Source organism: Sesamum indicum, linkage group LG1 (assembly GCF_026168435.1).
Source record: "Sesamum indicum cultivar Baizhima isolate 11 linkage group LG1, ASM2616843v1, whole genome shotgun sequence".
NCBI lineage: Eukaryota > Viridiplantae > Streptophyta > Magnoliopsida > Lamiales > Pedaliaceae > Sesamum > Sesamum indicum.
In genome coordinates this window covers 18,420,911-18,491,532 of record NC_142657.1, presented here as the reverse complement: position 1 = coordinate 18,491,532, position 70,622 = coordinate 18,420,911, and the positions used below count along the sequence as shown (strand labels likewise).

The 70,622-nt window shown below is 34.8% G+C and overlaps 9 protein-coding genes across 13 annotated transcripts in view; all 9 read right to left on the bottom strand.

Moving 5' to 3' along the window:
- Nucleotides 1–984, bottom strand: part of CDKD1;3 (cyclin-dependent kinase D1;3) — a 5,857-nt gene extending 4,873 nt beyond the window's left edge. Inside the window, exons 1-2 of one of the 3 annotated variants that reach the window (XR_016066954.1) lie at nt 592–984; nt 1–275 (exon numbers count right to left, since the gene is read on the bottom strand). The exon at nt 1–275 is cut by the window's left edge and continues 24 nt beyond it. Coding sequence is in view for 1 of the 3 variants with exons in the window: in XM_020695628.2 (XP_020551287.1) it covers nt 1–275; nt 592–702 (386 nt within the window). In the remaining 2 variants the exon portion in view is untranslated. The remainder of the gene's footprint in view (nt 276–591) is intronic. The other 2 variants (XR_002287530.2, XM_020695628.2) reach the window with 2 other exon arrangements.
- Nucleotides 985–2,660: 1,676 nt separating this feature from the next.
- LOC105166728 (microbial collagenase) lies at nt 2,661–6,345 on the bottom strand. Its single transcript, XM_088880978.1, has 4 exons — nt 5,977–6,345; nt 4,583–4,765; nt 4,403–4,462; nt 2,661–3,127 (listed from the first exon to the last, which is right to left on the bottom strand). Exons 1-4 carry the CDS (start codon nt 6,211–6,213, stop codon nt 2,843–2,845), a joined length of 765 nt encoding a protein of 254 aa, XP_088737104.1. The 5' UTR covers nt 6,214–6,345; the 3' UTR covers nt 2,661–2,842.
- A 12,123-nt stretch (nt 6,346–18,468) lies between these two features.
- PEX3-1 (peroxin 3-1) lies at nt 18,469–28,833 on the bottom strand. The gene is made up of 7 exons (XM_011086177.3): nt 28,581–28,833; nt 28,073–28,234; nt 27,779–27,978; nt 27,544–27,674; nt 23,956–24,083; nt 19,429–19,656; nt 18,469–18,957 (listed from the first exon to the last, which is right to left on the bottom strand). The coding sequence occupies exons 1-7, from the start codon at nt 28,583–28,585 to the stop codon at nt 18,702–18,704; spliced, it is 1,110 nt and encodes a 369-aa protein (XP_011084479.1). The 5' UTR covers nt 28,586–28,833; the 3' UTR covers nt 18,469–18,701.
- Nucleotides 28,834–31,774: 2,941 nt separating this feature from the next.
- LOC105166709 (small ribosomal subunit protein RACK1) lies at nt 31,775–33,985 on the bottom strand. Its single transcript, XM_088884101.1, has 2 exons — nt 33,002–33,985; nt 31,775–32,087 (listed from the first exon to the last, which is right to left on the bottom strand). The coding sequence occupies exons 1-2, from the start codon at nt 33,884–33,886 to the stop codon at nt 31,986–31,988; spliced, it is 987 nt and encodes a 328-aa protein (XP_088740227.1). The 5' UTR covers nt 33,887–33,985; the 3' UTR covers nt 31,775–31,985.
- Nucleotides 33,986–34,632: 647 nt separating this feature from the next.
- On the bottom strand, nt 34,633–45,401 carry MYB4R1 (myb domain protein 4r1). 3 transcript variants are annotated; one of them, XM_020696822.2, is made up of 14 exons: nt 44,900–45,401; nt 43,918–44,429; nt 43,352–43,551; nt 41,393–41,560; nt 39,840–40,154; nt 38,878–39,036; nt 38,624–38,773; nt 38,321–38,524; nt 38,206–38,250; nt 37,936–38,100; nt 36,793–37,861; nt 36,096–36,285; nt 35,715–35,847; nt 34,633–35,261 (listed from the first exon to the last, which is right to left on the bottom strand). In XM_020696822.2, exons 1-11 carry the CDS (start codon nt 45,264–45,266, stop codon nt 36,796–36,798), a joined length of 3,351 nt encoding a protein of 1,116 aa, XP_020552481.1. In that variant the 5' UTR covers nt 45,267–45,401; the 3' UTR covers nt 34,633–35,261; nt 35,715–35,847; nt 36,096–36,285; nt 36,793–36,795. The 3 variants fall into 3 exon arrangements, with proteins under 3 accessions (XP_020552481.1, XP_020552485.1, XP_011084456.1); XM_020696826.2 differs by lacking the exon at nt 36,096–36,285 and having other exon boundaries at nt 34,633–35,364; XM_011086154.3 differs by lacking the exon at nt 36,096–36,285.
- LOC148789504 (protein MALE DISCOVERER 2-like) lies at nt 35,054–36,714 on the bottom strand. Its single transcript, XM_088883247.1, has 5 exons — nt 36,662–36,714; nt 36,147–36,285; nt 35,715–35,847; nt 35,570–35,627; nt 35,054–35,261 (listed from the first exon to the last, which is right to left on the bottom strand). Exons 1-5 carry the CDS (start codon nt 36,712–36,714, stop codon nt 35,054–35,056), a joined length of 591 nt encoding a protein of 196 aa, XP_088739373.1.
- Nucleotides 45,402–47,099: 1,698 nt separating the features above from the next.
- On the bottom strand, nt 47,100–50,722 carry LOC105166691 (beta-glucosidase 44). Its single transcript, XM_011086142.3, has 11 exons — nt 50,460–50,722; nt 49,969–50,027; nt 49,255–49,330; nt 49,101–49,172; nt 48,936–49,023; nt 48,593–48,845; nt 48,388–48,503; nt 48,048–48,265; nt 47,924–47,955; nt 47,703–47,805; nt 47,100–47,611 (listed from the first exon to the last, which is right to left on the bottom strand). The coding sequence occupies exons 1-11, from the start codon at nt 50,671–50,673 to the stop codon at nt 47,334–47,336; spliced, it is 1,509 nt and encodes a 502-aa protein (XP_011084444.1). The 5' UTR covers nt 50,674–50,722; the 3' UTR covers nt 47,100–47,333.
- Nucleotides 50,723–55,001: 4,279 nt separating this feature from the next.
- Nucleotides 55,002–64,689, bottom strand: LOC105166683 (transducin family protein / WD-40 repeat family protein). The gene is made up of 6 exons (XM_011086130.3): nt 64,162–64,689; nt 62,365–62,526; nt 60,293–60,479; nt 58,632–59,054; nt 57,605–58,012; nt 55,002–55,788 (listed from the first exon to the last, which is right to left on the bottom strand). The coding sequence occupies exons 1-6, from the start codon at nt 64,551–64,553 to the stop codon at nt 55,531–55,533; spliced, it is 1,830 nt and encodes a 609-aa protein (XP_011084432.1). The 5' UTR covers nt 64,554–64,689; the 3' UTR covers nt 55,002–55,530.
- A 574-nt stretch (nt 64,690–65,263) lies between these two features.
- On the bottom strand, nt 65,264–67,953 carry LOC105166674 (GPI-anchored protein). Its single transcript, XM_011086118.3, has 2 exons — nt 67,129–67,953; nt 65,264–65,813 (listed from the first exon to the last, which is right to left on the bottom strand). The coding sequence occupies exons 1-2, from the start codon at nt 67,813–67,815 to the stop codon at nt 65,472–65,474; spliced, it is 1,029 nt and encodes a 342-aa protein (XP_011084420.1). The 5' UTR covers nt 67,816–67,953; the 3' UTR covers nt 65,264–65,471.
- Nucleotides 67,954–70,622: the final 2,669 nt, after the last annotated feature.

Genomic DNA, 70,622 nt, shown 5'->3' with positions numbered 1-70,622 from the left:
CAAAATGCAAGTCCTTTCAGCGTCATTTGAATGTACGACTTTATATCAGCTGGGGAAAGAACAATATTTCTATCACGAATAACAGCTTCTAGATCTGTCTCCATGAACTCAAACACAAGGTGCAAGTTCCCCTTATGAGGGAATGCGTCAATCAACTCAATTATATTTGGGTCCTTAAGCTCCTTAAGCAACTTAATTTCTCTTAAAGCAGTGAAATTCACCCCTTCCTTCTGCTTCCCAAGTCGAATTTTCTTGATGGCAACCGTTTGCCCTGTCTGCACAAACCAGCCATGAAATATTATTAAAAGTAGCAAAACACTGTTTGAGGTGAAGGCATTCAATTACCCACTTAAAATTTATGCTTTTCAACGCGAACACATTATCGAGAGCTTAGAAACCAATTTACTTATCCTGACCACATACAAACCAAAACCAAGCTCTTATAATCTTGCACCCTAACTCAAGAATTTTCAGCTTGACAAACCAAACTGTCAACATAATCCAAGCGAGCAGCTGAAATTAAATAAAATAGCCCAAAACCCTAGAAAACCCACGAACCAACAACAATAAACAGACAAATAGAGGATGTACCTTAGTATCGATGGCTTTGTATACGACTCCATATGTACCTTCACCGAGAACTTCGCGTTTCAGGTAACGATCGGCTACTTTTTTACTAAGTAGCTGATCCACTTCTGTCATTCTTCTTTGATTTCTTGCTATTCCTCCCTCTCTCTCTCTGGATTTAGATTTTCGCTCTAAAAAAAACTCAATTACATAAAAGATTCATTCGTGTACCAAAAATAACAAATGAACCCTGATTTTAGTGGGTTTTCCCCTTTTTGTCTGTGAATTAAAATCAAAGAAAACCAACTCAAGATATGTATGAACACTTGGGCTTGGGGAGGGGAAGGCGCGGGGCGTGGGGTGGATGGGTGCTGGAGCGCAGTATCCGAGCAGCGTAGGCGTATACCTGCATTTCATATTATATGATTCCACTTATACTGCTTGCCACTAATTCCTCCCAAAAATTTAAATTAATTTGTTATATCATCATCATCATCATCCCATAAACAAATTAAAGAAAAAACGTAATTTTTATGTACTTCAAATTATTCATCTTCACCGATAATATTTTAGTTTAATAATTGAGGTTAAAGTTAAAATTTTATAAATAAATTCGAGATTGTTTATATTTATATTGATGTGTTCGTTGAATCAAGAGTTATTGTAATTTGTTATCTATTATTTTTAGTATATAAATATATTGATTTAATACTTAAAATAATATATTTGTCTTTAAAATCATAGTTGGTAATAATTTTTAGAAGGAAATGCCCTTCTTATTTACTCATGTAGTACATTTATTACAATCTGATTGCTAGTATATAAATGTATAAAAATTTGTAAAGTTTTCATATAATGGATCGAAATAGTATATAATTGTTTCTAATAATAATATAAATTCGTGTTCGAGTTTGATAAACATGTAAATCAATATTATAAATAATAATATATAACACCATTGATATTAATTAATATTTGTTGTCGATATTATGTAATATATTTTACTGCTCGGCTATTTTTATAATTTTCTATAATAATTAGGAATTAAAATTATTAATATCATCCTATTGTTATAATATGTTTCAGAAGTTCTTCTCCCCCTGGTAATTTGTGTGTGTTAGTGTATATAGATGGAGGTTTCCTGAGCTAGATTCATAGCATGAATTGTATAATTTGTTTGGAACTTTTAAAAGTGATTTTAGATTTGTATGTTTTAATTATATATTTCGTGTATCTTGAACAGTTGAAGTTTGTGAATCACTTAAAAGGGAGTTTGGCTAAACTTATTTATAAAGTCTTATAAATTCATACATTTTCAAAATATTTTAAAAATTTATAAGATGTTAGATTCTTTTTAAAACAATGCATGATCAAATATTCGGATAAAATTAAATCATATAGCTACTAGGTAAATTTGTAACTTATTTGGAAAACAGGCGCCCCAACTTGTCCTAATCTAGATAATGTTTATTGAACAGAGTTTGGACTAAACTTTTTTGAAATCGTAAATGATGAATTGAACAAAAGGTCCTAAATTAGACCACGTATATTCCGACCGCTTGCCAAATAAAAAAATGTAATGTCTCGCGTTATGTCATATTAACATTTTCTCTACATATTCTCCCTATATATTTCTTATCATACAAAGGAGTGACTTGAAAAGTTTACCAGGAATAGTATCCTTTAGATCATCAGTTGTGACACTCATTTAACTGGAAACAGTGTCAATTCATCTCAAGTCCAAACATGAGTCACGACATACCTGGTTTTCATTGATTATACTGAAGAAGTAAACTGGAAATACCACAAGGATGAAGGCACAACAAGAAGTGAAGAATTGGTCCTTTGGTTCTTACCAAATAACTATCTAATTTCAATTGATTTATATATAGGATAAATTATATTGCCATCCTTTGAGGTTAGGTTCAAATACACGGTACGCCCTGTCATTTGCAAAATTACAGGTGTTATAGTGTAATGTACCTCAATTGGTATATTTGTAATTTTGTAAGCTTTTGTTATTGAATAGGATGTATATTTGTAAATATGTAAAGAACGGAAGTTTGTGTATTTGGACCTAATCTCAGCGGATGTCAATGTAATTTACCCTTATATAAAGAAACAAAGCAAGGCAACCCCATATAGCAATCACCTTCTTGCATATCTACACTTTGCATCTTGCTCATAGCAAAATTTTAATAAAAGTAGTAAATACCTCAGCAGGTTCTCTCTGTACAGGAAGATATATAGACGTAGAAACGCAAATGATGAAACATTAGTCAATGCGTTGACAACGGACCCAAAATGCAGTTCCCCCACTTCTCCCACGGGCAACAGCAATTTCCTCATCAATATAAAACCAAATGAAAAATGGGTCCTTATTGCTTGGCTCCGTTTCATCTTTTCCTTTGAAACTAATCTCAAACGGGTTAAGGGGACCAACTTTTATCCGAATACGTTCAAATATGAAGGCAAGTATTCTTTTCTTCCATGAAAACCTGCCTTCAAAGGTCAAGTTCCCAAAAGGCCCAAGATAAACTCCATTCTCAATCCTCTTTCCCTGACATATCAAATGAAAATATATCATCCACCCAACGGAAATATATATGTTGACTGAACAGGAGCAACACATTTCTGTTTGAAATTAAACAGTGACTACAACGTGACAAAAAGGGAAATGCAAGACATCATATCCGGAAAATCAATTTTCCTTGTGTTTTTCTCCTACCACAAGGAAATAGCTAATCAAATAGCGTGCATTGCATGAGAACATATAGATAAGTCACATAATCCAAGCGTGGAAAACCTTGCCTAAAGTTTTTAGCTTATAGCATTCACACTCCTCATCCATCAATAGCTTTTGGGTTAACACAGTTTCACATCCCTGAAGTATATAATCCATATTAAAAATCCCCCTGAACTATGAAAACCTTCAAATGGCTCCACAACATTAACTATTGCCAAAGGAGCGATGTATTGCTGCTGAAGTGGCAAATTCTTACACATCCACCAAAAACTGAATTATCTTGGACAAAGATACCCTTTACTTAATCGCACTAAGCCTCCACCGACCTTTTTATTACTTGATAGCGTTTTGATCATTTATATCTTCTTTTTTTCCCAATCGCTTTTCTATGCTTTTTTTTTTTATTATTACTATTGCATATATAGAAATGTGACTAGAAAATTTTATTATTATATTTCTGAAATTACTTTTAACATCTAATAAAATATCAAGTAACTTTGCAAATTCACGTCTAGTTGGTTTTCATGTCGTTGCTCAAGTTATTATTTCCCTATTCTTCTTTCTAAGTTGCAATAGTAGAAAATCTTGCCCTAGTGGGCGATATGAACTGAAGACACCGGGCACATAATTGTGGGTTTAAGGAATTAGAATGTAATTGCTTCTTATTTGTTCTGTAATGTGATTATATGTCTGCCAAATTCTGTATTTTATTTCTAAAATATACATATCTATTGCCAAAAAATAAAAAATAAAACAAATGGTTGTAACCATTCAAAGTGGATTCAGCATCAAATATGTGAGGAATAAATGATCTTAAATCTATCCAAATTGGACTACGTCAAATAATGAAATGCAAAATGCAGATGAAGAGCTTATTATTCACTATTATTTCATCAAAGAGTAAAAATTCAAAAAATCACATAATATATCATAGATCCATGTATCAATCTTCTTTGTTTTGGCGCTAGCTACAATGATTTTCATAAATTACAATCATCTATATAATCCCAATAAGTACCATACAACTAATTCAGAAAAGAAACAATAATAATGGATCCCGATAGTTAACTAAAGAGTCAGGAAGCTTACAGCTGCATCAAACCTCTGAACGGCTGTAATTGGGAAATATTTACCACGATTCAGCTTTTTCTGCAAATTTGCATGTTCATCACCACCAAAAAGCATAGGGAAATGGACTCACAAGATAAAGCAAGCACAGATATACTAAAGCATAAGAGTAGCAGAACTTCAGGGCAACCAAATACTTACCTCTGCAGTAAAAATAAGCATCCAAGTTCGTCCAGGTGAGTTGGTTCCACCCAGAGTTTCAAGAAAAGAAGAGGGATCGACCTTTGCCTTCTCAATCACAGAAAAAGCATACAGAATGTCCTCAGATGGGATTTTTCTCGTCTTTGCTGCATTCTTAAGCACTCTCACGCAATCTTCAACTTCCTAAACAAAAATTGGTCGATACATAAACCAGTATTACCCTCAATCTCTTACCTTAGATTACGATGACAAAACATCAAATACGACTGCCTGTCCTTTTGTGTGTTCACAGGGTATTGCTTGTGCACATATCATATAGCAAGAATAGAGAATAAATTTCAGAAAGACATGAACAACCTTGGATATGATCAAACAATGGTTAAGAACAGAGAGGTACTTTGCCCCAACTGATGGGACCTTTTCTCCTCGATCCATTGGAAAGCGAGTCTGTAAGTTATCTTACTAAAAAACATTTTCAACATATTTCATCTTAAAATTATTTCTCAAACAGTCACCAGGAATATTTGAGAAAACAACTCCTTTTGGATAATTCTTCAGTGAATCACCAAAGACCACCCTATCTTCTGTCTGTGTGAGCATCACATTCAGTGAACTGGTTCATCCTTTGAACCTAATAGGTTGCTTCAATTTTTTAAATGTTGGACTTGGGACAGGAAATGGTTCTAACATACATAATTCAGTGATTGGACAATCAAGAATCTAAAAAATAAATAAGAAAATAAGAGCCAAAGCTCAACTCTGATATAAGTTATAACTATACCGTCACACCAATTTCAGTAACTAATTCATTTTGATATCTTTTATTTCATATGTTTTGATTTGGAGAGATCCCTTGTCGTAGTTCTTGCATAAGTGCACTTCCACAATACTATAAACAATTGCAAACTGAATATAAAGTTCCATCAGATCAGAAATTTTGCATTGGTATTCAAATTCTCTATCTTCTTTTCTTGCACATATTAATTCCACCACACTGAAAACAATTTTGCTGCAGTACCAAAAGTTTCTTTCCAAGTCCAATTCAACAACTCCAGACTTCCTATCCTGAATTTCAACACCAGTTCACAAAAGGACATTAGGATAAGAAACATAATCCGCAGAATTTTGCCCACAGTTCATGAACCAAAGTAGAACGATTCAATTTTTTTTTTTTTTTGGTGGGGGGGGGGGGGTAATTTATTGTGCAGTGTTCGAACCACAATACCAGTTCTGAGAGCTGAGTTACAAAATTAGACTTGAAAAAGGGAGCCAAAAAAGAGAAGGTAATCACCAACAATTGAAACAGAACGAAGGCACCGTGAAGTCTAAATTCCAAAATATAGCAAAAAACAAAGACAATCAATACGTAATGGAGAAAATTAAATCATCAATACCTTGCTGGGTTGTTTTTCTTCGGGAACAAGAACAGATGGGCTGGTGGAGATTCGGCCCTTGTCATCAAGAGTGGCTCTAGTCTGCAAAGAGGAGGATTTGGGAGTTGTTTTAGGGAGAGCAACTAACCGAGTTCCAAAGGCTTTAGCATCAAAGGTTTCGTGAAATGGGCAGATTGAAGGTGTGAGGAAGGTCGGAGGAGGAGCACCGACGAGGCAATGGGAGACAGACGACGCCATTCTGATTCTGCTGCCCGCCGACCGTCGAGGGATATGGTTGGTTGGACTGCATTTTGTCAGCACATAGCACACACACTGGCACAAAAATCTTTCATGGATCAGTCATTTTGTCACCACACAGCACACACCCATACAAATAGAATTAATGATAATTTTAGGGCTAAATTGATAAAAATTGACGTGAATTTTAGCACCAAAAAAAAAAAAATCCTTATAATAGGAAAATAAACCTATATCCTCCTTGTGTTAAATAAAAACTTGCATAAAACTTTCTTTAGGAATGTTAAAGAATCGGTTTCGGATGGATTTGCTAAAACCTGAGATCACATATTAAGATTCTTTTTTATCGATGACCTGATTTGATTACTCAATGGGTTGGACCTGCTAGGCCCAATTAAAATATTGAAAAATATACTTTTTAAATAAATATTACTACCTTAACTTTATAAATATAAGACAAAAATATTATTGAAAAACTGTTTTCTTTAATAAATTATATGTCCATATTTTATACTCTAATATATTAAAACTCTAAAAATATCTAATTTAAATTATTATTTTAAGTAACTAATTACTAATATACATACCGTCATACATGTATAAAAACACTTCATATAAATATATATAAAAAATAAAAGAAATATTAGAAGAACCTAGTCGACGTTGGTTCTAAATCCAAAATAATAAAACTTAAAACCCGCCTAAAAATCCGAATATAACTTCAAAGCCTACCTCAAACAAAACGGGTTCAGATCTAGATCTAACTCAAACCCATTGCCATCCGAAAAGAAGTTGATTTCCATGTCTATGCACACTCATTACAGGATATTGTGTAATTAGTTTCTACTGGGAACTCTGGAACTTGTGCAGGAGATTTGCCTTCATCATTGTACTCCTCCTGCAAGAGTTTGGCAGATTACCTACACTCATAACCGAGAAACACAACTCATCTTGAGTTCACAATGAGCTAGTTGGATTGTGGCTTTTTACTTGTGGCCATGCCAATTTACCACTTTGTTGAGCTTGAATACAGCTATGAAATCCTAGTTTCAATAGGAAGTTTAGGAAATTGAAATCCAGATTCATGAAGATTTTGGCCAAAAATATGATATGGCAGCTGAGTTGATCAATTTTTGCGGAATTTTAATCTTATGTGGATTTGAATATGAGTTAGAATACATGTTGGACATATTTTAAAAGGGATAAAAATTAATAAATTTTAAATTATATTATATATAATTATAATATATAAAACTTATATTAATATTTCTCACCCCGCCCTCACCCTCACCCTCACCCTCACCCCCGTCCCCGCCGATCTTCCTCCCCAATCCCTCGGCATTGACGCACAGGGGGCGACGATGCAAGTTGCCCTCCGTTGTAGTGGCAACGACAGTCGCCCAGACAAATAGATTTGGGCGATGGTGAGGAGGGCGCGGTTGCTCTCCTCTACAGATTGCCATCTTCGCAAATTAAAAAAAATAATTTAAATATTAATTAATTCAATTACAAGTAATTTTAAAAAATTAAGAAAAAAGATAAATTTTTAAAAGAAAATTAGATTTTTTTCTTTAAAAGTTAAAGAAAATTTATTTATTTGTTAATTTAAAAATATAGTTAATATTATTTATAATAAATAATATAATTATTAAAATATGTTTAATACTAATATTATAATTTTAATTTAAATTATAAAAATTATATTTTTTTGAAATTTTGATATTTAAATAATGGCCAGTCAGTATTGATGGCCATGTGTCATTACAAGTATCTGTATTGCCGAAAATTCAATAAATTGCCTGCCACGTGACAATTTCTTGATGCTTTTCAAAATCTTGCCGGAAAATCATGTAGAAAACCCTTATTCGGACTATTTGTCATTATTTTTGTAACTTACAAGACAAAAAGACATACTTATAGGACTAAACTAATAGGGGGTAAATTTAAAGGACGAAAAAGATAATTCTTCCTATACCTAGGCTTGTGATATTTATTGGCGGTGCATATTGAATGTGCATTGAAGGTGTGAATTTATATAACAACTATTATATGTCGTAATTCCATCATTTATACTATCGTAAAAAATGAAATCACTTTTCACATTGACAGTTCGTGACACCGCTGTGTGCACCAAACTTCAAACTACCAACTATGCCCTTAAGTATTAATATAATTATTTATTTATTTCAAATGGTTCACCATCATTATCATTTTTATTCTCAACTTTCACCCATATGGATCATTTGCCACACTTTTAATTATATATTAATTTTTATTTTAAAAATATATATCATATCCATATGATAATATATATATGCTACAACAGCTAGTTTGTATAATGGGAGTCTTGCCTCCAAGGTGATCTGTAGTGCTCAGCTTCCATAGGGGCATGAAGGAATGCTAAGTTTTTTGGCAACATACGATTAATATCCTCCAACATGGTCCTCAAAAGACTCTAGCTAGGTATACTACACTTTCATTCATGTTCATCATTTACTAGGATGTTAAGAATATAATTGATGAGGGTTGAATTACTAAAAGATGGAGATACCCTTGAAGGAGGGTATTAATGATATTTCGCACTTCAACGGTTCTTTTTATTCTTAAAGAGTAAGTAGGAATCATATGGCGTGATTAAAGGGACCAGATAGCGGATATATAGCTAATGAGGCGATCTGGGCGCATGATCCTATATTGGCCACCTGATTAGGAGGTTGTGAAGGCTTAAGATTAAGACACGTGGCAGTCGTGCAAGGAAAGTCGAGATTATATAAATAGGAGCAGTTTTACACTAATAAGGGCAATCAATAAATCTACAATAATTCTATCACTAAAGATTATCTATTCGACCTCTGTTTTCTGACTTGGGCGTCGGAGTCTTATAGTCGGGCCTCGACCCGACTAGTTTGATGCGTTTTCTGTTCTACAGATACTTCATTGGATTGGGAGAAGAAAGTGGACACATCGCTTAGATTACCATCTCCATTTCTTGCCCAATCAATGATTTTTCGCTTTATTTTTGTTCATGACAGTTTCACATGAGTATTGATTGGTTATGCGGGATAGCTTTATTTGGAGAACTGTAGCTAAGGGTGTTGAGTGGAGGTGTTGGCCCTTGAGCGCTACTATAGTGTGCTTCGTGCTTAATGAATCTTGGAGATGCAGGAGGAGGGGGGTGTCTATTGGTAGGGGAAGACGACGGGGCACCTGTAAGAGAATGGATATTTAAATTAAAGGTGTTACAAATTATTTTAGGTAAATAATAAATGGTCGAAATTCACTTTTTGTATAATATTAATTAAATATCTCATACTTAGATCTATGTGTTAACAGTCGTAGTGATCAGTATTAACTGTGTACGGACACCTGACATTTATGGCACTAGATATAATATTCGATGAATTAATATACAGAATAACGATGTAACGAACTAAGATCTTATCGCAAATATTAATTAATTTTGGCGTCATTATTTAAGACACTACTTCTTGTTCGATCAAAGAGATACATAATGATGACTAACTCAAATAGATGATCATGATGGTATGAATAAAAAATAAATCGATCGTACTATAGATCCACATCCAAATGGACAATGAATTTCAGTACGGTATGCCGGTAATAATACAAACATCGTTGGACGAACAAGTTCACGCAAACACAATATTCATAACAAAAATGAAAATAAAAATAAAAGTAGTTAAATGCAACGAGTGTTGAAATTAAATTAGGTAGAATACATATATATATGATGATGATGATGATGATGATTGAATATATATTTAGGTGAAAGTAACTAAATTTCAGTCACCAAAATGAATAAATGAAATCATAATTGAGTGGGGTAGGTTGGTAGCAAGCAAGCATGGGATAATCCGCGGGGGCTTTAAACACAAGAGCGTTCAGACAACGAAATACAGTTGGAAAGGGCATTGGCAGCGACTGCAGTTTCCCCATTTCATAATGTTTGAACAGTGAACACAGTATTTAATGCCATTTTTCGTGTATTCCCCGAAAACCCCTCACACTGTTTCCAGTCAAAGCTAACGTTAAAAATGAGGCAACGTTAAAATCTTGGAAGAGTGTTAGGGTTATAGGTAGTAAGTAGTACGCATCGGTTTTTAAGACAAACGCATGTGATTTTTGAAAGGGAATCTAATCAATTAACCCCACGACGCTTCCCAAGAGACTTTTCAGCGTTGTAACAGTAGATAGATGCAAGAAAGAAAGAATACTACTATTGCCCCTTACCCCCCCCCCCCCCATCCCACTTACCATTTCTTATCAGCAATCACTCCCTTTATATATAGCCCTCACACCCTTACTCTCATTTCATCTCCAGGTCTCTCTTTTTTACTAGGGTTTCCACTTCTTGTTTTGATAGTGTTTTTCTAGGGTAGCCGCAGCAGCAGCAGATATGTATGCAAAAACACACATATACTGCCTTGCTTCTTCTTCTTCGTCTCCGGTTGTATGGTTCTTGGTTGTCGGGTCAGCGGCAGCTCTTGGATCCTTCACATATCCATATGGGCTTCTTGCTTATACATCCATATGTTTCTTTAAAACTCTTAGATCTGGAGTACCCACGAAAAGTTATGACCAAATCAATGACATACACTCTTCCCTCTTCTACATTCCACTTGTTCTTGACGCATCAACAACACACACTTGTTGTTCTCTTGGGTAGGGTTTGAGAGTGGAGCTCCTTGAAGTCCAATAGAGGATCTTGCAGGGAAGAACAAGCTGCTGAGATATGGATCCCTCAGGCCTATCCATGTAGAGATGATAATTGGATAGGGTTGTGGCTTGCATATGTCAGGAGCATGAATTACCCATGTTGGAGCCTTCTTTGGATTGAAGGGAGCTCTACGCTTTTGCCCTTTTAAATTTCTTCCTTGTTGATATTTATTTTTTTTCAAAAAGAGAAAGAAAAGAAATATTTTTATATATATAACAAGAATTCGTTGTTGTCTGTTTGCTCTTAGATTCTGTTGTTTGTCCTTTTGGATTTTATGTGATTATACCCGATCGATCCATGACTTTTAATCTGATGCCTTTACTCTCTGCAGGGAAACAGGTTATTGCAACCAAATCCTGTTTGAATCTTTTTCTCTAGATTTACTTTGCTATTTTTGGTTTGTAAACGTAGTCAAATGCTTCTTCTCACCCCTTTCACTTAACCATTTTCGATTTCCAGTGTTTTTTTCTTTTTTTGATTATTTTCAGGAATTTGTGGATGGATATTACAAGTTGCAGAAAACCCTGAAACAAGGATGGAATGGCTGCTGTTTCCTCCATGGATTATTTGTTCATAGATTTTGATTTTTTCGAGTTTTGTAATTAGAGATTAGTGTTTGAAGATTTTTGTACTTATTTTGTTCATTCAAATGAAGTTGTTTAATTTGATTATTAATTGCTGTTTTTCCCAGTCATATGTTGTTAATTGTTGTGGGGTTAACATTATAATAATACCTGGGATTTAAGCGTAAGTTCACACGCCATACATTATTGTTAATTAATGCTATCACAATATTAATATATTTAATTGGTTTCGGAAGAAATTACATTGCAAGAAGACAGTTAATACTTACCTACAAATTTTTGTAATATATTATGTGATAGTTTTAAAATTGGTATTAAAAAATGTATGTTAGGGTTGATTATATTTAGACTTCTCTAAAAATTTTAAATTATATTTTTTCTCAATTTTTTTAAAATTATATTTACACTTCATTTGAAAAGTTTCAATTATACTTCAATTCCTTCACTTAGGATTTGGATGGAAAAAAAAAAAAAAAATTCATGTAAGCAAAAACAAGTTACACAAAATTTTAATTTGATCCCTCATTTAAAATTTATATATATATTTTTTGTATTTATAAAAAATAAATTTAATTTCTATATAAAGTGAGTTTAATAATATTACATTTTTCTTTTCACCCGTACAAATTTATTATATAACAATGTTAAATAAGAAATAAAATTAAAAATTTATATATATTTTTTGCTTGCATCAATATTTTTCATTCAATTTTTAATAAAAAGAATCAGGTATAAATAGCAAATTTTCAAAAAAGACGCAAGTATAATTTCAATTTTTTTTTAAAACACAATATAATTTTATATTCTAGATGGGATTTAAGTGTAATTAGTTTTGTATATTGATGATAATAATTCATTTTATTATTATAATTATTAAGAATAACAAAAATTGCGCAAAAAATTGAGAATGTAAATAATTATTCCTCAATATGGTGACAACACTGTATATTATTTTTTATTATTAATTTTTATTAATAATATTTTTTACTGCTAAATATGTATAAATTCTATAGTCAGAGGCAGTAAGTATTTAAACAATTATGATGAATATAATTGGGATATAATACTTTTGTTAATCATTAGACCCACCTCCCAAGTTATTTGAATTGCTTATAGGTGGGATGTAATGATATATATTGGTGTAAACATAAATGTTTTCATCAAAATATTGCACGAAATTAAATATGGTAATCCCGTCAAACATGGGATGCACTTTTCATGAAAATGGGAAAATTCACATTACGTCAATTTTGCGTTCAAATTAATTGTCCCCCATTTATAAACATTTACAGAAAAATACATATTTACCGTACGAAACCACATAAAATGATTAGTTTCTATTCTTTAAAGCAAGAGATAACTATTCTGCTCTTCCCTAAAATTTGGCGTAATAATACATAAATCTTTTATGAATTTAAAATTATATTTAGCAGAACCTCTGACGTTTATTTCTGTCTCACAAATAAATTCCTATGTTCGTCGAATTTGTGGATATTGACAAAAAATTGAATGAAAATCTGTATTCACTCCCAATTAACTTATTACTGATTTATTACAGGTCAAGTAATTTTTTTTCGGATCAAACTATATACCCTTGTACATCTTCACATACTAATGCATGTGAGGAGATTTATTATCACCCTTAGAAGGATAGTTTGATCCTAAAAGATTTGTTAGTTTGACCTATAAGTAAATAAGCAGTAAATAAATTAGGGGCACATATGCATTTTTATTCGATTTTTTCTAATATCAGCAAATTTGGTACATTTTGTTTAATAGATAAATCTATTTGTTAGATGAAAACAAACATTAAGAGTACTGACACTAGACGAAATATGAATTTTCGCTACGGTGTCAAAAGAAAAAACATTGTAGTAAATACAAATTAACCATGGCCTTACAACAACCATTAGTCGTTGTTTTTACAAATAAGATCAAAATATTAGCCATGGCTAAAAACATGACGAACGTTTTGGCTAAGGTTAAAAATTATGAAAAATTTTGATTAACCTTGGGAGGACAACATTATGTTGTAAAACAAAATACTTAAGTAGATCTTAGACACTTTCTACTTAATCTTTTTAAAACAAATTATCTAAGAAACAGATATATTACTTTCATCTAAATTTATCTAAAAAAAAGTCTGTGTATTTACTTAAATCAAATGGTTAATAACTTCATCTTAAAATAAAAGGACTAAATGACTTTTCTGGTATTATAACTAAATAATGAAGAAATATTTGAATTGCTTAATTTATGGTGCAAAATATATTTGAAGCTTAACTAAGATATTTTATAATTTTAGGGGATGTCGACGTAATTAAAAATCATATTTTTTATATATAAATAACATAATACTTTCTCCTTGTATAATTATACTACTAAGGAAATAAATATGTTATTGGAATTAATGCTATTTTGTTAGGTCAAAGGTCATAAAGCTACTTGTTCAACAAATATCTTCTCTCTACTATATATATATAGGACTATTTGCATACATTTTCAAGGTTTAACCTATGTTTAGTTTTCTTTTTAATTCTAACATTTTTGTTTGAATTTTGAATTGATTTTGGTGCAGAAATCAAAATATTTTTAGATTAATTAATGAAATTTTATTTTATATTGTTAGTAGTCAAATCAATATATGTTTTTATTTAAATAAAAGTAATAATTTTATTCTTTTTATTATTAATAGTGTCCAATGTATATAATTTTTATTAATACAGAATTATTATTTATTGAAAATATGTATATAGATTGAAAATAAAACTGTAGGGTTTGGGTTTTTTATAAATAGTTTTGATGTTGGATGATTAAATTAAAATCTGACTCCTAACAATGAAACGGAGGAGAACTGGTGGAAGCGAATTGTTGGGGCCAAAATCTCGTTGTGGATGTCATTGATTTTGCTGCCGGATAGAGGCCGTGAATTGCAGCGCATGGGCGGCCGACGATCATGGTGGGTGGCGCTTGTAATGAGTATGGATTCGCGAAGCTGCGGGCGGGGAAAGAGGCGCACGGCAGGCGGAGGCGTTCAGGATGACACTCTGAACTTGGTTTTTCGTTTTTGTTTCTCAATTTTCTTGTTTGTGGCGGGGAAATTGGAGAATTGAAGAAATTGGGTTGGAGATGAATGGAAAAATTCTGGAGAATAGAAACAAAGAATTCTTGTTAGGCTAAATATGAATGAAAAAGCAGGAAAGAAGAAAAAGTATAGAGATGTAGTTGCGTCGGATGGAAATGGAATGGAACTCCGTCTTCATGCTTCAATCTTGAAGACTGGAGATGTGAGTGTTTACGCATATTTTATGGGTTTTCTTCCTCTCGAATTCATAGTCTAGCTAGCTCGGCAGACTCTGTTTTTATGGGAGAAAGCATGTCAGGCCGATTGAGATGGAGCGGGAGAATTGGTAGGTGGATAAGCTGCAGCGACTGATGATGGTTGAGACTACTGCAGAGACGGCAACCAACCAAGCCGCAAGCCCTGTCAACCATCCAAAGGCGTATGACCTGTTTCTTGACGATGATCAAGCGGCCGCCAGCCAATATTAGGATTAGTTTTCTATGTAAATAAATAATTTTATAATAATACATTATCTTTGAGATAGTTCAACGGCCCCGCCGCAGAATGTCATATGCCAATACATGCTGCATTCAGTCCAAAAGACAAGAGTGTCCCAAAATATTTGTAGCAAAATTATGACAACCTACCATCCACATTTACGACGGATACACGTAGAAGAATACATCATCAGACAGCATGACTCCCAGTTGCAAAATCTGGCCCTATATCTAACGTCATTAATAAGAACAAGTTTGACGCAGAGAGACCGTAGCAATGTCCACACCCCTGTTGCAATATTTTGCAGCGGGACTTTACAGTCCATCACAAATATCTCTTGTTACTTTCAAATTGATTATCTTATGATCCATGGAAAATTTTTAATTTTTTGTGATGGATTTTTTAAGAAATTCATTGCAAACATCCAACGCCCAAAGGGTCAATTTTTTTCGTAGTGAAATGCCAAATGTTAAACTTAGAAAACGCAAATAAACCCTTTACAATAATTATGAGACGATGGATAATATGATTTTCGATAGCTTTTATAACGGGAAGCTCTGTTTTTTTTTTTAATTATTATTATTATTATTATTATAATTAGATATCATCCTTTAAAACTAACCAAATTGCTTTTCTACATATCAACTATGTACATGGAAGCAACCCAATACTAGCAGCTGCCCTTTTTTTTTTTTTTTTTAATGTCTAATGCAAATTTGTAGATATTTATTCTTAAATTTATTGTTTCTTTTCCATAGTTTAAATCATTCATAGAATTTTATTAAATTTCATAAAATTATACAATTGACACTAACGGTGTCAACATTTGTATGAACTTTTTTATTTTACCATTTCACATGTAAAATATTAGTACACAAAAATACCCTCTGTTTATTTGGAAAAAAAACTATTAATAATTTTTATATAAATACATCGTCTTCTCCTGAAGTTTTGTGTAATTACACGTAAATTCCTTATGTTTTGAAAAATTACATTTAATACCGCTGAAATTTATTTTCATATAACAAATCGATCGATCCATTAGTCAAAATGTACAAATCTGTTGATATTAATAAAAGAAATTAAATAAAAATTATATTTACCTCGATCGGCTTATTACTAATTTATTGTAGTTAAAATAAATTTTTTCCAACGAAATTACCTTTATAACACATTTTAAATTATACTTTATTAAATATCACCAAACTTCAAATTCTTTGAATAGAATCATTTAAAAACCATTTATATGAAACCAGTCCGAATTTATGAATACAAATGCAGTGTGAACCTCTACTTCATATGCAATAAAGGAGTTTGAGGGGAGTCCCAAAAGACTTGCTCTGAAATGGTATTATTATTTGAAGAGTAAGGTAGAGGTAGGGGGGTGGGTAGGTAGGTAGGTAGGTAGGGGTGGGTTTAAAATAATAATAGTGAGCTTTGGTTCATGTTAAATCACTTTCTCTTTAAATGTTGTTCACCTCTTTTAGCCCAACCCTATGTGTAGTGTAGGTGTAGGGTTATATGTTAGGGTTTTCCACCCCTCACCCTTTCTGCTTTTAACTCTCCCTGCATCCATCCTTGTTACTCTGTATTTATGTATATCATCACAGCCCCTTCCCACTACATTACATAGGCCAAGTCCAGCATTTAATTTCGGTGCTTGAATCTTTAGTTGGTAGCTAGGTTTTTATTAAGTACACATAATTATAATGTTGTTATGTAGTTATACTTAAATTGTTTGTAGTTTGAGAAATTATATTTAGTATTCATAACATTTGTTTTTATCTAACAAATAGTTCATTCTATTAGTCGGAATCCACCGAATTCGCTGATATTAGAAAAGATTTGTTATAATTGCAATAAATTAATTAGTTGTAAATATGGGCTTTTAGTCAATTTTTTGTTTTTTTGTTGCTTATATTAGCAAATATTTCATGAATTTTTGATTAATGAAATAAACTATTGGTTAAAAGAAACGAATGCTAGGAATACTTAATATAATTAAATAACGGTCTACGTATGATCTGTATTAAATAGTAAATACTATTCCTTCCTCCCTTTGATAATTCTAGATTTTAGGCTAAATTACATTTGCACTCCTTGAGTTTAGGCTTAATTACGCAATCCTTTAAAGTTGTACTTTTAACTCACATCAGCATTCTTTGGAGACAGAAACTTAAGCAAATGCATTTTGAGATAAATTAGATTGATGGTCCACACCATCTTGTAATGTTGAGTAGGTAGGTTTAAATAGCATTCCTTCCTTCCAAAATTGTAAAACCTTCTTGTTTGTTCTTATTTCCTTCTCAATTTTCCATTTTCAGTATTTAATAGTGAGTTTTTGTTTTTGCATTGGACTTTGTTTGTGTTTTATGAGTATGTTTTCTTAGAACAAACGTGGTGAAATAAAAATGTGTTTGAATTGAGAATGTTGTGTAATAGTTCAGAAAATGTGTTTGGATTAAGATGTTTGTAGTAATATGTGGACGTTGTTTTTTTGTTTGTTTTGAAGTTGTTGGCTGGTTTAAAAATATTGTTGTATTGCATACTTAATATTGTAACAATATATTGATTATTTTTTACAGATCAATATATTTTCAAGAAAATGAAACCAAACGAGGGCGCAACCACATTTGAAAGATGAAAAATATAACTTGGTTTTATATCTTCGTGTAACCAGAAAATAAATTAAATCGCATTGCAAATTATGAAAATATATATTTTGTTCCTTTCAACTGAAAATCATTACAAAAGAATTAGGACTATTAGTGAAAAAAGAGAGATAATGATATTAAAATTGTCAGTTGATTATATGTGTTTAGGAACGAATTTAGTCGGAAGGGCCGAATAATTGTTGTATTTTTCATATGTTTTTATTAGACAAGTCTAAAAGATATAATTTATTGCAAATTTTTCTGTAAAAAAACTACCTCAAAATTTAACAAACAATCAGAGAAGGCGGTCTCCAGCATAGCATAAAATGCCTTTTCTCTTGGTACTTTTACTGGTAAAAATTTTGTCTTCCAGCAGTTGTGTTATGGATAGATTGGAGAAGAAGATTCAGCTTATGATCACTTCCCTTGAATACATTGAGATGCTATTCTTTGCCTCCTTTAATTTGCTTATTATGTATTCACTCTACCGCAGTAGTACTGCTTTCTAAAACCATCACCTCCGACGAGTAAATAAAAAGAATCAGATGGAAGGGGACAATTGTAACGATAATAAAATAGCACAAATTTTGTGTATTCTCACATACAGAGACAACGGAACATCTGAAAAAACACCGTAGTTTCTGTTGACGTTTGAGACGACTGATAACAATGACAATGATCAAAACAACAATGTCCAGCAATTCCACAGAGATCATGTAAGAGCTGCCTTCTGGCAATTGTTTCAACTAAAACTTTTATATGCTTTTGGATTTACAAAAGCCCCCCAAGAAATTGATCTGAGTCAAATAAAAAACACAATGAATAGCGTTTGGACGATAAAATTACAAGGATGTAAAGCTCTTGGTCTCCTTTATTCTCTGAGCCTCTCCAGATCATGATAAACTCGTTTACATTTGTCAAGTTCATGAAACTACAACAATAATTCCACACTATGAGGCAGGCATGCTCGAGTACAAAAGGGTGAAGAACAGTTCAACCTCTGGCATGCCTCGGATAATTTGGATATACCTATTTCTATTGGATTCTGTAAGCAGCAGCTGACCCATATGCGCTATTCTTGGTAAAAGCCTTGCAAGTGGCATCCCAGTTGCTAAATTGTTTTCTCCACAATGGATACTCAGATCTTCCAACACTCCATTCACCAGCCTCCTCAGTGATATGTCGACAATATTGGAAAATTCAGCACTGATCAAAGACAGCAAAAGCAATCATATCATTATAAATTTAACAATACAGCACAGTTAAGAGATGCAGAACATGCAAGCATATTACAATATGCAAGAGGAGGAAACACGGATGGTTGATAACATATTCATTTTGGAACTGATTCAATAGACGACGTGCATTTAACTTAAGCTCGATATCTCACTCAAAATTATGTAATTATCTAGGTTTACAAGGACTGAACCAAAAAAGCGAACAAACATCCTTCAATCTTTTTTTAAAAATTCAACAATTAGGATGCACGCTTCAAGTATGTAAAGCAGCATGTCCTGACTTGCCACTTGGAGAAGATGGTGCTCTATAACATGGTATCTTTTCTGATGTTGAATTAATTGCATTTGTAAAATCAGATGTAAAACAAAGAGATACTCTTGAGAGTAGCGCAGTACAGTATGGTGTCATAATTGTTGAACTGGTTGCCAGCAATTGTACCTTGAGAGCACGGCACGCGTTTCCCCCATAAGTAATTCAAATTTTGTAGCATTTGAAAGATCTGAGCCACTGCTGCTGGAGGCTGCAACAAATTTGTAAACTCCTGCGTCTTCGGGCATCAAATAACCTACCCAGTGATGAGGGCTCCCCATGATCATTAGATTCTCCAAAATGTTAATAATTGTATCATGAAGTACTGCTACATTGAAGAAATCCTTCAGTTGCTTTCTGTACATAACAGGCTAATAGGTGAAAACAGAGTTTGACATTAAAATGCACACATGGCAGTTTAACAAAAGCAAAACTTTTGCTACTTCACACAAGAATTAAGATTCAAGAAACAAAAATTCTTGAACACAGCGCACAAATTCAGGTTCATAAACTTCATCTCTAAGATAGCAATTCAAGAATTTAATTCTTGATCTTGCCCCAAGGTTATATGAAGCGAAACCCCTGGGCTGCAACCCCTATAATACTGGACCCAGAATAGGTATGCGTCCAAGTGTCGAATTTTGTAAGTGCATTTAGGCATGCCCAAAATGAAGACTTGGCATGCTACCTTTTCCAGAGTAGGGTCAAGGTTGTAATGAAGGAACTTGACCTTACTGGAATAGTCCACATAACATTGCGTCAAAACACAATCAAATGTCTTAAGGGTATAACCAAAGAACTGAGAATTCAAGAGATGGTTCAAAGAATTAGCAAACAACATATATATGAGAGTGAAAAATTAAAAAGCAGGCAGTACAAACAAGTAATTCGTAACTAGCTCCACCAAAGTATGCAAGAGGAAGCCAAGACCAGCTCGTTTCGATCACCCTAATTTACACAAAACAATCTGAATAATCACTTTTTCAGTTCCTCCACATGCCCACTCTGAAATCACCAACATCAGTGGTATAAGTTGTGGTAGCCCTGATAAATCCAACCATAACTTTGTACAAAGTCAAACCAGTTATATCTTTTGCAGACTCCACCGCTAGATTGAAGATTGATGCGATCAAACAACCAAGTTGATTGAAGGTTGATAATGTCAAGCAACAAAGTTATCTGGAAATTGATGCGCACCACAACCAAGGACAGAAAAGTATAAGGGCTGAAACAGAAAGATGGTGTGGGCAAGAATTAAGAACTACCATAGACACAAGAAGAGAGGTTTTGAAGATCCTTGCAAATATGGTAGACATCCCAAACTATTATTTCATCTCAAAAACTCAATTCTCTTTCCTAAACTAGAGAAAGTGAGATGAAGGCAGCATGAGCATATTCATGGAACAGGACTTTCAGGTGGATTTCAGAATGAGGAGCAGATATAAGGTACTTGGATATTAAAACAATAAACCTCACCATATTTAGGGGTACGTAGGTGCTAACAAAACTTAAGTTTTGCATGAAAAAGACAAAGCTGAACAATACAGCAACAGCAAAGACTTGGGAGGATTATATGACAGACATCACACTGTCAGCAACTTTTTGGGAAGTCAAGGCTTTAGAAGAAGCTTTTAAGGGACACCAAGACTGGTCGTCCTGCAGTATAAAAGAGAAACAGTGTAGGTACCTCTGGACCAGTATGTGTTCAATCTGATCAGCACAGTTCTGGAGAAAAGGCATCCAGGGACCAGGTTAACAAATTTGGAGACTTCTTTCAAATTCTTTTGGATGAAACAAGACAAAGATACAAAATATCCAAATAAATGGTTTTGATGAAGTGTGTGGGGGGGGGGGGGGAATAAAGAAGAAAAACTTAAAATTACAGATGCTGCTATCTGAAGTTGGGAACTTAGATTGTATGGATTTGAAAGTAGGGATTTTGAATCCCTAATAACAAATCCTTTGGATTTGTTCACATACTTTTCATATTAGAAAAAACTTCAAATCCTTCAACTCTCATTTTGAACTATGTTTTGTGGAATACTAATGAAATTTAAATTCTTTTGACATACAATTATTTGAAATCCTTTTCCTAAATCCATCACTCAAATCTAAATATTTCCATCCAAATATAGCCTTAAGGAACTTCAAATGATCTATGGTTCACAAGCTGCACAAGCTCTAATTAAACTGGTGAACACTGCAAAACCAACTATTTCCCGATGACCATTTCGGAGTGGTGTTCTTTTGGCTCTCTTATTCTTTCAACAAAATGATTACTCACATAATACAGGATGATGAACTAGTGCTGCTTGGTTTATTGTAGGACCAAGCATCCGAAGTGTTACACAGTTGCACTTGAACCCTTCTGTCATGGTAATTAAACAGTTTTTACAAAAAACAACAGCTATGATCACAAGGACAATGACAGAAACCTACCTTTGGTAAGAGTAAAAGATAACCAGTCAAAATCCAACATTTTCATAAAGATGTGGAGTCCCCAAAAAATGGATGAATTACACCTATACTCCTATAGTTTGGCCTAATTACAACTACAATCTTATTGTTTGAGAAATTTCTGGTACCTCCCTGACATTTGTGCCCGCCCAACATTTGAACCCTCCCTCTGTTAAGGTTCCATCAAAAAAGTCGATGAACTTCCAACAATACCCTTTCGCAGGCAGGAGATGAACTCTGACCAATTTTTTACCATTTCTCATGGACAGGCATGCCCTTTTTGCTTAATTGGAAGCTTCTTTGAATGACCTAAGGGAATAATTGCAATTCTTTAAATTAATAGGGGATAAAAAAATTGAAAGTTGTCTAATGTTTTGAAAGATATGTGCACTGCAAATAAGGGAAGAAATCACAATCATGATTTTAAAACCTTGTACTAATCCAAGTATGCAAATTTTATTAGAAAAGTACACTAAAATTAAATGAAAAGCTATGATTATATAAGGTGTACACATACATGTGTATACGACTAAAGGGGGCTACATTAGAGATGGCGGGGCAGGAGGGGGGGTTAGGGATTGGTGAATAGAAAGAGCAAGTAGGATTGGGGAAGCACAATGATGGGACAGGGAGGTTAGGTGCTAGGGATGTTAGTGTGCGGATGGTGGCAGTGGCAGAGGTAGAAGGAATACAGAGAAAGTGGACAGATAAAAGAAATACAAAGAGAAAACAACAACAATAAAATTGTGTAATTTAATATATGAAAGAAAAAGGCAAAAATTGCATAGTTTTGATATTTATATTAACATCTTTTATAATATTAAAGTATTACATATATCCCACCATATAGTTAACGGTAGGGGCACGGGAACTGTAATGGTATTTCTGTCATTTTGATGCAATCATCTAGGGGGTATATAATTATCTCAAACATAAGGTTTTTTTTTTCTGATTTCTGAACGAGGTTGTAATCATAATTAGACCAAACTATAGAGCTGGAGGAGTAATTTACCAAAAAAGAAAGCTACAAAATAAAAACACAAACTTCTTGGATGAGAAGGGAATAGAAAAACTGAAATCTAATTACAAGACTTTGACTATTTAACCCACTCATGCACCAGAATTTAGGAGGCCTATTTTCAAATACAGAAGCTTGAATTTGGACGTAATAAATGTACATAGTTACACCCACAGCTGTTAAGGCGCACGGCACATCATGATGCAAAGTTGTCCTAGAGCCATGGCGTATAACTCTCCGAGCGCCTTTCCAAAGCACAGCACAATTTGCCAAAATAACTATATTTATAATATTAGTATTCTTAGAAAAATCAATATGCTTAGAAATAGATTTCTAATTTTATAGTATGGAAAAATTTATAACAGAAATTTAGCAAGGAAATCGGCAATTTATGAGACAATTAAAGAGAGAAACTCCACGATTTATTTATGTAGCAAATTGTTTGCATATTACACTAAAAATAGTGAGTCGTAATATGAAATAATTACAACAAATTAAACCACAATCAGGTCGTCAACAATTTCACAAAAATGGAAAAATTCAGAGAGAGAGAAAAGATAAATACTAGGTGAACAGTAATCTTTGACAGAAAAAGAAAAGAAAAAAGAGGAAAGAAGGACTATAAAAGAAGAGACTAAAGAAAGTGAAAGCAATAGGATACAGAAAGAGAAAAGAAAGGAAGGAGAAGAACATTGCTGCAGGGAAGAGGAGCTGGTGCAGATTAGTTATTTTCTTCTTCAGTTTTGTCTTTTCTTTTAAGACAAATAAAAATCACGGGCTTTTGTTCTTTTTATTTAAAAAGTAAATTTGAAGGCCAAGGCATGCCATGCGCGCCCGGGTGAACCAGGAAAAGGCGCTGAGGCGCACACCATGGCTGAGCCAGGCAAAGCCTGTGCCATAAAATGGTGCTGAGCTTACACCATTTGTGCCATGCACCATGGTGCGCCTTTTACAACTATGGTTAGACTACAAAGAAAGTTATGCTGGTCTAGCAGGTCCAGCCCCTTACCCAGCTATCCTCCATTGGCATGTCGTAATTCAGCAAAGAAAAGCATGAGAACTTGGTTGCAACAATAATAAAAGCATAGACACACAGATACAGCAATAGCCTAAACTTATAGGACAAACAAAAAATCCCATGTATATGCTCTCCTAGACATTAACTTATCTAAAATGCATACCCCTTGAGGACTTCCATTGTTGCTGCTTCTGTATTATTTATTAAGGCAAGCAAGCCATAATTAGAAAGGTAATCAGCACAGGCCAAGAACTGCTGCTCATCATTTTTGTCGATTAGTTCAGCTTCATCCTGAATCACAGAGATGAAACATTCTTCAGATAAAAGTTAAAATCAGGCTTGAGGATAAAATAATATCAACACAAACTTTTCAGCATCTCTCTCACTGATGCATCCTTAATTCAACACCAACTTAGTTTCTACAAACATACGGTCCAATTTCAAGCCTTAAAAGTACAAAATATTGAATAGATCCAGAGAAGTCCTAACCCTAAGGTTGAAGTTGGAAGAAAACGCAATCTATGCTATATGAGAAGCAATAACCAACTCATATTTGCAACAATGCTGGGAATATTATAGCGCAGTGTATTCTGGGAATAATAATCTTTCACGCATTTATGACTAGCTTTGGAGTCTACAAGTTACTACAAGAAGAAACAAATGTTACTGCTTCTAAAAAGTTCTACGAGGAGTTGAACATTGATGCCAGTCCCTAGGAAGGTACAAAGCAATGCAAAAGAAAAAGGAAACAAGGCTGCTATCCAAATTTTATCTAGCCATTTTCTGCATGCTTCCACCATACCAAGTTCCTTATGTAATGCCAATCATGTTGGTAGCTCTAAATCAGTACTTGTCAGTCACTTGAATTCAAATGATGAAACTGATAGTGCAGGAAGATGGTATGGTGGACTTGGAGGTTGTGGTCGAGCAATAGAGACAGTGGCTGCAACAGAGGACAAGAAAGCGTGGACATTGTGGTAGAGATGGTCATACTGCCGAGTGTTGTTAGGGTGTTGTTGGACAGCCTTCACAATGTTTGCCAGTGCAGCTAATTCAAAAACTTATGTACTTGCTCCGGATAATGATATGCTAGCATCCTCCAATATCAAGCAACCAAAAGAAGCATCTCTTCTATAGCATCATTAGCCATCAAGGTAAAGCTTCAGCATCGTCTAGTTTGATGGAGCTATGTAACTGATCACATGTTACCTAGTGTCACTCTGGTATTTTATATAAACTTCAATACTATCCTCACCACCTAGTGTCAACTCTAGCATATGGATCTTCCATTATTATTGGGGCCTAGACCAATGGGTAATGTCCTGGCCCTTTCTATCGTAGTCTTTTGTATTGTATCTTCCTCAATTTCATTTTATCTACTATATGTCAGTAAATTGATTCAATCTCTCAATTGTTTAGTAACATTTTCTGTTGATATACATGGTTTCACAACAAAGAAGATGACCGGAAGAGGACATGAATAAGCTGGTCCTTGTTTCAGTGGCCCTTCACCTCAATTACATGTCAAAGTGTAATCTCAGCTCTTCAGATTCATTGTAAAAGTGTCACCTCAGCTCTTCAGATTCATAATTGTCCTAGTTACACACCACATGAGAACCTGAAGAAGCTCACTCCTAGTTTTGTTAGTTTGTCTAGTTTAGATAGTGAGTTGTGCCAGTTGGGAAAGCATCAGTATTGGCCTTTTGTCCAAGTTAATAAACAGGCATAAGATTCTTCTATGATAGTCATTTAAATATTGGGGTTTCTAGTCGTGTTACATCAGAATTGCATTCCCCTTATTTTGTTACCTCAGTCGATGACTTATTCAAGAGTTACTTGGCTTGACCTAAAAAAGTGGTTATGAGTTGGCCACTATAAGCCTTTTATCCTGAAGTTAAAAAAGTCAGAATAATTTTGTTGCAAGGGTTCTTTGCAGGAACAATTCTCAAGATCACTTTTCAAAGTCTTTCTCTACTTTTATGAACAACAAATGGCACGATTCATCAATCTTCTCATTCCCATACCCCATAACTAAGGGTGTTGCAATTAGAAAACATATACATCTTGCAGACACCATATGAACATATTAACCCACATGAATACCGATGAAATCTTTTGAGCTAATATTTCGGCTATTTGCTGATTGCTATCTAAAAAATCATATGCTAGTTCCTGGTGCTGAAATTCCTTTACTATCTTTTATCCCAGTGAAGCTCTTTCCTAAGCTGCACTAACCCATACAATCTCTTCTAAAACTTCTCTGTAGGGTTTCTATGGTCACTTATGCAATTAGAAAACTTCCTTAGAAGCCTTCATAGTGTTTGGATTTGTGTTTTGAGTGCTTTGTTTTAGTGTTTTGGAGATAAAGAGAGAAAAATAGAGATAAATAAGTGTGTGTTGGAGATAGATGGTATGTTTGGATTTGTGTTTTGAGGTAATTTAAAATATTTTAAAAATAAGTGGTACAGATTTGATAATGGGATTTGGGATACAAAAATCACTGTTCATTGTCAAATCATATCTCTTTTATATATATATTTATATATAAATATTGTATGTTTAATGTTGTATTTTTTGGAGACAGAAAACACTGTTCATTGTCAAATCATGTCTCTTTTATATTATATATATAAATATATATTATATATAGAAAGTTGAAAAACAAAAACACACATAGATAATGTGTAAAAAACACAAAAACAAACATTGGGTGTATTTTATCTTGTCTCGGAAAATGCCAAAAACATGAAACCAAACATACTGCTTCTTTTTCGTGCTTTAACTCTTTCTTACCCTTCTCAGACCTTACTTCGACTTCTTTGTCCTATGTAATTCCCCTCTTGCTTACCTTGATCAATAAAGTCTCAAGTTTATACAAGACACTAGCATGTCACAAGTATACCTGTGAGTTCATCTCCTCAGCCAGTATCTTGGTTGCTTTAAAATCTGGATGACAGATACACCAATAGAAATCTTCTGGTTGCATTGTGCTCTCCATCCTATATCTAATTATGTTTCTTACAAGCATTTGCTTTCATATTGCATCTAATCTTGTCATAAATTTTTTATGACAGAACTGAACAATATGGACATAGATTGTCATTTGTCAGGGACAAGATATTGCTGAATGTCATTTGAACTTCATACATGAAAACAACAGAGTAGCTTCACCAAGTCATTAGGCAGGTTGAGAGTTACTCTAACTTGAGGGCAGTGTTAATAGAATTGATGGGATTATGCATTCAGAAAGTAACACAACCGCACGTACACAAAGACACACATACATATATATATATATATGCACAAAAAATAATATGAGGGGCTGCATTATGTAGAACCTTTCCGGTTCTTTTTCTTGTCTTCTCCCTCTCTCTTGAAACCCTAGTTATTCGACAGTCATGATATATTGAAATCGCTCACAGAACTCCATCATTGGCATATTAAGCATTGCACATCTCCTCTAGAAACCAGATGAGTTATACTCCATATAGACATCCTAAATATGGACTTCCAGGACTATTATTTGTTTATGTTCAGCACATTGTGTTAATAACTATATTCTAAGACACATCTGACTGAGAAACCTCAACCACGTATTGGCTAGTCTACTCAAGGTACGGCCACTTCCAAAGACAAATGTGCAGTTTTATGATAAATACCATCAGAGTGTCGGTAGATTGATTAATACAACATCACTACTATATACTTTATTACTTTTAGAGAATTTAACTAAAGACAGCTTAAATCTTACAAGCAGGTGAGAACTTCCAAGACCTCGTGCTGTGTCAATATATAGATGCCTCCCCAATATATTAACTTGAACCCTGATATAGAGGCTCAGCATATTCATTGCCCAAAGAGACGATACCATTTTTGTAAAACCTGGAAACAACACAGCAAATCAAGAGAAAGAATAATTATGTGCTCCACAACAGTTGCAGAACACAATTATGCATTATAGATAAAGGAAGTTATTTGATCCATACTCAGAATTTTGAGTCTGTCCCATAATTCAAGTTTCTCGGCCATAGTCAGAGTATTTGGTTGGCCCTTTCCTTGAACTAATCTCTCCGTCAAGTGCGTAAGGTCCAAGTTCTCTGCTAATCGACTTTCTAAGAAATGCATTACATGAGGAAGTGTTGTTGAATCAGCTATCCTCTGTACACTCTCAAAATGTGCTTGAATTCTATAGTCAGCCAAGAAATAGACGATAAAGCATGAGAATTGAGTAGCAATAGTCGCAATAATAAAGCAGGTTATGATGGTGCGCTAATCTTAACTGGGCTTTAATAAGTTCCTCATTTTGCCTCTCATCTGCGAGTTGTTTCTTGAGATCACTGAGCCTCCGCCTCCTTGCGTCATAGAGCTTGTACAGTAGATACCCACTGCCAAAAACTCCAAGTGTAACATACACTTTTCTCTTATGCCTTCTCCAAAACTCCCTGACGTTACGCCAAAAAGATGGTAGTCAAATATAAAAAACTCACACAGCAAACATAGACCAATGAACACTCTTGAAGATTATATAAGCACTTCCCGAAGAAACCCACTTGGGAAAACAGAAACAATAAGAACCCGTAGGACGAAACAGGAAGTCGGAACACAAGCAACAGTAAATTCCATGAAAAACCCTTTTTCATCTGTAAAATTGCGTATACACTAACCATTAAACCCCTCAAAATCAAATACTGAAAAGTCCAAAACCCATAGCGAACAGTTGAAACACTGCACACACCAAAACAGGAGCCAAAAAAAAAAAAAAGAAAGGAGGAAAAGAGATCGACGAACCACATTCAAACTCTTGAATTGGGTTTTCTGTTGGCTTTATCACCGGCCCCACAAATGGCCGGAGCTTCCCTTCTTTCTCCTTACAGAAAATCACAAAAACGAGCACGAAGTGCCAGTCGCTAAAGGGTTTCCTCAGAGCTAATTGTTAGAGGGAGTTGAGGAGTAGGGGCAACTCAGCAATCCCAACTTTTTTCTTCTTTTCGTTTTTCGTCTGGTTAATCCACTTGACAACTGAACCTTACCGTTGGTAAAATCGAGGGCGTTCTTTTCTTTCCCTTTCTCCTTTCTAATTTTATCTTTTCGGTAAAACTAATAATTGGATATTCGTTCTTGAGGAACATATGAAGTAGCTACAGCTTATATTTCATTTATCCTTTGTTTTGGACTTAGGAATTTACAATGGAAAGTGAAAATCAAGTTACCTCGCATTATGGTTCTAACAAAATAACTATCATTTTGTTTAATTAATTATTATAATCTATAAATAATGATGTCGGTTGCTACAGAAATGTTTTGATTCAATACTTTTATTTTTTTTCTTTTTTTTGGGTGATGCACTTATGAAATGACGTCTTATAAATGTATATCTGTTTGATATATAATTTTTTCGTGTTTAAATATTTGTAGTGATGCTTGTCCGTAACGACAACAATTTTATTGAGTGAAAATATTTTTTCTTTTTTTTTTTGGCACGTCGAATTCAAAAATAAGATCACGTCATTAAAATAATTATCGTATTTAATATTTTATGAGTTGAAAAAGTAACTGATTATCCACATGTTGATATCAGTGGATGTTGGTATAACATTATTCTTTCATTTTTATTAATTGTTTTACAATGGAGCGACTATAGTCTATTTAATATATATGTGGTGAAGTTATTTTGAAGGTTGGTATGTTTGTGGCTTTGTCGATTTTCGGTAAACCAAATGATTTGTTTTTTCCTCATTTTTGTCCCTATTTTCTTGATTTCATTCTTTGTAATATAAGAGAACTTTCTTCCACTGTGTGGTTTTTTTTATGGGTGTTTGCATGTGTTGGATATGATAGTGTATTGTGCTCTTATGATAAGTAGTGATCTTAAAAATATGTTTACAGATTAATTCTGTATTATATGTATGCAATGCTCATATAATCTGAGTTTTCGAGCATTTCTTCGTTACTGATTATCATTGATGTATTTTTTGGGAATCTTCTATGTATGTTCTGACATGTTTCTTTGAATTTTGTTATATGTTTTTAAGATCACTGACGATTTATTTATATTTTATTATTAAACAAAATAAATAGACTACATTTTTTTGTTTCTTTTTGTTGAGTTTGTTGATTCCATTAAAGGGCCCACAAACGCATTAACAACGGTCAGTAACTAAATCACCAATTTTGAAGATGAATCTCGTTACAACACAAAGACATAGTAAAGCCCTACACAGAATCACCAAACTCGATAGAAAAGGAAAAACTTTAGTTGGTGGCCAGCGTTGATGCATTTGGCCAAGATCTTCTGTGTGTGTAACGTGCTAAACTGATGTTGGTGTCTTTGACTACAGTTGGATGGTTCAATGGGTATTTTCTTCTTTTATTATTTTTTGTGTTTGTGTGTATTAATGATTATCCACTTTTAATTTGTGGAATCGTGATGGTTTGTCAGTCTGCTATTGTTACTACAATTGTCTCTAGAAGATTGGCCTACAATGGCCGTCATGGTGGTTTGGCCCTAATTAGTGGAATGGTGACGTCCGTCGTTCCCTCTTAGTGAACATATAACTTATTTGTATTTAGTGTTTGTGTGGTTTGATTTTTGCAAACTGATTGTGTTCTTTTCTAGTGAATTATTGTGTTCGTGTGATGTCACTCTCTTGCACCATGTATTGTTGATCAATGAAGGATCATCTGTTATTACCCAACTCTCTAAGAATGGCCTTGTCCACAAGGCCAAAGTTAGAGAACTTATGAAGGAGACAGCCTAAGGGCTCCCAAGTGGCTTCCAAATCAGCCCCATCCATCTGACAAAAAGCTCTTGGTTCGCCTAATTCAGACGAAATAATGCGGTGACGTCAACAACAACAATAGATTTGAACTTTATAAGATTCAAAGAACCACTTTATGAGGGAGGCATAGAAAGTTAGGTTGTGGGGACCATCAGCGGGGACTTGAGTCTATAACCATAAAATCGATGTAGCCAAACACCTTAAATGGTCCAAAATACCGCTTACCCAACTTCTAAAAATTCCGACAAGCGACCGACTTGACGGTAAAACTGGAGGTTCAAGTAAACCTAGACACTTCCTTAAATTGTTTATAATTCTTTTAGAATATTCTTGTTGGACCATCTAGTAACATGCCCTAATTAGATTAAGCCGTAGTATCTTAACAATCTATAATCTGTGTTGTTGCAGGGCCTCGTCCAATAAGGCAATTTCAATGATGCTGGTTGTGCAAATGAAAAGTGATGTTGGCAGTCGCCCATAAAGAACCTCAAATGGCATTAATCTATGGCGATATGAGACGAAGAGCTGTTCCAAAACTCCACGAATGGAAAAAATATAACCCACGTGCGAGATTTTACCCTGACAAAACAAAAAGCAGCAATTAAGTCTTCGATTTGCCCGTTAGGCTGCGGATGGTAAGAACTATTGTAAGCAAAGCAGTACCAAGAATTCGAAATAATTCTATCCAAGAACAACCGATAAAAATGCTGTCGTGAATTCTAACAATGATTTTGCGGACCATTGATGATGGATCGAGGTGAAGGCAACATAGATGATGGCCTTGACAGAAACGAATACAACAGCTTAGCAAGGCCCATACCATGGGTGCGGGTGATCATCATCGAAGAGAATTGTGCTAATTTACACAGGCGGCTGATGAATGGAGACGACTTCTCTAGAATGGGTCCGAATATTCAGGATATTTTTTACCTTTCAATTATCAATTTCCCAATTTTCACTTGTTCATACAGCAAGTAATAAGCTGCTCCCTCGCTTGCAAGACATACAGGTGCACGGGAAGAAGGCTTAACTATTCACTATTCTTCTCACTCTTTTTTGGCAGATTTACCATTTCAATATCATCATTCTTGTCCGTTAAAACAATAAATTTATCAAAAATAAACATTTGTTGCTAGCTTCCGGGCAAACTCCCACAAGCCTCAGAGATCTTAACAGAGGAAATTAAGGGCGAGAGTAACAAAATATGCAGAATTCCAAAGATCACAATGAAGCAAAACAACTTTGGTGAACAGTCTAACAACATAAAATGTACCTGACAAAAAAACTCAAAATTTAGGTAGCCAAGGCCTCAAAACCATTACAGCATACAGAATCCCAATATCCTTCCATCTTTTTAACTTAAAAATCTTATAATAAACTAAAACCACTGTAAGTTCTTGGCTAAATGTGCTTTCTAGTAACGTCCAATGCCCCAAACTCGGACAACACCATCGGTATATCCACTGAAAAGTGTGCTTCCATCTGCACTCCAGTTGAGGCTGGTGCAGTAAATGACCTAAGAAACAATTTAGAACATCAGATACTTTGCAAACATGAAAATTACAATTACATATGATATATCATCTGTTCAACTAATAAAACCCATTACACCCCAACACAAAAAACTTTATTTATCTATCACCAACTTCAATAGAAAATCCACTGTAACTACACAAGCACACACAATTTAACAGTACTAGGGAAAATAATACATAAGAAATGGGATTTTCCAGTCAATCCAATAGTAATGATTTGATATTTAATTTTTTACCAGCAACCAGTCAGCTTATACAACCATTTAACACATGCATGCATTGCCATTAGAAGGTCGATAAAGTGTTTTTAAGTGTAATTATCTTCTACAAGGAAAATGAAAGGCCTGTGAGACACAACTGCTTTAGGAGGAAGATAACAAGAAATGACAAAACAACATCAATATGCAAATATTCAGCAATTACAATGATATGATGGCTTTAAATTCTCTTTTCAAGTTGATAGTGTTTTCAACAATTTGCAGTTGCTCCTAGTAAATTTGAAGGCCCTGTTATGCAATAAAACCACATAGCTATCTATAAGTTCAGAAAATAGGTCAATTTATTACTTTATTACACTAAAAGACAAAATTCAGAGCGACCAACAAAACACATGAAATTGGAACCGGTAAAAGAAACCACGACTGAGCACATTTATACCATAATAAGTCCAAAGTAATCTTAAGAAAGCAAGCAAATATTGACCAAGGTCTTATCTTGCATTTACACTCTAAAAAAAAACACATTTTGCATCAACAACAAAAATGTTCAAGCTAAAACTCAAATCCATGACTGTAAAGTTCATGACTGGAAACTGATAAAACCAGAGAAGCATGAATGCTTAGCTTAAGCAACACAATTAAAAGAAATAAAAAAGAGCAGCATTGGTAAGCAATACCTTATTCTTGCCGGAGGTTGGGGCAGTCCCTTCAGTAGCCAACTCGCTCTCTTGCTTCAAATCCACCTTGAGATCCACAACAACACTCTTGCTCTCCAAATCCCAAATCTTGATGCTAGACTCAGTTGCAGCGCAAAGCCAGTACCTATTGGGGCTGAAGCAGAGCGCATTAATAATGGAACCAGCGTCCAACGAGTACAACCTCTTTCCCTCCGCCAAATCCCAGAGCAGAATCACCCCATCTTTCCCACCACTAGCGCACAACGAACCATCAGGCGACACCGCCACCGTGTTCACGTACCCGGAATGGCCGGCCAATGTGGACCGCAACTTACAATTGGTCAAGTTCCAGATCTTCACAGTCCTATCCCATGACCCTGAAACAATGGTAGGCTGCAGCGTATTCGGCGAGAACCTCACGCAAGACACCCAATCAGAATGCGCGTCTTGATCTTGAATAGTGTATTTACACTCTCCAAGAGTGTTCCAGAGCTTAATCGTCTTGTCTCGCGACGCCGACACGATCTGACGGTTGTCAACGGAGAAAGCCACGGAGAGGACATCTTTAGTGTGGCCTACGAAGCGGCGGGCTGTAACGCCGGTCTGTAAGTCCCAGAGGCGGAGCTCCCCGTCCCAGGAGCCGGACAGAGCAAACTGGCCGTCGGAAGAGAGGACAACATCCTGAACGAAATGGGAGTGGCCATTCAAGCGGCGGCGGGCGACACCGTAGGTCTTGTCCTCCTTGGTGAGCGCCCACAAGATGATGGATTTGTCGCGGGAGGAGGTGACAATCATGTCGGAGTTGTCAATGGGGGTGGCGATGGCGGTGACCCAGTCGGTGTGGGCACGCAAGGTGCCGCGGAGGACTAGTTGCTCTTGAGCCATGGCGGATTACTGAATGTAGTGCGGGTGGGTGGCGGAGTCTGAAGGGTTTTTGAGGAGAGAAGAGGCGGAAGAGGTGGAAATGGGAAGCCCTAATTCTTGATAAGGGGATTATATATAGGATGGGGAGTTTAGGGTTTTGGAGGAGTGGGTGGTTGGGAATGGGTCATGGGTGGGTCAGAAAAACGGGTCGGAGCGTCTTTGTGCTAAATTGCACTTTGCAGGGGAGCGCAAGACAATGCATAAATGACACGTGTTATTTTAAGTTTTCTTTAAAAATTCTCAAATATTCACAACTCTTTGGTTTTTTGACAGGAGAAATTAAAGTTGATTCTCCAATTCTTACGCGATATTTGAATTTATAATTAAAATATTATAATTGAATCACTTGATCGTCTCTTAAATCTGTCCATCATGGTCATGAACGCTTACAGCATTTTGTTGGCTAATTAATTGTGTTGAAATTGAAATAAAACAATGATAAATAAATAAATAAGATAAATACATTTCCAAAAATAAATTAAAGTTAAAAAAAGAGTATATAACTGTAAGAATAAAAATAGATATTTGCCAAATAAAAGCACTAAATATTTTAAATTGAAATCGGTTACCAAAATTCAATTATTGAGTGAAAGATATTATTGGATTTTTTTAATATTATACAACCCTGTATGCATATTATTACTTTTACTTTTATGGCAGTTACTTATTACATAATAGCATAAAGTATAATAATAACAAATGCAACATGAACAATTAAGATATAAAATAATAATATACTGTTGAATAAGAAATAGATAACATCAAACAGGTTCATATGATAAAATCAAAAAATCAAACTCAAAATTTGAAATTTAAAAATGCAATATGAAGGCAAAATCCATACTGTTTTTTATCTACCTCCAAATACAAGAAACGCAAGTTAGAAAGAAAGATTTCATTATCACATTTTCAAACCCATTCATTTAGCCTCAGTTGAAAGAATTGCAAGTTCTGCCCGCCAAAGAGGTCAAAATTGTTCCGCGAGGATCCTACCCCTGTTATGTCTCTCAAAGGGCACAAACTTCTCCTGTATCGGCCTTTGTCTTGAATCAGGATCAACACACGACTTGATCACAGTAGCAATCTGTTTAGGTTGATGTTCTTGATTTGTTCTGAGAGACGGATCGATCATATTTGTCTGAGAGGTTTTCCTGCCCTAAGATAATCAGATGCCCAGTCTTCAGATGAATCACTACCGGCTGAATATGGGTGCTTACCGTTTATCCTCTCACATAGCATGACACCAATGTTACAAACATTTCTTTGGGGACTTGATTGTCTCTCAGCTGCAGCCCCCTCGTCCCGGAAGACAAAGTTGGATACTTTGGCAGCGTATCTTCAGTCAGATAAATGGTTGAGTTAGTCAAGTTTCTCTGGGCTAGCCGGTGTCAGCTGGTGTGTGTGTATGAGACAGTATATGACTACCATTGCTTCTCTTACTGCGTTGTCCATGAGATATTTAGAGAGCACAGGACCATAATAACTCAAACAACTTAAAGCAAAGCCACTTGGTGATTGGGGAATGGAAAAACAAATTTTCAGTGTAAAAATTGAAATATTCTTGCAAGGTAAAATGGAAGTACGATTGCCAATCAAGCTAATTGTGATTAAATATTCCCAACAGGAAATGCAGTGGTAAGTCACAGTTCAAAGAAAACAGCATAAGTAGAAGCATCTGCAACAACCTCAGGAGTTCTATCAACTAGCAAAAAGGACAAGTTGAACAGTGGAAAAATATGAAGAGAGAAAAACTACTTTAGATATTGATTTAGAGAATTTAAACACTTACTGTATAGATGCTCACAGAGAATTCCATCGAGCACATACTCAAAAAACATCATCATAGTCAAAGGTTCCTCTTCCTTGTGATAACCAAGTAGACTGATGAAATTCTTCTGATTCACTTTTGATAGTGTGTCAATCTGAAAATATCCAGATAACACCAAGTTAATCCCAAGAAACAAAAAGAACCTGCAACATCACTATATTAAATCGACCCAAACAAAATTTATCGTCATATATATGATTTCATGTTTCCCATAAGCACACAAGTTTGATTCGTTAAGTTGAACTCACTATAGACAATGCAAATTTCTAATTGTTCCCAACTATTAGAACTTCCATATTACTAAAACCAAGGGATTCTCAAAGTAATCACATCAGAGGTAACCTTCTTCCTGAACTGGGCTTCCAGATTACTTGATCAGTCTTTTGAAGATGCCACTGCAGTGGATGCAACCACTATCTCAAATCCACTGGACAATGTACCCTTATATAAAGTACAAAACGATAAGGAATCAATCACATTACTAAAACTTTCACAAGCCTCAACTTCGGATTTCTTGAGCTTTGGGACCCCCCTGAGACAGCAAAGACGAGAGCTTAATAGTTGAGAATCTTTGTTCACTGTGGTTGATAAAAAGGTAAATTAATATTTGAACCCCCTTTACATGTGTTGTTCTGCAAGAACCTTTTATTTAAATTTATATCACTTCTGACCTCTTTCATCACCTAGTAAATTAAAAAGAGAGGAACACAGGTACTACCACCCTTTCTTTTTCCATTTCTTCTCCCTTACCCCCGATCACTATTTCAGCTAAAACCTCAGTAAACAGAGACATCCCATCCACCAACCTCAATTTATTGTTAATACATATACTAATAATTATAGTTCATATCCACCAGTGGAAGTTTCGATGAGGTAGACCGACTTGTTTTTAGATGCAATTTGCATACCAGAGCGGTAGCCCATAACAAGGAAAAGGAGCAAGCATTGCCACAAAGACCATATATTAGTTGGGAGTCATCAAATAGATTCACTAAATTGGTAATTTGATCTATTTCTTTCTAGGAAGCAAATCTCATACCTTCTAACAGGATGGCTGCTGCATCTGGGGAGCATCAGTTCTTCTCTTCTTTACTCTGTTGTAGAAATTTGCAAGTGTTGTGTCATCCCCAGCCTCGGCTTCTAACACCTGATTTGGGCGAGCTTCATCCTTGTTTCTAGATCCAGCTTCTACTGATGTCTCAGTCCCATTTTTCAGTCGTTGTCTTTTAAGCTGATTAGAGACAGAGATATTGGCAGCTCTAGAATTGCTGTGTACCTGAGACGTCTTCTTCACCTTTCTCAGCAACTTATCAACCTTTGCTGAAGAAAATTTTGTTCCATCAGCTCCTGATTTAACAAGGAATGAACCAAGTGTGTCGTTATCCACTTCCATTTCTGATACCATTATGGCATTTTCCTTATGCTGCAGCTCACCAGTCCTTTCAGAATATATGGCAGAATCGTGCAAATTCCCTGATACTGCACTGGCAGTGTTGCTCCTGACATCCTGATCAGGGATAACTTCCACCTGGCATGAAGATGATTTATATCCTAGAACTTCTAAACTTCCATCCCCATGAACATCCGTATTGGTTTGCAAGTGCGCAGGAGCTAAATCAACACTCGGATCAACATCCAAAGATACACAGTCACCTCCTTCTGTCCTCTTACTTTTCCTAGCTTTAATTCTGCCAACAGCCTCCATCTCTTTCCTAATGTCCATCAGTGATGCTGAGTCAGGGAAAGATGATGCATGATCATCTGTTGCATCATTTTGTTTCTTCTTCTCCTTTACCATTTTCTTATTCGTCTTTGGGATGGTCGCATCCCCAACTTGTTTAGCCAGAGTTTCTGGCACTCCCCCAACTGTTTTACCATGTCTCCTCCTTGGATGCAGCTTAGAGACCTTCATACTTTGGGTGGCATCATGTCCACCAAGCTCAGCAGCCACAGTTATCCTTGGCAAATTTGAACATCTGGGAGTTGGTTGCAAACATTCTTCTGTTGGATTAGAATGTCCGCATTGCTCTGAGACTGGTTCAGTTGCCCTCTCTCCTTGGCAAATTGCATGCTCGGCATGGGCACCATCTACAGATTCTGGTTTTACGCTGCAAATGAAAACATACTAAGTCAGTCCATGTTGTGAATATAACCTCAAGACATCTAGGATACTGAAACATACTCAGTATGTGGACAAGATGATAAATCACTGTATGATGAAGAACCAGCAACTTTCTTCACTGAACGTGAATTGGTACCCCTTCCTTTCGTACGCGTAGATCTACCTTGCGCATGGTCCACCTCACTGCCATTTGTTAACCTTGGAGATTGTTCTGAACAAATATCACTACAGTAGGAAAAGAAAAAATGACATCCATGTGAAAGGAAACAACACATGATAACATTTTTGCCAAGAAAGGGAAGCAAGGGACACTAACAGACAAGGCCTTACCCACAAGGAGCATCTTTTTCAGCAAGTTCATCTGCCTTCCTCCACCTGCATGTGGATCAGGAAACGATATCAATATGTACAAGGATAGAACAAAGGTCACGAAGAAACACCATACCTTGATCTTCTCTTTTTTCTCCTAGCAGGATCAACATTTTCAGATCCAGTAAGACGATGTGGTTCTGGCAATACAAAATCACTAGGTCCAAGGGCAGGTTTTTCAGACTCCCTATCAACAAAGTTTGATATCAATGCAGCCTTTTGTATCTTTCTAGCTGCTTCATGTAGAGGAACTTCGTTTGGAAACAAAACCTTCCATCTCCTGATAATTATGAATATATAACATTAAGAATCAGAAGAGAGAAGATAAAAAAAAAGAAAGAAAATTTGTAAATACACTTCAGCCATAAGAGATTCAAACCTCCAACACTGATTATCAGTACGATGAGGAATACATGCAGCAACCTTGGACCAGCAATATCCATGCTCTGCAATGGCTGCTTCCAACTTTGAATCTTCTTCTTCAGTCCATTTGGACATATTCAGCAGAGGATCTAAGCAATTGACCCATCTGGCACCACCCAATGCCCATGATTGTATTAAACTAAGCTTTTTGAAATATAAAACAGATTATCACACAAAAGCTCAATTTTACATGTATTCATCAAGAAATACCTTTCTCTGCACTGCACCTGTGTCCGACCAGGCACACACCTAGCTACTTTTTTCCATGTCCTTGGGCCAAAAAGGGTTACAGCAACTTTCAAGCGCTTGTCTTCCTCTGAAGTCCATTTTCCAACCCTTTGTCTGGCTGGATGAAGCGTCTTCAACCATCTGCATTCTCCATGTGAAGTTGAATATAACTTAATAGACTATTTGAAACTAAAAACTAAGACCAAGTCTTGGATGATTTTGCAAAACAAATTAATTAATTACTATTCTAAAAGTTGAATGCAAAACATAGGATTTATACTTAAAGTATTTAATCACAATTATATAAAGTAGGAAAGAATCCTATGTTTCTAGCTAAACAGTGAGCTGAAAATTCAAATTGGTCCAGAAGTGCCAATCAATTTTTCCAACATGAATCCTAATTATTCCACACCAGTATTACTGGACAACAAGCCAGGAAAACATCAGTTATTTGAATGTTGGTTTTTTATTGTAAGTTGTCCAACATAGGTTTTAAAAGCATCAATCAGGACAACAGAAGGAACTCCGTCAAGACAAGAACTCTAGAGCTGATAAGTATTACTATAAGCCTGCACAGTCTTCTATTTATAACAGTGTGGGGTTGGTTAGGGGTTTAATATTTTTCGTGAAAGCAAACAGGTTAAAAAGTTTGCTTATGCAACAACCACAAATCGAAGAGCTAGGGTCAAGCACTAATGCGAGCAATAGAAGACACCTGAGTGAGGTTACAAACAAACCACGCTGGAATATGAAGCTTTAAAGCTGGCACAACTGATATTTCAACTTTTTCTCTATGCAGAAGAGTCATAAAAATATATGCCTCAAAGTGTCTGGCTTTCTTTGGCAGACAAAAGAATATGTATTTACGCTTTAAATCACAATGGGCTTGCTACTTAGCCACAGAACCTTTAAAGTCAAAGTTCTTGTTGAACATGATAACTGACCTATTAGAGCACTGGGTACCTGTTCTTCCTTCCATCACAGAAGCAACAAGTTGCCAATTACTCTCACCAAAAATTTCTACAGCAGACCGAAGTTGGTTATCTTCATCCTTGGTCCACTCTCTCTTGAGTATTGAAGCATTAAGGCTCCTTTGATAGCGTGCTAGGCACTGACAAGGGGTCCTATTTGTTCTCAGTGATGCAGCAATATCTATCCAGTTACTTAGTCCCTTCTGCTGTACAATGTGCAAAAGATTCTTGTCCTCCATTGCAGTCCATGGATTATGATTGATTAATGGGTCTTCAAAGTTTAGAAACCTGCAAGCAAGAGAATGTCACAAATGAAAGATAAACGCACATGTTTCAGTTATCAGATAGTCTGGAGCTCCCTAGGCAATTATGACACAGCTATGTTATGTAAGTTTAACTAATTCTGTGTTTCCAGTTCGAGACCCAATAAGAATCATGCAAGATTGGTCCTCTTGTGATTTCAAGTTTCTTTTATCGTTGCATGGCTGATTGGTGTAAATAGTCTGATGTACTATTACAGTACCACCAATATCACTAGACATGGATGCTAGCAAACAAACATTATAACAAATCAATTAAAAATATATAAATAACAATACAATATTCATTTCCAAAGATAATTCATGACACCACCCCAAAATTTTTGTATTAATTCTTTTATAGCATCAACATTCAAGTCCCAGTCAAACCCCATCAGTTCTGGGTGAGTTTGGAGAGGATGTCAGGTCAAAATTTGGGTTCAAAATTTCAAATAACAATGAAGCTGCTAATATTTAATTGGATTGAATTTTCGATACCAATCAGGCACCTAATTACCATTAAAAAAAAAAAGTTAGAAGAAATAAAAAAACATGCTAGGATAGCAAAATTACATGATGTCATATATAGGGATCTTTGTTGCTTTTGAGTTCTTCCCACCCGGGTTGATGATAGTTCTATTATCATATACACAAAGTAGTCGAAGCTAGGGTTCTTGCAAAAATATATATTTCATCACTATAACCTATATAAAATAAGAACATATTTAATACTGTTGAATTAAGAGCAAGGAATTTATATGGTGCAAATATAAGTCTCAAAAAATTTGGAGTTTTGCAAGATATTTGACATGATTTTTAATTTGACCTTATAATAACTTTAAAACATGTTAATTTATTCCTGTTTCAATTTTTAATATAATTTACGATACGGTATTGCGCATTTATTAATAAAAAGGTGAAATACTTCAGCTTTTTTTATAGATAAGAACCTGAAACTGATCGGGCAACAATCATGCAGGGATCCATTAGTTGGTTACCAACACTGGATACTCCATTACCCCTACTTCTTGGGTCATGGTCTGGTATCATTTTATACTACCCATCCAGGGTGCCATCCCAATTCACCAAACCCAGTAGAACCTAATGTGGCTCCCACCTCCAGCGTTGACCAACTAATACCGTATCTGCATGTGTTTCCTTTCAACCATTTCTAGCTTTAAATGCAAGATTTGCAGGTAAAGCATTTTAGAAAATGTCCCAACTTACCTTGCTTGACATTCTGCACCAGAACGACCAGGAAGATACATAGCTGCCAGCTGCTCCCAATTGACTTTAGGCAAGAATTGTCTTATTTTGTCAGGTGTTATGTCAATATCTTTAATTGATAACATGATGCTATCAACATTACTAGAATCGTAGGATCCATCTGCCTCGCTGCAAACAAACGACATATTGAAATAAGATTGGACTCAATATGTTCAGAAAATCAAGTGCAACTCTTTATTTAGCAAACATTAATAAGAAGCCTGGAGGCAGCTAAAATGGGAAGGGTAGAAAGTATATTATTGTTTTACCAATCTCATACTCCATAACAGTTTAAAAATATTTCTATCCTCTTCGTATCAGAATAGTTTAAAGATGTTCAAAATTTCCTTGCATGTTTCCCCTCATGGTAAAATGCAATAGATGTTGAGCAGTCCAACTTTGACACTCTTAGCCATTAATAATTTCGGCATGCTCTTTTATGGCAAAGAATACTTGATTTCAGCAATCTCACTTACATTATGATAAGCACTTACATGCATTTGGTTCCACAATATATTTCCCACAGATTCCTATTTTATTAAGTTAAACAGTGATCCCCAGCTACACGTGTTGACGTTGTACCCCATTAAACTGCCAAAAAAGGCATCTAATCATCATGGTACAGCTAAACCTAGTTTTATATTATGATATTATCTGTCAAAAAGCTTCATGAACTATGATGACCTTAATTTGTAAATACTCCACACACTTGCCACTAAACTTAGTACTAATTGTTCAAAATGATTGATCTTATTGTCATAATAGTGCATATACTGTACATTTGTTATTCTAGATTGTTACTTTGTGTTGTTATGCAATTTGATAACTACGGACGGAGAACTCATTTCAGTTTCATTGACAGGCAAAACAAATAAATTCCTATTCCAATAGACATGGGGCTATTACAGTGAGTTATAAGTAGTGAGATATAAGTATACAGTTAGTGTTGAAGACTCTGAATCAATTTCCTAAAGATGAAGAGGAGAAAATATAGACAAGAAACAAATAGCGCAATGTCTCTGCCTGTTACTGGTGTTCAAAAGATGGTAAACCTGCTGCAAGCAGAAATTCATTAACAAGTTCTAGACGGGATGTGAGTGTGTGTATGTCTGTATGTATCTCAACTATTGTTCCGGTTATTGCTGGATTACCTTTACAAAGTTCTTTTTTTTTTTAAGATGTGACTACCAATTGGCGAAAGCAAACCAATGAACTCGTCTGATAATTGGTTGTCAAATGGCATATAATTGGTTAGCAAATGAACACTCCTAGCATATTTTCGTGCATCAAAATTTCATTCAGTTCAACCCCATTTACTGAATAACACCCCTATCGTGTTCATGTAGACTGCAGAGTGAGTGAGGTCAATCAGAGAAAAAACTTTCAATCACTGAAAATTATAAAATGCCAGGCTGAACTGCATTGAGAATAACTACATAGACAGCTTTTTTCGCCAATAAACAAATTCAATTTTTCATGTATGACCATTTTTTTGGGTAAGAAAATCTGAAACTTAAGACTTATACATCAAAGGAAGCAAAAATATTACAATAAGTTACGTCCTAAACTATTATTAAATCATTTTGATTAAAAGTGAAGTGCCTTTTTTTCGTTTAGATAACTCAAGATGCTGTAACACTGTGTTAAAAATACTTGCAACATTCTGTGTCATATAATCTTTAAGAGCTCACCCGACCTTTTGAGATCGAATAACCTTTTCCAAGGAAGTTGTCCTTACAACCCATGCTTTAAAAGAAAACCATCATAAGAACAAATTAACTACCGCTTCATGTATTAGTGCCTCAAATAATGGAATGAAAAAGGCCCAAAAAATTAAACAACTAGTGAATGCATGCCACATAAACAAATGTCCCCATGTCTTCCAAATGTAAAATCAAATAAGCTCCAAGAGAATTGTACCTGAGTAGATCAACAGATCGCTGAAGCAACATTCCCTGAAACTGTTGTCTGACACCCTTCACAAGATTTTCACTCTCTTCCTTTGACCACTTCACTCGACTAACAGAGACAGCAAATGTTGCCAATGCCTCCTTGTAATGTGCAACCTGTAAATTCTCCGGAGGGCCCTTAGATACAGCAGGGATCTTCTGGTCATTGAGCTGCAGGAGTCACAATTGTGTTTGAGCATCAAAATATATAAATTAAAGTTACTAGTAATAACATCAATTTCTAGCAACATTAAATTTGAGTATCAGCCAACTTATGGTAAACTCGGATATTAGCCATTATCCACTTCCTGACAGCATAAGCTAACCAGCAAAATTAGCAACTATCTTCATTCTTGCCAAGACAAACTATTACTCCAAACCGAAGCCACAATCACCTGTCCACTGGAGCCCCCATTCCCATCCGTAAAGAGAAAAGAAAAATGTACAAAAAAAGAATAATACCACGGAATCGGAAGATTAAAAACACAAACTGAAGTTAAAACAAAGAGAAGTAACGACAATAATGGGATAGATAACCTTCGTGTTTGCCCTTAGTTTTGGCACTGATATTAACTGTACGCGAGCATCCTTTTTTTGTGACAGAGCTCTTCCAGTCCTCTTTTTGCAAGCTACCTGAAAGTCTCTGAGGATTTTGACAAGTTCCATCAGCTTTTTGAGTTCTTCAATCCTGGCTTCCATTTGCATCATCTTATTTCTTATCAGTTTCTGGCAAGATCTGTTCTTCTTGATAGCATCAACAAATGCCACAGCAGACTTTGGGAAGTGAGAGCTTTTGAGTGGCAATCCAACCACATCATCAATTCCTGGCCCATTCCATTCTAATAAATCAGAATGCAGTCTTCCAGCATCATCACATGCTTCTGATTTCTGGCCAGTAGGTTCATTTTTATCTACACAATTGAGAAACCCTTCTCGAGCATTAGTTCTCTCAGGAAAGCTATCAGAAGTTTCCTTTTCCGAATCTATGATAGTAGCACCCACCTGCACAGGTCTATGCACAAAGTCCTCCAAGTTGTCTTTCAAGCCGCCTACCCGATTACACAAAATGAAGATGCTACAATCAATTTACATCCTCATACAGTCTCAAGTAAGCCACAACATCACAACGAAGAGAGAGAAATAATATGTTTTTCCGAAGACAAAAAAAATTATGGATGTGCAAGCCTAGGCAGAAATTTGCAAATTGCAATCACCCTTGAAATATAAAGAGTGGAGAGAAATAATAATTTTTAAATATACGAAGTGTGCAAGCATGGGCACAACTTTTCCCAAATCATAATCACCCCTCAAATCCAGAGTTTGGGACATTCAAGACTTTCTACCTTCAGATAAATCAAAGTGAAAGCTTACGTTTATTAGCAGGACCCTTGTAGCTATAAAATCCAAACAATATAACGTTATTCAAAATCCAACGCCAATTTCATACTACAAAAACAGATTTAAATGAAAATAACAGATCAACGCGATTCAATAAATGGGGAGAGAGGACAGTATTTACCGTCATTGTAAGCGGCAAAACGCCGCTGAATAGCTCGGAGGGTCTCATAATCATCCTCACAATCATCGTTATCAGACCAGTCAGGCGGCAACGTACACAAAGGCTTCATCGTCAGAGGCTCCTCCTCCATATCCATAGAAACCGCGAACCGTTTCTGAATACTCCGCACCAATTGAAGGTCATCCTCTCCCTCTTCATCCGACTCCGCCTCCTCCGACGCACTTACACCAGCAACTTCAGTGGCGGCAAGCTGGTGGTCGATATGATTTTCCTCGGTTAATTGGCAAGCCCTCTTCAACGCTTCCATATCTTCGCTGAACCCGTCGTCGGAATCGGTATCGGAGAATTCTTCGTTTAACGGAGGCATTTCGAGATTCTCGGCGGAGGGCCTTTCAGAATGTGGAGGGGTTAGGGTTTATTAATAGAGAGATGAGAACGGAAATTAAACGTAAAGTTGAAGAGAGAAGATTGGCGGCAAGAATCTGTACTGCAAACAACCAAAATCATAATACAAATCACCTAATATACCAAAATCATAGGGTTAAATCACATAAATACCCTCCTTTCTTTTTTAGGATAATGCCAAAAACACCCCCACATACAACTTTTTTTAAAATTTAATAATTTATAAAAGGGTAAATTACATCAATGCACCTAGAAGTTTAACATAATTTCAGATACATCCCTAATAGATCAAAAATTATATTTACCCTCTTTGAAGTTTGTTCCATATTATATTTAACTCCACCGATAGGATTCCAATGAATTTATCACATACTATTTTCAAAATACCTCTGATGAAAAATTTGACTATGAGTTGACCAACTTTTCAGACAAAAATGCCCTTTGGACCAAATTGTAATGGTTTAAAATATTGAGAGGGTTAAATAGTATGATATCATGTGTTTTGTACTTAAATATAATATTTTATTTTTCTGCTAAACTAGTTGTTTTTGTCCATTAAATATTGTAATATTTTACAAACTTTAAGGAGACTAAATATAATTTTCTATATAACAATGATGTATTTGTAATTATATCAAATCTTAGAAGGTGTAGATGTAATTCATCCTAATATATAAGCTAATCTCCACAATATTTAATAGACAAAAATGGCTAGTTTAGCACATAAATATATTTAAGTACAAGATATGCAAGATCATAACATTTCACTCCCTTAATATTTTTAAACATTACAATTTGGTCCAAATGACATTTTCATCTGAAAAGTTGATCAAATCATGGTCAAACTTTTTTATTAGGGATATTTTGGGAGTAACAAGTGATAAATTCACCGAAACCCTATCAATGAAGTTAAATGTAAGGCGGGACAAATCTCGAGTAGGGTAGATATAATCTTTTATCTAACAGAAATACATTTATAATTATATCAAATCTCAAATAATATTGATATAATCTTCCCCTTATAGAATAACATTTACATTCTTATTTAATAATAATTTAATATTAATCTGAATATAAGTTGAATTTGATTAGTACATCAATAGTTTATACTTTATATTATATTTAATTTGAATCAAATGGTTTAATTTTTGAAAAAATGAGAAGGTTCAACACAATAGAGAAGAAATTGTTGCAGATACTCTTACAATACAATGTTGAGTATGATAATATTTTAATTAAAACACACACAGATTTTAACATATTTGAGGATTATTTTTTATTTGATGATAAATAAATGAAGAAACAATATATTGAAGTTTGAAAATTTGTGGGGAGGAAGATATAGCAAGCAATATATGGACCCAGACCACAATTTTATTGGGCTTTAGTTATTGGAAACTAAAATTAAATGGGCCTCAGGTGATAAAACGACCCAATGGGAAGCCCAAAAGTTGTGGCAAAAAGGAAATAAATGATAAAAAGAAGAAGAAAAATAATTTTCCGCTGTAATAAACTTATTGTGCGATTGATTTACAATTTATGAAAAATAACCAATCAGACGACAGGTATATTACATTTAATGCTATGTGATTGATTTGACCAAACCTAATTTAGATATAAATATGTATTATATATCACTGCTACCTTAAAGAGCACTTGATTATTGCTGAAGACTCCTCGTACGCATCTTAGTTCGAATGTTTCTATTGGATTGTATGCATCACAAAGTCATCATTTCATTTTATAATATCATTACATACATACGCATCCGACTGCTCATAAATCCATTTCAACATAGTGCACAATTCTCCGTTTTCATTCCCTTCAAAATTTATAACAGCAACCCCATGCAAGAAACAAAGCTTGCTAGACCACTTAAAACTGAATCATCCAGGTACAAAAGGAGTAAAAACACATTGACTTCTTCTTCTACATCTAAATCTTATTTGATTCCCTAATGGATCATAATTCTATCTATTCAACCAGTGAACTGAAACGAAACATTAAAAAGGTAGTCGGACATTGCTACTTAATGCTTGTCTCTCTGTTGCAGCCGCTTGAACCAGTAAGCCGACATCTTGGGGTACCTCTTGAGGGTTTTGAAATCGACGTAGACAATGCCAAACCTGGACGTGTACCCTAACCTCCACTCAAAGTTGTCGACAAAAGTCCATTGAAAATAGCCTACCACGTTTGCTCCATCTTTGATTGCCTTCTTTAGCTCTACCAAGTAGCTCTTGTAGTAGTTGATCCTTACCGTGTCGTGCAAAACCTTGGGGATTGTGAGGTTGCCGGGTTGATCCATACCTAGCGAATTGCACGTCATGTTAAACTGAGTCCGTGTTTTAGACGTTAATAGTAAGTAGTTATGTTAAACCAAATATTCAACAAATATTACCATTCTCAGCCAAAATCATGGTGGGATTTCCATAGCGTTCTTTGATGTAGTTGACAGCTTTGTATAGACCCCATGGCACAATGTAAAGCCAGTAGGAGTGTGCCTGCACCACATGAAAAACATCAGTATCATTTGACCGGCACCAAGAGAGCTTAACGTACTCGTTGCAGAAACATTTTCGTGTTATTCTGATCATATCATGTCGTTTCAAATGCACCCACCCTTGGCCCGATTGGTACTCCATGACGATCATCTGCCAAAATTTTACGTAAGAAAGGTTAGATACTGCTGACATGAATACAGATGCATGAATTATGGGTAGATCAAGTTGAACAAGTTTCTCACAAGCAAATCCACACTGCCAATCTTGTTGGTAGCCTAAGTCCTTTGAGTTGGTTTGTTTAGCGTCATACATATAGTATGCAGTGTACTGATTTATGCCCACAAAGTCGAAGGATCCCTTCACCATCTTGACCTCTTCTTTCGTGAACTTTGGCAGCCTTTTCCCGACGATGTTCTGCATCGTTTTTGGATACTCTCCATACACCAGAGGATGCATAAACCTATATCAGAAGGTGGCGAGCTTCTTTTTTCAAAAGTTCAGGGGTCGAATTTTTTACTGGGGGTGAAATGCAATTAACCATAATTTAATCTGCAACAAGGGAACTTGCAAATCTATTTTTACCATCCAATATGAAAGTCTCTTGCCCTTTGAGCAGCATAGTTGTCAGCTTTGGATCTTGTAAGAGGCTCATACCAAACAAAATCCAACAGAATGCCAATCCTCCCCTTCTGCTTTTCCTGCAAATCCAATTTTATTACAAATTAACGACGAACTTCAACGAGATAACATACACATAATAAATACAGCGAACGGCATGTGTTTTTACCTGATATTTCTCACGATATCTCTGCACAGCAGCCGCATGGCATAAAATCAGATTATGAGCAACGATATAAGGCTCAGTCGCAGAGTTCCCCTCCGTGCAATTTCCAAACGCTTTAGAACACCTCCCGGGAGCAAAGAATCCGTTGTCGTATCCAAGGGCAGCCACCACCCTCGGCTCATTAAACGTCTGCCAGTTCTTCACTCTGTCACCAAACGTCTTGAAACAGAACTCCGCATAATCTGCAAAATCTTCCCTGCACCGATTTCAACTCCAATGATCACACTATAGTCTTAGGTAGACACACACATTAAACATCCATCGCCTTCCGTCCTATGATACTTACACCACTTGACGGCCCAGCCACCCGTTGTACCGATCCTGAAGAGCTTGAGGAAGATCATAGTGATTGAGATTAGGATAAGGTGTTATACCTGCAGAAATGTGAGATGAATGTTCAATGTTCCCAATATGTTCTACTCAAGAAAACAAGAATTCTTTGAACTTTTACCTTTTTTGAGCATGTAGTTGATCAACCTATTATAATAGGCAACTCCCTTCTTATTCACCTTTCCAGTTCCATCTGCAATTTATTCATTTTTCAAATAATGATGCAAGGGGGGATATTTACATGGAAATATTTCGAAATATGAGTATGAAATTACTTGGAAATATTCTAGGCCATGAAATTGAGAATCTGTACGCATCAAAGTTCAGCTTCGCCATAAGATCAATGTCCTCCTGTGTACACGATACATGTACGTCGTGTCGACGAACATATTGATTAATTTTCTTAATTTACATGTTCATCAAGAACGTAATAAATTTTGAACTCGAGCTCATCTATCTAATACTGTAAAAAATATTTTCATTTTTATATATATTACTAGTAATATTAGTATTATAGTATTCCCATTAAAGTAAAACTATGGTAAATTACATCGACACCCACTGAGATTAGATTGAATCACAAACATTCGTAAAATTTCGATATTAAATAGATAGATATATTTATAATTACAACTAGAATCTCATAAAGTATATTTTTAATTTTACAGAGGACAATCCTCAGCTCGCACGAAGGAGCTCAAGCTTGAAAATTTCTAGCTCGAGTCACCCCAATCAAGCTGGCTCATCAAGGCTGACTCGGCTTGACTCATTTATGAAGATAAAATGCCTCAGTTTCAACATATGAAATAAAAATTACGAAATACATAATAAGATAAACTGAAATGTGTTGAGATATTTCAAGAATAATGAGTTCCAATAGAGACGTCACAAGTAAACAATACACTGCGTTGGGTCTAATTTATCAAAGAGGACGACGTCGGTTTTGATTAGAGTTTTTGTTGGGACAGTGTACTAGAAAACAAACTCACTTTATATTTATGGTACTGGTCCACTGACACTTCCCCAGAGGCATTGTTCGGCTCACGTCCTGTTTCAGTCCCAACGTCAGACAAAGTCAACAAAAATCAATACTCTCTCTCTCTCACACACACTTTATTTCGTAATTAAGCTTCTATATATAAATTAATTAAATATATAGTCAAAGATTGATGATAATATTATTCCAGTCCTGCTATGACTAATTATGTCCACAAGTTTAATATGAGCAAAAATAATGGAATTTCCACTTTTAGAAAATTTTTGCATATTGGTATTTCTTCAGGGGCTGTCGGTTGCATTTAATCCAAAAATATTTTAGAACATAAATCATAAATAAAGTATAATTTAATTTATCGTAATTGTTTTGACTTCTAATTGAATTTGAACTAAAATTTTTTATTGTTATACATTTAAACAACAAAGTTGAGATGAAAGAAAACCATTTAGAGACACAAAACACACAAGAAGTAGAATTAGTTACCAGGTTGCTTGATGAAAGTATCCCAAATGCTGGGGCCCCGGCCGCCCTTACTGGCCATGCCCTCCACCTGATAGGCGGACGCCGCCGTCCCGAACACGAAATCCTTGGGAAAGCTGCGTCTGCTCAGCCCTCCAAGGTCGACGCTCTCCGCCTCATCGCATTGTGCTGAGCATAAAATGCAAAGAAGAAAGAAGAGGAGTGGAGATTTGCTCATCTTCGTGAGTGAATTATGGTATGGTCTGGTGTGAATTGTAGTACGAGAAAGGCTCTGTCTATTTATAGCCACGGAAATGATTGCGAGTTATGGTGATTGGTTTTGGGTGCAACTCGGGTGCATACAACCCTTGGGATATATTGCTTTAGAGGCTTGTACCTTAGCATGTATTCAAAGTCAAGGCAAATGGAGATGTTGTCTTGTGTTATCTTGAATGAATAAGGCTATGATCTTTTTTATTTTTGTTTTTTTAGATCATATTATTATTAAATTCTCAAACACAAGAATGAGAATCAGCCATTTGGATGTGATCTCCGTTCAATTAAAAAAAAATATTGGTTTGGATGAAATATTTTGATGCGATATAAAATTATAAGGCTGATGATTGATGTGACGTGCAGAATGTGTTAGGTAAGTAAAAAAATTATAAGGCTCCGTTTACTTTTTGATGTATAAATTTATATAAGAAAATTAGTATAGGCTAATATAGTGTTCACTTTATTGTATGGGGACTCGGTAGAAAATTAAAGTCTTGTACTAATTACTATTACACTTGAACTTGTATTTAAATTTAAATGTATTCAATGATATAATAATAAATATTAATCCAAAAAAAAAAAAAGAAAAACCATTAATTTGAGAGGAGGTGACATGTGCACTTTCCATATCAAATTAGGTATGCATTAAAAACAATTAAAATGAAAAAGTTGAAGTTGGATGTCCTTCAATTAAAGTCTGAATTCTGTAGTTGGATATCCATAAATCTTGTACTTACTTGATCATCAAAAAGATTGTCTTGATTGAAGGATGATGAGGCCCCCAATCAAAAGATTTGGGTTGTAGGTCAGTCTATATTATACATTTTTTCATACATGTATAAATATACTTTATATAAGTATATATATAATATTAAAATGAACCTGAAAATGGGGCGGGGGATACTCGTTTTAGAGGAAAGGGAATGTCTTCTACCCCAAAATATCTTCTTTTTCTTATAATAATAATAATAATAAAATCTCATGTAATATTTTTATTACACGTCAAAAGCCCTCTTGTGTTTAATTAAGAGTATAGATAATACAATTTATTAAACTATATTGAACACAAAATAATAGTTCAAATTAATTATTACTATTTAGAAATAAAATTATGTATTTTTATTTTAAAAACTTATAAATATTACAATACTCCTAGAAAAATAAATTTAAGAAGGATTTATGTGTGAAATTAGATCTATAATACTTTATTAATTTACTAATATTTTTATAATATATATTTTTAACAATTTTATGTTAATTTTAATTCTATTTAATGTAATGCGTATGCCAAAGAGAAATGTGAAGAATAAATTGCTTATGAAAAATTCTTAATTAAATTAAATTTAGTATAATCAAATCAATTATACAATAAGTGTGATATATTTGTAATGTGATTGATTATTTTTCTTCAATTGTATATCAATCAAACAGTAAGTGTATTACACTTAACATGTAATTAGTTCAAATTTAATCAATCCTAATCTGGGAGATCGGAGTTATTTGGCCCCCAAAAGGGATTGGGGTTTTAGATCCTTGGGAAATCCCTTTTCTTAATACCCTTATTCCCCCTTCATCCGGAGCTGCCGTAACTTGGGCTCATCATGCTATACTCGCGGGGAAGGAAAAACGAGCAGTTTATGCTTTAGTAGCTACCGTTTTACTGGCTCTAGTATTCACTGGCTTTCAAGGAATGGAATATTATCAAGCACCCTCCACTATTTGGGATAGTATTTATGGTTCTACCTTTTTCTTAGGGATAAAAATTTTCCCAGTCGTTAATAAAATCCTATTGTAATACTTCTTCTTCTAGTTAGGTATTTTTGGGAATTGGAGAGTTCTTCCCACATAAAGTACCTCCCACCTCTCTATATATAGTTGCTTACATCTATTTCATACCATTTTGGCAGTACATATATGTTAGACCCCTCCAATAACGTATCTTTGCTTCACTACTCGAGCTTTATTTTTAGGGATAATTTCGATTTTGGTCCGAACTAAAGCTATAGTCACTTTCTCATGTTTGGTATATCATCATTTCGATTTCATCAGTTTTGATCATTAAATTTTTAAGAATAGTCAAAGTCGTTCATATTCGTTAATTGATCGTCTAAAATAACAGAGAGAGCACACCGCCAAAAAAGGGATATGGGATACCAAAGCTAATCTAATGACTAACTTAGGGGATTAAAATTAAAATTATCCCATATTAGTAATGACATAATTTTATAATGCCTTTAAGATGACCAACGGAGATGACTAACATTAATCTTTTTAGAAAAATTTAGAGACCAAAATCAATGAAATCGAAATTTGGGGTATCGAAACTGAACTAGTACCAAGAAGTAGGATCGCATGAACTAACTACATAGGTTCAGTGTCACATTGCGCCTCCTAGATTATGATAATTGATGGTGTAAATATGGAAAGGGTGACATGTATAAGCAGTTATGATGAGGTTGTCTTTCTTCATCGTATATCGGAAACTGTGTAGTGGAATGGGGAAATGTGGTGCCTCATTCTAACTGATTTTATCTACACCGACTCCGGTTCTTGTCCGTGCATGCGCGGCGGCTGCGGCACAGGTAGTCGTGTGAACTGCAAACTATTTTGAAGCTCGTTTATTTTTTATTATTATTAAGTTGGATAAGTTGTGTAATATAATTTTATAACGTGTTTATGTTGTATTATTGGGAGTCGATTTTTATTCTCAAGTCCGATACAATCACTATTTCTTTTGAATAAGTCAATTCAAATAGTTCAAATATAAAATATGACTTTTTTTTTTAATCATGTTACTCGAATAACAAATATCACAAAGTAATCGAGTCTTTGTATATAGGATAATTGGGTAATACGATAAATCGAAATTAAATTTAGAACAATAAAGAGCCCGAAATTGATGATAGGTTGTTTACTTAGTTATATGGTGTTGTCTGGATAAAAATGTATCTTTGTTCAGTTAGAGTTATAAGATTAGCATTAATTAAGGTTAATTTTATTATATTATTAGGCTTGAAGGGATAAAAACAGAACTTGACTTCTAATCTTGTATTATTCCTTTTGGTATGACATACTGAGATAATTGTAGATCTATAATTCCAATATATTAAGTGCAATATAATCAATTATGTCTAATAATAAGATGTTTAAATTAGACCGTTTGATCATACGTTAGATAAATATAATATGTACATACGAATCTTTAACGTATGGATAAAATCGGACATAATTAATAAGGTATAACCTATATAATGTTTCGTATATACCAATGTAGGATGCCTCATTAATGTCATTTATCTCTACCTTTGACACATATTTACGAAATAGTATGTGATAATATTTAGAAATAATGATCAACATCTATTTTTTGATTTATGATTTATTTATACAAACTACACGTATTTTTTAAAATATGTGTAAGCACTCATCAGAAACATCAATATCGTTTACACGAAACATTATTACTTTTTGAAAAATTATACATACTTTCCCAAAAACATCAACACATTATACAAACTATCCATACTCTTTTACTGTCATGGCTGATTTCAATAATTATACAAAAAATAATTTATAGATGAGAAAATATAAATATAAATATCCTCAATATTTATTTTGGTTTGATTTTACAGTGGCAGTGCAAGTGGTTTGTGAAACAATTAATAGGGTGAGTCAGTTGTCTTGCAATTATGAAGTAGGTCCATTGAAGTTGTTGGGGTTTGGACCGTTTGGTCCATCCTTTGACAAAGAGGTCTACACGTGAAGGTGAAGGCCCATAACCCTAATACTTCTCAACGCAATCAGAACCTCAATTTCTTGGGTTGCTAAATATTGATTAAATTGCCAATAAAGTGTATGTCTCGACGACAAGGTTGAAGTCTCAGGATTCTTTATTTGATAGAAATTTTCAATTTTAGTTGTATGTATGAAGGTATTTGTGTAGCTGTTTGTACGTAGTTTATTGTTTTGGTTATTTTAGTTATACCTAATGAAGGAAGGAAGGAAGGAGATGCGGATGCGAATGTGGGTGCAGGATACTTATTAATATGGTGCAAATTGCCCAAGTGTTTTGAGTACAAACTCTGAAACCCACGAGATTTGTGCACCAAGTTGTCAAGTTGCACCACATAAAACAAGAGTCATTATCCATGTATGACTTGTTTTCAATGTGGTCACGACGGACATACTATCATTCTTGGGATCCATGAATTGCAGCCATCTGGACCTCATGCCTACACTTACATATAATGATTGTAATGTCTGAAAATCAATCAAAAAAAAAAAAAAAAATACTAACAAAGTATTCATTAACTCATTCTACAAAAATTCCAGGCAACATAAGCTCCGCTGTAGGTAGTACAAAGCTGAAACAAAACACTCAAAACAGTTGAAAAACAACAAATGCAAGGCCAAGAAAGAACTGCAGTCCTTCCAAAAAGAACCAAAAGAATAAATAGAACTGCTGGAAAGGCAAAATAAAAAGGGTAAAAAGTGCTATACTAATTTCTGATCTTCGAGCAAGTGCAAGACGCCCAATCCTGAAACCATCTCTTCACATGTACCATTCACAATGGTAGTATCGAGCAGGCCGTCATAATCGTTGTCAATGGAATCAGAAAGGGAAACATTCAAACCCTTGCTATGAATAGCAAGTCATTATAATTCTGAAATTGAGTTGAACGTGCCTTTATACTGAAACAACAGAAAGAGGCATCTCCAGTTTTCGCGAAACTAATATTCCTCATTCGTGCATACCAGTCGTGTTTGTTCCAGTTTCACATGAAACCATTAATCAGAAATAAGGAACAAAGTTTAGACCTTACTGCGGTGTTACCTTCCACAAACGGATGCAAGCATCCTCGCCAGAACTAACCACACTGTCGTCATCAATAAAAGCCAATCCGTAAACTCCACCCAAGTGAGCTCCCTTGATAGTCATGCGACTTGCTGCTGGCTTTTCTACTTCATACACGATAACACATGTGTCGAGTGATCCAGTGGCAACCATGCTGCTGTTAGGAGACCAAGCTAAGCAGTTTATCCGAGCAGTATGAAATAGCATATTTTTAAGCTTTACCTACAAAATATGCACGCTAAAGTGAATATAGATAGATTATATGCAACAAGAACAACAACAGTATAGATGAAGAAAAGGTGAGATAATAGACAGAAACACCAAGGATCACTCAAGCCAACATGGGAAAATGCAAAAGTACGTGGAGACGATAACAATGGAAACAAGGATGCAATAAAAGAACTTCAGAATTTAATGGGCAGATATTTGACTTTCAATAGGATAAACAATTTACTAATACTGAATTCATCTTGTTGTTAATGCAACTCTGATTTTCCACAGTTTTTATTACTATTACTTCTCTTTTTCCATAAAATGTGCTTCTCATATGATGGATGGCTTTCTGAATATAGCTTGTTTTGTTCTTTAATGAGAGTCTAGGATAGTGGAAGACCATACAGGATTCAATGGTTAAATTATATTTGAAGATTAGCTTAACATATCAATTTCATTATCCAAAAGTAGAACATTAGTAAATAAGGAAACAGTAAACACGAAATGCAACTGGCATAGCATGAAGCCAGGTGTTCAGAAGGTATTTGTTGCAAGACTAACGAGGAAAAGGCAGACAACTCAAGTGAATAAGAAACATCAATCTTGCTACTGCAACTTATGCTATTCCTTTTCACCCCCAATATCTTAGTCCTAAAATATATGTCACAAATAATTATTTTTCACAAAAAGTGTTCAGAAGCATCTAAGGCCTATTGCAGTTCGTTGAGCCACGAAGTGAACCCAGCTCCATACAAGTAGCTGTTACCACGACAAGTTTATGAACAAGGGAGATTCACTTGCACCAGAATAAGGAAACTAGATAAAATATATGTTAGTCTTGTTTGTATCTGCTAGACATCAACCATGATTCATAGGTTTATTAAGACTGCAAATTAGTTTCTCTGATTAATTCACGAGTTGTAATGCTACTACAGACTTAACAATGAACTGAAAGGTCAGACATTGACACTGAATTAGCCCATTCGAGGGAGAAGACAAAAAACTTTTTTCCAAAATTATTTAGGATATTAGTGCCCATTTTACTGGCTTCAACTAAGACTGATCCCAATTATTGGCCTTAATTAGTTCAGGAAACCTACAGTCCCGAAGACTCAAGCTATGATTAGGAAAAAGAGGAAAAATGTGTTAGGCCTCTTAACCTAATCCATTCCTGTATAACCTAGGCAGTAAGGCAAGCTCAGCCTAAGAGCAAAAATTCTGCCCGTTGTGTGCCCCTGTCGATCGTGCTTCTCTTTCCCTCTTGCATAATAGTTTTTGAGTGTTCATTTTCAATGAAGGAATAAGGTATGGATGTTTGGTGTATGAGTCAACTTTTAAGGAGGGGCTCATGTAGCTATAAAGCAATTGGAAGTTAATCAAGAATTCGATTTCTAACACTCTTTTCAGTCATGTAAGTTAACAAATTTATAAAGCTAAATGTAATCAGTCCTAGGATGGAATTCCGATTCCTTAGTTTATGTGGTTAAAGTTCTAATTTACCACCTCACCAAAATCCTGAATCTAACACATGCCTACAATTTGTGAAAAATTACCCTTCCGATGTCAGCAAAAGTAACCCATTCAACAATATTTAACTTCCAAAAAACTGGCACTAAAATGTGTCCTAGGCGAAAATATAACAAGTACCTTGTTGTCCTGGGACATCATGATGAAAACTATTACTGAATTCCTTCCTATCTGGGATTTAACTTGGAACAGCATGCAAAAGAACCTTTGATAAGACCAACTTGTTTGTACCCAAATACGGGTATTACTTCTTCAATAAGACCAACTTGTCAAGGCATAAAAAGTAATGAATTATTACCTCTCGGGAAGCACAATCCCAGACGACAGCTTCTCGGTTAGCATCTGCTGATGCAATCATGGAAACATCCGGCGAATAGCGAATGACAGTGATAGCTCCTCGATGTTTTTCAAGTACTGCTTCTTCTTTCAAAGTATCACCTGTGAGAGAATACACATGCAATTTCCCGTCCTCACCACCCACAATAGCTTCAGTTCCATTAGGTGAAACAGAACAAGCTGTCACAGTAAATCCTAGTTGAATAGTGGAAACAACTTTTGTACCACGAAGTAGAACAACACCAGTATCAATTGAAACCAATGCTAGATCAGGAGAAAGAAGGGCAAGACCCACGTCCTTTGGCTGATTGCCAACATCAATGCAATCTCCATCCCCACACTGGTCTCCACGTAGAGAAAATCTCCAAACCTTTGCCAGATAAAAGAGCACAACAAAGCATTAACAAGTGCAGTGACATATTTTTTTGTGGGAACATATATATATATATATATATATATATATATATATGGCGCAGTTTGATTTACATAATATAGACTGGAATAAACATGTGACCTTCTCTTCAAGAAAGTCCATATGGAACCGTACTATTATTAGTAAAAATGCCAAAGTAACATAAAATAGCATATAATTTTATGAAACTGCACATGCACACAAAAGGTCTGGCATGTTTCAGCTGAAGGTGATTGCGAAAGAAAATATAAAAATGCTTTCTCAAACAACTAATAATTCTCCAACACCAGATATTTGGTTCTGATTTTGAATTGGCAAAATAATTCTTTTACCACCTGAAGAAGCAGAATAAGATGTTCGTTTCATACATAGACCAAAAGATAGGTCCTCTGAGATAGGCATATTCTGTAGACAAATGAGTTTTAGAATTGAATGAATTAAAAGGGGCTGATAAATGTAGAACAACTTCTAGGTCAAACAAAAGATGAAGTAAACATGAGATAAGCAGAGGATAAGGTAGACCATACTAACATAAGCAAAAAATATAAGGACAGATGTCCTTGGATTATTTTCTAACCTTATTGTCAAATCCTGATGACACAATTTCTTCTTCAACAGCTGCAAAACATTTAATTTGAGAAACCACCTTTCTTTCTAATTTTCCAGAGTATCCAACACCTTGAATCCACTTAAGAATCACGCCATCGTAACTGCTGGATAATATAAATTTCGGCTCACTTTTCAGCACTATGAGTGAGCTGACATTTTTAATGTGCCCAGAAAATTCAATTGGAGCTTTGTCAAGATCACTGGCAGAGTACAAATATATAGTGCCACCAAGAGAAACAGTGACAATATGATCATTCTGCCAGAGACAACCAACTAACATGTCATCTACTCCACCAGCACCAGGACAAGTTAGTGTTTTCTTCACCACTCCATTATTATCTTCAGATATTTCCCACAGTTTGGCAGACTTGTCAGCAGACACTGTTAGCACCTGAAATTAAGTTGAATGAATCTATTCTTTAATAGGAATTATTCAGCTGAACGTAGTTTTTCTATCATACAATGGAATTAACAGTATTGGAATAAGACTTAGCAATTATTTTACATGCATATTCATCATCTTGACTAATTTCTACAAATAGAACTGGAAATTATGACTAAAACCTTCCAATGCATATAGTGTATGATGTTCCGTAACATGCAATTCATGCATAATGCATGTGAAGTATCAAAGTCGGTACACCTAGGCACGCCATGCGCTTCTAATCAGAAGTTGGTTCTCACCAACCAGCTTATATCTTTTCCTACTTGAAATATGCTTTTAACTAAAAGGGCATGCATAGTTATTTAGACAGGAGAGGCCCTCCAATACTTTCCATATACCATCATCTCTTCCTCCTCCATTACCCATTCTGACACACACACAGAATATCCATGCATAAACAGATGCAGACGCGTAGGTAGTCCTTTTAATTACCGAAAAGATCTATATGATCACGCACACAGATGCACGCCCACTCATACAGATTACAAAGGTGATCAACTACTTATTTTAATTTGGCATAATTGGTATTGACTGGGTAAAGAGTAAGGAAAAAGAAAATAACAGCGGAATCAACTTTTTGATTGAAGAGGGATGAATGCAAATTGGGACATTTTCCAGAAATCTAGGCATTACTACAGTTAATCATAATTTTGTATTGCACTTAAGTGTGACAAAATCAATCGTACATAACTAGACAGCAGATATTTGTGTTTGACAGAAGGACTAAAATAACAAATCAGGCTCTCAGGCTCTCATTCATACCAGAAATCTATATATTACAATAAGATATTTGTATTGGACCTTAACATTTTTTATTTCCATTTCATATTGGCATTAGGATCTTGCATGCCAGCTAAAATTAACCTAAAATTACCAGATATGTCCAAAGTATCACAAGAACTATTGATGTTAAGAAAATGATATTCAGAAACAATGTGTGTAACAACTATCATATTAATCATTAACTACATAGGGAAGCACCACAGAAAGTTACTCACCTAAGAGGATTCATAGGTTCCATGGAGCTGTGAGTAGAAAGCTGTGCAATGTGTTCAGCAAATCAAATAATGGAAATAAACATGTTTTCCTTTTCCTATGTGTAGAATAAGTGGTAGCATTGTAATCATTGATTAAAGAGTTTCAGAAAACTAAACCACTTGTGTGATTAAATATGTCAGGGTTACCTGCATGCTATCAGGGCTCCAACTAACTGCATAAATGCTGCCCTTGTGGCCATCCTCAGAAGACAACTCTCCAATCTTGTCTCCAGTTTTGGCATCATATAATATACCCTTCTTGTCAGAGCTTACACTAATAAATCTATTCCCATCTGGAGAAAAGCGAACACAATTTACAAAATTTGTATGATCCCTGCATGCCAGAGTACCATGAAACATATTGAAAAGTGAAAACTTGAGGAAAAGAAAAAACTTCTGACATGACAATGGATATTGCTTAGCATGCATACATATATGTATTATATATGCATGTAATAGTTCCTCAGACAAAATTACTATATTATGGGTATGTGTCTAAGCTGCAGATAAGTACTATGAAATACCAATAGTTTTGTGGACAGGGATAAAATAATCCCGTTCTGTTCACTACTGATCAAATAGACCAATTACTAAAATAAAGGTCCAATAGTAAAAGATGCTAAGTATGAACCAATACTGCAGTAGAATTGAATTCACTTATCCTCTGTAAACTCGGTATAGTATGTAATTCAATTTGATGAAGTGGTTGACTTAAGATCATCATATTCATTCATACATTATTTTATAACAAGCAAAGATGACGCCCATTATATGCTTCTTTTTAGTTAGTTCTTCTTTTTAGGTTTCTAAAATCTTGGATTATAAATAGCTAGCTCTTTTTGACAGGAAGCAAAATTGGAGATATAAAATAGGTTAAAAGTAGGCTCACGACTTGTGTCAGAGTCGACTGGAAAGCAAACTGTGCCTCAGTAGCATAGAGCCATGAGGTGCATAATGGATACTTAGAGAAGGTTGGTTCAACAAGGTTTGCTGAACACACCAAACTGAAGACAGGTTTGGACTGCTGGAACATATTAAGACAACCAGAAAAAGTGATTTGAGTTCTCCAGAGGTCCTGAGTATTGAGGAATGGACATGCTGCTAGTAAAGTTCCTACTAGCAAAGCTGCACATTTCATAAATACTGATGGAATAAGGATGGGAAGGGAGCAAATTGGTTATGGTGGTGTAAGAAATTCACTGGTATGTCTCTCAACAACTCAGCCGGAGCAGGTCGTTGGAGTTTACCACTAAAACCCATTTGTTTGGTGGGAATCGAATCTAATACAGGGAATATAATTGTTAAAGTATATAATTAGAAAAATAAGTTAATGTCCTTACAAATATTTGGTATGCTATGTACAATAAAGGAATGAGAATCATGTTCAGATAAATTAACAAAAGTTTTCTCGTCATACATATATATCTAAGATATTATATATTATGTATTTTACATTGCATTTTACCCTTATACTAATGTATACAATATATTTAAAATCAAATAGAATATAGTGAATGCATAATATAAACTATAAACATATATTTATCTTATATTAAACATACCCACACAAACATATTATCAATTATAAATATAATAGATAAAACATTAAAAACAATAAAAACACAAATTATGATCAAAGAAATAAGAATAATAAGAAAAAGTCGGATTCCCAAGGAAAAAGAACAAAATTACCACCAAAATATTAGGATTTTACATTCCAGATTTTGGTTCAATATAATATTACCAACCTATAGGAATATTATTATTTTTCCAAATTTGAAGTAATGTTAGCAAAAAAACTAATATAATACTCTATAATTAAATTCGCTCAAAATATGCCATTCTCTGACAAAGAAATTGATCCTAAAAGGTTTGGCTATTATAAATGCCAGATATAGAAGTTTTCTCAACTCTTCATATCACGAGATGAATTTCAAACTTCACATCCATTACATATTTTGTGAAGATTGGGGAACTATAGACATTTGTCAGTATAGTATGCCAGTTGACAATTATATTTTTATATCCAACTCTTGGGAGATTCAAGAGGTAATGCTGGTTGTAGTAGAAGAGCTAAAAGCAACTCAAGAACTGGGTAGGCAACACATAAAGCTTAATACAGTCCATTCGGAGTAAATTCTATTCTTCAATGATTTTGTGTTTAGTTGGATAGAGAACACAATAGGTGTCAATACTGTAAAATAGCAAAGATGAGAAACCTGTGAGACAGCTTGAACTTAAAAGGAGGCCCTTCATAAAAGTTAACCAAAAAGTCCTCTCCACATGTTACAATTCGGAATGGTCTTGTTGGCTTAAATGCACAACTTAAAGCCCTTCTTGAATGCCCATCAAAATCTCCAACATTACTTCCTGAGTCCCACCTGCAAACAGAGTCAGATGGAGAATTATGTGCCTAGACGTTGTTGAAATACTAAACAAAGGAGCTCTCGTAAAATCTTTATGCCATATTTTAGTGTTACCACTGCATTATGCTCTTTTCCAATAATAAAGACTTGAACATAGGGTGTATGGCAAACCTAATCTTTTGACATACAAGATAATGGATTTGATTTCAGCGCGCACAACTATTTAATGCTGATTGCTCTAAATTTGACTGACAACAAGAAAGAGACAAACTGATTACATCTTTCTCGCTTTAATGTAGAAATAGGGATCTTCACTTAGTTACAAAGTACTCAAAATCATCAAGAAAAGAGCTCATATTACAATGGTAAAAGTACATTATTTAAAGCTGCTACATGATACCAAGGTTAGATTCAATATTACGAGGGTTATCCAAGATTGTGCATTCATGATTCAGAATTGGAAATTTGGAAGGAAAGCCAGGTGCAGATGCAAGAAAATTCAATTTTAGGATAACCAGAGTTTGACATGTTCCACCAGAAAAAAGATCCACGCATCTTAAAACTTTTTAGACCCGAAAAAAGATGAGTTTTCAACAAAGTAGATTTATTGCACATAAGGCACAAAGTGATGCATTCGATACAGATATCCCATTATTCATGGAAGAAACCATTTCGACTCACCCCAATGCTTTCTTGAAAGTATTGGCAACTTATTGGGTTAATCTATTATAGTTACACTTTGAACTTTGAAGTCACATTACCCAATGTAGTTATTCATAGCAAGTGCACTATATTGGAGCCAGAGACTTGAGCATAATTTCATTATGTTTGAAGGGCCATTAGAAGTGGAGATTCCAAAGCCAGGCACACATCAAGAGACTAAAGCATAACTTTGTTTGCTTTAAAGATCAGTCAGAGTGGAGATATGAAATCTCCTTCTTAACAAACATTAATGACATTATGAGTCATTAGTCCTCTTGAAAGCATCTTAGAAATTATTGACAAGGTTGGAGCTCTGAACAAAGCTTCTTTGTTCGAATTTCTTAAATCAATAACATCACACCTTGTGATACAGATATCATGCGAACTAAATGTAATTTTATATGATAAGTACCAGCCTAAAGGATGTTGACAAGAATCTCAATCAACCATATTATATATGATGTCAAACTGACTCAAAATTAGCTTACCTATTGGTCACAGAAATAGAGTTTCAATTTAAATCATTGTGAAAGTGCTGCATAAAGTAAACATCTTTCACTATTAGAAACTAAATCAGAGCTCCAGCATACCCATGCAGAACTATAAAGAAACCAAATATCCACCTGATTGACCTTATCCACCTTCATCTATATCTAGAAATTTCCAGCCATAACTCACATCATCAGCTACTCTAACACAAGTAAACATAATAAATTTTCGAGCTTGACAACAAACCATTTTCGAGAACACATAAAAGACTAAAATTTAACAGCTCTAGAACCAGTATCAGACCCAAACTTCAACGGACATATATATACCACCTCGGTATCTTTCAGTTTTCATCTTTCGTTAAAAAATTCGTGCACATTTAAATATAAAAATTCAATTTACGACGTCAAATCCTACATGCATGCACACATAAAATATACGTTTGGAACAGAGGCTCACATAAAGGCGCGAACTAAGGACTTTCCCTTGCCGTCACCCGAGGCAACAATGCGCTGCGAATCAGGAGACCACTGAATGTCGTCTATCCTACCCGACAGCACCCGGAACTCATTCTTTAGCACGAAGTCGTTGTGGGTTCCCCAGATCCGCACCGTACCTGACACGTCACCGGATGCGATCCACTCTCCATTAGGCGAGTACCGCGCCACCGTCGCAGGGTACCCGTGCTCTCCATAAACCTGCACGTCCAGCGGCCGATCCAGATACCTGATGATGACGGATCGCCCGTTGCAATACAGGATTGAATTCGATTTAGGGTCGCCGGATATTAGGATACCGCGGCCCCGCTCCGTGGATGGGGCGCACGCGTATGTCTCTGCTAGCTGCGGCATGTTTGGCTTCTTTTCAGGTAGGTTTGTAGATGGTTGCTTTGTCTGTGTGTGTGTTGTGGAAAGTGAGAGTGGCAGAGGATGAGAATTTATAGGATTCGCTGCCAGCTTCAGCTTCTTTCAAGTTTTAAGACTAAATTACAGCCAGCTCCACAAGTTTGATATAATTATAAATCAATTTTGTTGTTTGAAAATTTTATTAATATTAATAATTGTTCAATAATTAGTTTAATTTGTTATTTTTTGAAATGACCAAATATTATATAAATTATAAATTATAATTTTATCTATTTAAAAAAAATAATTTTTTTATAGATTAAATGGACAATTTTTTTATAATTTTGCATCGACATTATCCATTCTTTTATAATTTTTTTAAGAAGAAGAAAAAAAAAACACAATAAAAAGAAAATTAACTGTTTTAAGTCTCCATCCAAATATATAATTTCATCAAAACATTAAAAATATTGATAATTTTTCAAACGATGAAATATATTTATAATTATATATCAAATCTCAGGATAATTTATTGTAATTTACCCAAAGTTTTATAACATACGTAGTTAAATAACAATTTCAAAGTTAATTTTGTATTTTTGAAAGAAATAAAAAATATTATTAAAAAAATATAAGGAGATCATAAGAAGTTAAAAAATTAGCTGAAAGCTGGGAATAGTGACAAAAACTCGCACATATCAGTGTGACAGAGATGGTAAGAAGGATTAAAATACCTACAGTTTTGATTTCAAAACAGTAGAAACAGAAGCGGGTTAACATCAACCACGCCCAACTTGGTCTATTTACAGGGCATAAGACAAAAAGGAATCACAAAGCGCACTAAGCTAAAGTAACAAAGCACACTGACGCGTTTCTGCCGCATACTAAACAACAAATGAAGTTGATAACATGGAACTATCTTGCTTAAAACCGAGTGAACAAGAAAAGAATAATCATATACAACGTTGAAAGTGGCAGAAAATACTGATGAAGGCGCATCGCCACAATTGTTGATGAAGATTGACTATTGATTTCTGAAGAATCAACCGCAAGCGGCATGCCGTCACTGTTGAGACTGCAAAATGTGGGATCGGATGCTTCTTCTGTGTTCATCATGAGAGCCCTCAAAACAGCAGAAACGGTATGTATGTATGCAGATCGGTCCTTGTTGAGAAGCCAAGTTAGACCCATCAGCTCGCAGTCCTGGTTATGCATTCTGCTCGTCCTCTCTGTTTGGTTATTTCTTCCAGCTTTATCCCCATTGAGCTGCATTTTTTGGAATAAATCAAATGAATTAGTAATCATACCGACTGATAGGTGTATCATTGAAGATAAAGTTATTGGTTGCAGGACTGTATTTAGGAACATGTATTCCTTCTTATGATATCATCATATTATGTGTCACACAGTTAAAATTTAAAAAAGTTTAAAGAATAAGCAGCAGTAAAAGGAAACCAGGTGCAGATGTCGGTGGCACTATCTGTATTCAGTGTAATCGAATTGAATTTTCTATTGCAGATAGTATTGCATTTTGTAATGCATTTAACAAATACACACATGTAAAAATATTACGTCATCATAAGGGAAGATTTCGTACGCATGATATGTATATGTTAATTGCAATACAGTTTTGCAGTAGAAGCATCATGTCAGATGGGGTGGTTGCACAAAGTGCAATTTTTATGCTGAAGGAACACATCGCGTACGACAGAATATATTCACCATTAATAAACACATGAATGAATGTTTAAATGCAAGTCATTATATCAAATTCAAAAGAGAATGAGAGTCATGGAGAAACAAGTCCGAGTCTCGCCACTGCTTAAAAGGCCGTCCCTTTGTGATGCAAATTATAGTCTTCAACTCTATTTTGAGTTTGTTTTCCTTTTCTTGAATGTCTTTTGCTAGCTAGATTTTTGAGTTTCTATAATTAATTTATTTTTCGGTGACTAGTGCTATAACTAACTTGATGTTTTGGTTGTTTCGCGGACCATCGTAAAATTTTGCTTGGTATTACAATTACAGATGTCTTCTTGGGATTCTAGACCTAAACTTCTTCATTTATTCACGCACTAAAGTATTTGCGACAATTATGGGAAACTTTTTTCTGCGTCGACTTGCCATCTTAACTTTACAAAATTTGCAAGCTATAACTGTTTTATTATAAACTTAACTATTTTATTATAAAGTATATCATTATCCCAATAAACAACAAAACAAATATGATATAATATGAGTTTAATTAAATTAGTCGGAATTGAATACTGCAAATGCTTATTAATCATTGTTTGACGTTTTTGCAGTTAATTTTAATAAAGTTCCTTAATACCTCCAAATCGAAGTCATAAAACAAGATTTAGATATCAAGAAAACACGAGTATGGTGTCAAAGTACGCACAAAAGAAATGATTGCAGGAAGCAGAAAAAGCCAAAAGCGCCTGCTTTTCGGAAAATGACCAGCATGTGACTCCACGGTGCAAAAGTTAACAAACCCACAATCATGCTTTCCCAAATTTCCACATAATTCATCAGTGCGTGTTGTGTGTGTGTGAAGGTATGGGAAAATGAAGTGTTAGCTTACCAAATGAAGGCTGTTGAGGCACTTGGAACATCCGCCGAGCCCACCACCACCTCCTCCCCCGTTGAAGCAATCTCTTTCCAACTTCTTCACAGCCTCCCCGCCCACCAATTTCCCGCGGGAGTTAACCCAGAATGCCTCCGGGCAGCTGAAGGGGTGCAATCTGATCCCGCAGTAACAGTAAACGACGTCGCACGTCTCGTTCGGCCTCCCCAGTTGTATGCCTCTGTTGCCCAGCGCCTTCTCCAGAGTGTCCACGCAGGTCTCGGAGTCATCGGGCAGCACGGGCATGTCGTACGGCGTCGTCTGAGGGGGCGCCTTGGTTGTTGCGCGTAGTCCGGTTTTTGAGTAGGCGGAGTACAGCCAAGCGGCCAAGACAGGACAGCAGCGGCTGCGGTGGAGCTGATCTGCGTAGGAACTCGGGTCGGGTTTGTGGTGGGATTTGGAGCCACACGCCGATTTGACGCCGTGGAAGAGGTCTTCTGAGAGGTCGAGGGGGCAACCAGAGAGCTCGGATTGCTCGGGGAAGGCAGGGATTGTGGCGGGTGGGGAGGGCGGGGGGTGATGGAGGGTCTGGGTCTGGGTCTGGACGGTGGCTGGGTCCGGGTCAGGTAAAATGGGCAGGGCTGCTGGTAGGTAGAAGAAGGTGGTAAAGAGGTAAATGAACAAGAATGTGATGGATTTGAACATGGCTTTGAGAATGTGGTGAGAGGGGTGTGTTGTGTGTATGGAGAGAAATGAAGGGGGCTGTAGTGTGTGCAGTGTGTGTGGTTGGACTGATTTTAGTAAAGGCGGTATTGCGGAGAATGAACTGAAATGATATAAGGCTAATGTGGGGGATGGCTGTCTGATAAAGTTTGGTTGTTTGTTTGCTTGCTTCTGGATCGAATTTTTTATTTATTTCAAATATATATATTCATATTTTTTTAATTTATCACTTGTTTATATAAATTACTATTATTTTTTATATAATTAAAAAATATAAATAATTTGTAAATGATGGTGACTTTATTGGGAGTGTATGTGTAATCTTTTAAAAAATCGAGCTAATTTGTATAAATAATGCTGACTTTTCTGATAAATGTATGTATAAGTATCCAAAAAACTAAAATAGCTTGTGTAAAACAGACTATATATAGATCTGGAGCATAAATATAATTATCCATATGTACGCATTATATATAAAAAATTATGTTATTTATTTTTATTTAAGAAGATATTTTATATGACGCATATATAAACATAATTTCAAATAAACAAATAAAAACTCGGTTAGTGTGAGGGTAGATTCATATTGATTGAATTTTCTGTTTTAAATTATATTATATCATTTATCTTAATTAATATATATTATGTGTATAAAATACTTTTTAAAATAAAATAAATAATATAACTCTTTTATACACATAATATTTATATATACAAATTGAAATAAAAAATTCAATGCAAAATCCATAATATGGAAATTTGCAAAATGGTGTCATGAAATAATGATTCTTGAATGAATTGGACCGTTTTACATGGTACATTTTTTTGCAATAATGATAACACTTCTACAAGAGTGCATTTTTTTTTTTTTTTAATCTCATATCATTTGCCCCATCACTTCCAATTTTAGACATCTCATTTTGACTTATAGGGTATTTGTGATAGAATAGATTGTATAAAATATTATAAGGTTGAATTTAGTGAAAGTTAGGAGTCTTTAAAAATAAAAAAATATAATAAAAATAAATTTTATTAATAAATTACAAAAATTATAGATTTTTTACTTTAATAAACTTAATTTAAACAGTTTAAAAATATAAATTTATTCTTATTTTTTACAAAAAGTTTGATGACCACTTTAATTGAATTATTACAGATAATTATTTTTCGTCTGTCTAAATTTATTTGAGTTTATGATATTCGATTATTTATAATCTGACAGTTATCGAAAAATAATAAATAATTGATTGATGTTTTGTATTGTAATTTATTATCTCTGATCCGATGGTTATGGAAAGATGTATTATTAATTAATATTTTGATATAATTATTAATTATTTGAAAGAAATATAATAGAGCATGAGTTTCTAATGATATCTTCCTTTTATGGATAAGTATGGTCCGTATGTTCATTTGCATGCCAATGCCATATCTGGACAGGAAAGACTAATAGACTCCCAGAGTCTGGTGTTTGGTTGGGCATTTCTTGTGAATATTGAATTATAAATTTCAAGAAATTCTTTCTATCACTTTTTATCATGCAAAAAAGTATCGCAACATAAAATATCGCATCTTCTCGTATAAAAAGGAACAATCATAAAAATATCAAATTCCAATATATATATATATATATATATAATTTTGGGTAAATGTAAATTTCATTAATAAAAAGGTACATGTGTACAGTACAACAGTCAAGTATCAGTTTCTCCCATCACAAACCATGGGATACGCCATAGTTTATATAATACAGAAGTACTAACAGAGTGATAAATTAGCACTAATGATTAATATATTTTTTTTTTATATAGGTAGTGTTGTAGACGATGAGTTTGAGCGCTTATAAATTCTAAAATTAAACACATCATTTTTAGGATATAATCGTTAAACTGATATACAAAGTCAGAACAAATAATATTTCATGCAATAGGATACCGACCAAGTTGTAAGGAAGGCATCATTTGCAGGAGTAATAATATATGGTGGCTTTGATAAGGACTTGACACTGAACTGGTGCTTAGTTATATAACTGCTAATAATGAGTATGCTCTTCACTATAATCTCTTTCTGGTTGAGTTGGGTAATAATTAATGGTTGTACATATGATGTGTTTGTAATAGTTTTATTCAAATTTGTATTATTATTTCTTTGTTCAAAAGGAAGTTAAACAATTTGAGGTCATGAGTTCGACTACCACCACGTGTCAAAATATTTGACTCACTTTATATAAGTTTTAATTATTGTAATATTTTTCATAGCGTTTAGTTATATATTGATGTATTTTTAAAAATATTTATCATTTCAGAAGAGTATTTCATATCAATTATAGTTATTATATTTTTATGTCGCATTGTTCAAATACTTAATTTAAAAAAAATCATGTCAATCAAAATTATTTCGTTTTATTTCTTCTCACTGAAATAAAATGTTAAACAATCGCAGCCAAAATATCCCAACCTCCAACACCATTTTCCATCAAAATCATTACATAAAATTCTGCTGCTTTTTTGACTGTCAATTGTAGTTTCTATAATCATGTAAAAAATATAGATGATTTGTGTAAATAAACCATCGATCAAAGGCATAGTAGAAGTGCATTTGTGCCATATTAATTTGCTAATCAAGATCTTAATAATGAACCTACTATCGCAAAAAATTAAAATTTAATCCCATGAAAATCAACATACAGATCAAAGTGTACATGTTTAAATTCACGGAATACTTTGATAAGAATTCAAACCCTTGCATCATGGACATATGGTCATGCATGAAGGTGGTAATTAATTTAA

Coding starts and splice junctions, on each gene's coding strand:
- LOC105166728 (XM_088880978.1), bottom strand. CDS start 6,213: ATGGCGTCGTCTGTCTCCCATTGCCTCGTCGGTGCTCCTCCTCCGACC. Junction 4,766..5,976: donor AAGAAAAACAACCCAGCAAG/GTATTGATGATT, acceptor ATTTTTGTTTAG/GAAGTTGAAGATTGCGTGAG. Junction 3,128..4,402: donor TTCAGAGGTTTGATGCAGCT/GTAAGCTTCCTG, acceptor TTGATATGTCAG/GGAAAGAGGATTGAGAATGG.
- PEX3-1 (XM_011086177.3), bottom strand. Junction 27,675..27,778: donor GGACAGACTCAAAATTCTGA/GTATGGATCAAA, acceptor TGTTGTTTCCAG/GTTTTACAAAAATGGTATCG. Junction 19,657..23,955: donor ACAATGGAAGTCCTCAAGGG/GTATGCATTTTA, acceptor TGTTATGTACAG/AAAGCAACTGAAGGATTTCT.
- LOC105166709 (XM_088884101.1), bottom strand. CDS start 33,886: ATGGCTCAAGAGCAACTAGTCCTCCGCGGCACCTTGCGTGCCCACACC. Junction 32,088..33,001: donor CAACCTCCGGCAAGAATAAG/GTATTGCTTACC, acceptor ATTGTTTCTTAG/GTCATTTACTGCACCAGCCT.
- LOC148789504 (XM_088883247.1), bottom strand. CDS start 36,714: ATGGTCTTTGTGGCAATGCTTGCTCCTTTTCCTTGTTATGGGCTACCG. Junction 35,848..36,146: donor TGGTTGCATCCACTGCAGTG/GCATCTTCAAAA, acceptor GGATATTTTCAG/ATTGACACACTATCAAAAGT. Junction 35,262..35,569: donor TATGCTGTTTTCTTTGAACT/GTGACTTACCAC, acceptor ATCTGACTGAAG/ATACGCTGCCAAAGTATCCA.
- MYB4R1 (XM_020696822.2), bottom strand. CDS start 45,266: ATGCCTCCGTTAAACGAAGAATTCTCCGATACCGATTCCGACGACGGG. Junction 44,430..44,899: donor TTTTGCCGCTTACAATGACG/GTAAATACTGTC, acceptor GTAATCGGGTAG/GCGGCTTGAAAGACAACTTG. Junction 40,155..41,392: donor GGTGCAGAATGTCAAGCAAG/GTAAGTTGGGAC, acceptor TCTTGCTTGCAG/GTTTCTAAACTTTGAAGACC.
- LOC105166691 (XM_011086142.3), bottom strand. CDS start 50,673: ATGAGCAAATCTCCACTCCTCTTCTTTCTTCTTTGCATTTTATGCTCA. Junction 47,956..48,047: donor TTGGCAGTGTGGATTTGCTT/GTGAGAAACTTG, acceptor AAATTTTGGCAG/ATGATCGTCATGGAGTACCA. Junction 47,612..47,702: donor CATGATTTTGGCTGAGAATG/GTAATATTTGTT, acceptor GCAATTCGCTAG/GTATGGATCAACCCGGCAAC.
- LOC105166683 (XM_011086130.3), bottom strand. CDS start 64,553: ATGCCGCAGCTAGCAGAGACATACGCGTGCGCCCCATCCACGGAGCGG. Junction 59,055..60,292: donor GGAGCCCTGATAGCATGCAG/GTAACCCTGACA, acceptor ACTTAATTTCAG/GTGCTAACAGTGTCTGCTGA. Junction 58,013..58,631: donor CATCAGGATTTGACAATAAG/GTTAGAAAATAA, acceptor TATCTGGCAAAG/GTTTGGAGATTTTCTCTACG.
- LOC105166674 (XM_011086118.3), bottom strand. CDS start 67,815: ATGTTCAAATCCATCACATTCTTGTTCATTTACCTCTTTACCACCTTC. Junction 65,814..67,128: donor GCCTCAACAGCCTTCATTTG/GTAAGCTAACAC, acceptor CAAAAAATGCAG/CTCAATGGGGATAAAGCTGG.